The sequence below is a fragment of the Arachis hypogaea genome, chromosome 8 (genome assembly GCF_003086295.3).
Source record: "Arachis hypogaea cultivar Tifrunner chromosome 8, arahy.Tifrunner.gnm2.J5K5, whole genome shotgun sequence".
NCBI lineage: Eukaryota > Viridiplantae > Streptophyta > Magnoliopsida > Fabales > Fabaceae > Arachis > Arachis hypogaea.
Window position 1 is genome coordinate 18684277 of NC_092043.1, and position 72089 is coordinate 18756365.

Here is a 72089-nt window from a genome sequence, read left to right on the forward strand (position 1 = left end):
GGATCGCGCGCGAGTGTTATGTTTTCAGTGGCCAAGTTATTTTTTTTTGCCTAATAAGTGTCTGTACGCGTGAATGTATCATTTGGTGAAAGATGAAAAAAATTTACTAAGTGTTACTTAGTGGACATTTTACTTGAAATACATTAGGCAACACTTTTAAAATGCACCTGAAACATGACAAATAGGCTACACTTTAAAAGTGCTCTCTTTGGTGTAAAAAGTGAAGCCATAACTCTTAAGTTAAGGCTACGCTTTATAAGTGATCTTTATAATATCTAAGGCATCACTTTTCAAGTGATGCCACAAATGTGATTCCTATTCTCCTACAAAAAGGAAACACGGAGAAAAGCGTAGCCTATTCCTAGAATAGGCTACGCTTTTCAAATGTAGCTTAAAAAAAGTGTGGCTGAATGGGTGTTTTTCTTGTAGTGTGGTGGGTAATTCAGCAGGCTTTGCAACATTAAGTTTCATGGATGCCTATTCAGACTATAACCAGATTCTGATGGATCCCCTCGACCAAAACAAAACCACATTCATTATCGGCCATGGAAATTTTTGTTACAAGGTCATGCCATTTAGACTCAAAAATGCATGTGCCATTTATCAAAGGCTTATGGATAATGTCTTCCAAAAACAGATCGACAAAAATATGGAAGTGTACGTTGATGATATGGTCACAAAGACCTCAAATGGTGGCTTTTATTGCTCGGATCTCTATGAAACCATTACTCAACTCAGAAAATATAATATGCGTCTGAATCCTGAGAAGTGTGCTTTTCATGTGTAAGGTGGTAAATTCCTAAGTTTTATGTTAACCGTCCGAGGAATCAAGGCAAACCGTGATAAGTGTCGAGCTGTCCTTGAAATGAAGATCCCATCATCAATTAAGGAAGTACAACAACTCATTGGACGACTCACAGCACTATTCAGATTTCTCCCACAACTAGCTAACGAGTCATACAATTTTTTTTCAAACCTTGAGAAAACATTAAACTTTTGAATGGACCTCAGGTTGCGAGGAAACCTTCCAACAACTCAAACAACTACTTGCAAGCCTCCCAGTTTTACAAAGCCAATAGCAGGTAGTAGCATACATGTTTATTTTTCTGTTTCTATTAATTCTATTAGCTCTATCCTTGTCACAGAAACAGATTGAAAGCAACACCCAATTTACTTCGTCAGTAAAATCTTATAAAATGCTGAACTCAAATACCCGATGATGAAAAATTGGCGCTAGCTCTGCTCATCACAGCTCGGCGACTACGCTTTTAATTTCAAAGCCATGCTACCATGGTTAAAACCAAATACCCCTTGAAATAAGCACTAATGAGACTCAAGCTGGCAGGACGACTTATAAAGTGGTCTATCGAATTGTCTGAGTTCAATATCAGTATCAATAGAAGAGCACGGAAGTAAAAAATACTAGCCGACTTCATTGCAAAGTTCACAACATCAATACAACATCGAGACCCTTGAAATGGACACTTCACGTAGATGGAGCCTCCAACACAGATGGATGTGAAGCAGGGATTATTTTGACAAATGACGAAGGATATATCCTCGAGCATTCCCTCAAGTTCTCATTCTCGGTGAGTAATTACCAAGCCGAATATGAGGCCATATTAGCCGGCCTAAGGTTAGCATGTGAATTAAATATACATAATCTTTCAGTTCATTGTGTTTCCTTGTTAGTAGTACAGCAAATCACAAGCAACTACCAAGTCAGAGTTCCCCTGCTAGAGCAATACTAAATCTCGATAAAAGATTTACTTTTAAATTTCAAAAGTTTTGACATAACTCACATACCTAGAGAACCTAACAATAGAATTGATATTTTATCTAAATTGGCAACAACAAGAAAGAAAAAAACATGCTTCCACACTCCTACAACTAACCCTAGTTGAACCAAGTATCAACATTATGTCTATCTATATTATTTCACAGGATGTGGATTGGAGGACACCTTACATGAAATATCTTATAAAAAGGTCTTTCCCACCAAATATAGATAACATAAAGCTTTTTAAATGCCGAGTTATTTTCTTTACCCTCCTTGGCAACATTCTTTATTGTACCTCAATGATCCCTAACTTCTCCATTACAGAGAGTGGCATAAGATTTATGCCTGACCCTAGGTCACACAGAGCTTTTTCAAAGGTCATGGTGCCTATGGTACAGGGTATTAAGAATTTTTCAGGATCTTGTTTCTTTTGAGGTAGAGTTTGCTGAACCCATGTATCAAGTTCACTAATGAGCAAGGGAGGTTCACCTTCCCAAGTCTCATTACCAAATAACTTGGCATTCAGCTTTATGATGGCTCCTAGATATTGAGCAACTTGCTCTCCAGTCACATCTTCATCCTCCTCTGAGGAAGAATAGTCTTCAGAGCTCATGAATGGCAGAAGGAGATTTAGTGAAATCTTTATGGTCTCTATATGAGCCTCAGATTCCTTTAGGTCCTCAATAGGAAACTCCTTCTTGTTTGAGAGACGTCCCAGAAGGTCTTCCTCACTAGGATTTTCGTCCTTCTCCTCCCTTGTGCATTCGGCCATTTTGATTACATCAATGGCCTTGCACTCTCCTTTTGGATTTTCTTCTGTATTGCTTGGGAGAGTACTGGGAGGAGTTTCAGTGACTTTCTTACTCAGCTGGCCCACTTGTGCCTCCAAATTTCTGATGGAGGACCTTGTTTCACTCATGAAACTTAAAGTGGCCTTAGACAGATCAGATACTAAATTTGCTAAATTAGAGGGGCTCTGCTCAGAATTCTCTATCTGTTGCTGAGAAGATGATGGAAAAGGCTTGTTATTGCTTAGCCTGTTTCTTCCACCATTATTAAAGCCTTGTTGAGGCTTTTGTTGATCCTTCCATGAGAAATTTGGATGATTTCTCCATGATGAATTATAGGTGTTTCCATAAGGTTCACCCATGTAATTTACCTCTGCTATTGCAGGGTTCTCAGGATCATAAGCTTCTTCAGAAGCTGCCTCTTTAGTACTGTTGGATGCATTTTGTCATCCATTCAGACTTTGAGAAATCATGTTGACTTGCTGAGTCAACACTTTGTTCTGAGCCAATATGGCATTCAGAGCATCAATTTCAAGAACTCCCTTCCTCTGAGGCGTCCCATTATTCACGGAATTCCTCTCAGAAGTGTACATGAATTGGTTATTTGCAACCATGTCAATAAGTTCTTGAGCTTCTGCAGGCGTTTTCTTTAAGTGAATGGATCCACCTGCAGAATGGTCCAATGACATTTTGGAAAACTCAGATAGACCATAATAGAATATATCTAATATGGTCCATTCTGAAAACATGTCAGAAGGACACTTTTTGGTCATCTGCTTGTATCTTTCCCAAGCTTCATACAGGGATTCACCATCTTTTTGCTTGAAGGTCTGAACATCCACTCTAAGCTTGCTCAACATTTGAGGAGGAAAGAATTTATCCAAGAAGGCCGTGACCAGCTTATCCCAGGAGTCCAGGCTATCTTTAGGTTGTGAGTCCAACCATGTTCTTGCTCTGTCTCTTATAGCAAAAGGGAAAAGCATGAGCCTGTAGACATCAGGATCTACTCCATTTGTCTTAACAGTCTCACAAATATGCAAGAACTCAGTTAAAAATTGATAAGGATCTTCAGATGGAAGTCCATGAAACTTGCAGTTCTGTTGCATCAAAGCAACTAATTGAGGTTTCAGCTCAAAATTATTTGCTCCAATGGCAGGAATTGAGATGCTTCTCCCATCAAACTTGGACGTTGGTTTAGTAAAATCACCAAGCATCCTCTTTGCATTATTGTTGTTGGGTTCGGCTGCCATCTCCTTCTCTTGTTCGAAAATTTTAGAAAGGTTGCCTCTGGATTGTTGTAATTTAGCTTCTCTTAGTTTTCTCTTCAGAGTCCTTTCAGGTTCAGGATCAGCTTCAACAAGAGTGCCTTTTTCCTTATTCCTGCTCATATGAAAGAGAAGAGAAAAAGAAAAGGAAGAAGAATCCTCTATATCTGGACAAAGAGAATCCTTATTATTAGTAAAAGAGGAAAGGAATAAGAGTGGAGAATCCAATTACAAGGGTGAGGATAGAGGCAGTGATTTGGAGATGAAGAGAGGTGAAGAGAAGTGTTAGTAAATAAATAAATAAATAGAAGAAGAGAAGATAGAGAGAATTCGAAAATAATTTTGAAAAAGTAGTTAATGATTTTCGAAAATTAAAGATAAGATATAATTAAAATTAAAATTTAAAACAATTAAAAATAATTTTGAAAAAGAGATGAGATATTTTCAAAAATTAAAGAGGGAAAAGTAGTTAGGTGGTTTTGAAAAAGATAAGAAATAAACAAAAAGTCAAATAGTTAGTTGAAAAAGATATTAAAATCAAATTTGAAAAGATAAGAAGATAAGAAGTTAGATAAGATATTTTGAAATCAAATTTTTGAAAAAGATAAATTTTGAAAAAGATATGATAAAAAGATAAGATAAGAAGATATGATAAAAAAGATAGGGTTGAAAAAGATTTAATTTTTAAAATTAAAATTAATTACTTAACTAACAAGAAACTAAAAGATATGATTCTAGAATTTAAAGATTGAACCTTTCTTAACAAGAAAGTAACAAACTTCAAATTTTTGAATCAATCACATTAATTGTTAGTGTAATTTTGAAAATTTGAAATAAAATTAAGAAAAAGATTTTGAAGATAATTTAAAAATTTTCGAAATTAATAAGATAAAAATGAAAAAGATTTAATTTTTGAAAAAGATTTTGAAAAGATAAGATTTTTTTAAAATTGAAAATTTGACTTGACTTGTAAGAAACAACTAATTTTAAAATTTTTTGACTAAGTCAACTCAAATTTTCGAAAATTTGGAGAGAAATAAGGAAAAGATATTTTTATTTTTATTTTTTTTGAATTTTTAATGATGAGAGAGAAAAACAACAAAAATGACTCACAACATGAAAATTATGAATCAAAACTCATGATGCATGCAAGAACACTATGAGTGTTAAGATGAACACCAAGAACACTTTGAAGATCATGATGAACATCAAGAACATATTTTTGAAAAAATTTTTATGCAAAGAAAACATGCAAGACACCAAACTTAGAATTCTTTAATGCATGGACACTATGAATGCAAAAATGCATATGAAAAATAACATACAACACAAAACAAGAAAATATCAAGATCAAACAAGAAGACTTGTCAAGAACAACTTGAAGATCATGAAGAACACCATGAATGCATGAATTTTCGAAAAATGCAAGAAAATTTTTTTTAAAGCATGCAATTGACACCAAACTTAAAAATTGACTCAAGACTCAAACAAGAAACACAAAATATTTTTGGTTTTTATGATTTTCTAATTTTTTTCTATTTTCTTTTATTTTTTTCGAAAAACATATGGAAAAAGAAAATAGAAAATTCAAAATCTTTAAGAAGAATTCCAGGAATCTTTCAATGTGAGCCCAAAGCTCCAATCAAAGGGTTTGACAGGCTTAATAGCCAGTCAGCTTTAGGATGGAATTACATGCATTGTGGTGATTAGTTGAAGACCAATCCCATAGGAGTTTGGATATGGCTTTACAGCCAGCTAGGATTCAACATGTTACCATGAAACTCTAGAATTCATTCTTGAAAGTTTTAAAGCCATAGAATAATTTAAAAAAAAAATTTCAAAAATAATAATAATTTTTTTTTGGAAAAAATGAAAACAAAGAAAAATTTTGAAAAATTTTTGAAAACTTTTTGAAAAGAAAATTACCTAATCTGAGCAACAAGATGAACCGTCAGTTGTCCATACTCGAACAATCCCCGGCAACGGCGCCAAAAACTTGGTGGACGAAATTGTGATCATCAACAATGGCTTCAATAGTTTGGTAGCTCTCACACGTGAATTACACTTAGTCACAACTCCGCACAACTAACCAGCAAGTGCACTGGGTCGTCCAAGTAATACCTTACGTGAGTAAGGGTCGATCCCACAGAGATTGTTGGTATGAAGCAATCTATAGTCATCTTGTAAATCTCAGTCAAGCGGATAATAATTGGTTATGGGAAATATAAAGAGATACTTGCTTAAATAATAAAGGATAGAACTACTTATGTAAATTAATGGTGGGAATTTCTGATAAGCGTATGGAGATGCTTGTCCCTGTTGAATCTCTGCTTTCCTACTGCTTTCATCTAATCTTTCTTACTCCTTTCCATGGCAAGCTGTATGTAGGGCATCACCGTTGTCAATGGCTACATCCCATCCTCTCAGTGAAAATGGTCCAAATGCTCTGTCACAGCACGGCTAATCATCTGTCGGTTCTCAATCAGGCTGGAATAGAATCCCGTGATTCTTTTGCGTCTGTCACTAACGCCCAGCCTTCAGGAGTTTAAAGCTCGTCATAGTCATTCAATCCCGGAATCCTACTCGGAATACCACAGACAAGGTTAGACTTTCCGGATTCCCATGAATGCCGCCATCAATTCTAGCTTATACCACGAAGATTCTGATTAAGGAATCCAAGAGATATGCGCCCGGTCTAAGGTAGAACGGAAGTGGTTGTCAGTCACGCGCGTTCATAGGTGAGAATGATGATGAGTGTCACGGATCATCACATTCATCAAGTTGAAGTGCAACGAATACCTTAGAACAGGAATAAATCGAATTAAATAGAAAATAGTAGTAATTGCATTGAAACTTGAGGTACAACAGAGCTCCACATCCTTAATCTATGGTGTGTAGAAACTCTATCGTTGAAAATACATAAGTGAAAGAGGTTCAGGCATAGCCGAATGGCCAGCCCCCAAACGTGGTCACAAGACCGAATGATCCAAAAAAAGACTCTTAATAAACTAGTAAAAAGTTCTATTTATACTAAACTAGCTACTAGGGTTTACAAAGGTAAGTAATTGATGCATAAATTCACTTCCGGGGCCCACTTGGTGTGTGCTTGGGCTGAGCTTGATCTATCCACGAGATGAGGCTTCTCTTGGAGTTGAACGCCAAGTTGTAACATGTTTTGGGCGTTCAACTCTGGTTCGTGACGTGTTTCTGGCGTTTGACTCCAGAATGCAGCATGGAACTGGCGTTGAGCGCCAGTTTACGTCATCTAATCACGAATAAAGTATGAACTATTATATATTGCTGGAAAGCTCTGGATGTCTACTTTCCAACGCCATTGAGAGCGTGGCATTTGGAGTTTTGTAGCTCTAGAAAATCCATTTCGAGTGCAGGGAGGTCAGATTCCAACAGCATCAGCAGTCCTTTGTTAGCCTCCTATCAGAGTTTTGCTCAGGTCCCTCAATTTCAGCTAGAAAATACCTGAAATCACAGAAAAACACACAAACTCATAGTAAAGTCCAGAAATGTGAATTTAGCATAAAAACTAATGAAAACATCCCTAAAAGTAACTAGATCATGCTAAAAACTTCCTAAAAATAATGCCAAAAAGCGTATAAATTATCCGCTCATCACCCCCTTCTCTAAGCCTACCACAACCTTCAATTGCTATCAGAGCTAAGGTCTCAAGAATCAAGCTTAACCGCTTGGAGCAAAGATCTAATGGCGAACAACTTGGGCACAACCACAGTTGCCTAAACCCTCACTGAAGGCCAGTCAAACAACCGGCCACCTTTCTTCAACGGGAAGAACTACTCCTATTGGAAAGAAAGGATAAGGATTTTCATTCAATCCATTGACTACAACATATGGAAGATCGTTGTAAGCGGTCCAAAGATCCCAACAAAAACAAGTGCTGATGGAGTGGTAACTCCAAAAGAAAAAGCTGAATGGAATGAAGATGATAAGAAGAAGATAGAGCTGAATGCTAAAGCAATCAACCTTCTTCACTGTGCTATCAGCTTTGAAGAGTACCGGAAGGTGTCTAGATGCAAGACAGCCAAAGAAATCTGGAAAAAACTCCAGGTTACACACGAAGGCACTAAACAAGTCAAAGAAACGAGGATTGATATGCTGAGAAAAGAGTACGAGATATTTAGCATGAAGGATGGAGAAAGCATTGATGAAGCGTTTGAGAGATTCTCAATCATAATCAACAACCTTGATGCTATGGGTACAAACTATGCAGAACAAACCTTGGTGAGAAAACTCCTTAAAAGCCTCACAAAAGAGTGAAAAAACACTGCCACTGTCCTAACCGAGAGTAACAACATAAGTCCTATAACCTATGATGAGCTGGGAGAGAAACTCCTTGCCTATGAAGCCACACACACAAACACAGACTCAAAGAAAAAGGGAATAGCCCTCAAGTCACAAATAGAATCAAAAGAGAGTGAGTCTAGTGATGGTATTTCAGATGACGAGCTTTTGTTTTTTGCTAGGAGATTTAGAAGGATGATGAAGAGCAAGGGTGACAAACCCCATTTTGACGGGTTATCTTGTATTGATTTTTGGGGATTTTATAACCTTTTACCCACATTTATTCAATGAAATAGCATGGTTTTATAACTTCTCCTTTAATTGTGCTTAAGAGTGAAAACATGCTTTTTAGGTCTTAAAATGAATAAATTTAATTCACCTTGATTCCATTAGATGCCTTGATATGTTTGTTAAGTGATTTAAGGTTTAGGAGGCAAAGATTGGATCAAGGGAATGAAGAAAGAAGCATGAAAAGTTGGAGAACTCATGAAGAAATGAAAGAACCGGAAAGCTGTCAAGCCGACCTCTTCGCAAAGGGCAAATACAAGGGTTCAAGTTCAAAGGAGCACAAGATAGACTTGAGCAAGGTGACGTGTCATCATTGCAAGGAGGCTGGACACTTCAAGTCAAACTGTCCAAAGCTCAAAAAGGAGGACAAAGGAAAGAAGGAAAGGAAGAGAGTACTCATGGAAGCTTGGGAGGATCTCGAGAATGACTCAAATGAAGAAGAAGAATCTGAAGGAGATAACAAAGACTGCTTCATGGCTGGAAACAACAATCTTGATGAAGTAAATTATTATGATTTGACCATTGAGGACTTGCATGCTATTATTGATGATCTTACCTTAAACACCTCAAAACTGCTTGACAAATACAATGAATGGAGATCTGAAAGAGATGTGTTAAGAGATGAAAATGAATTTTTTTTTAAAAAAAAAGTGAAGGAAACTGAATGTGCTTTGGACATCATTGAAGAAAACAGATTTCTAAAATATGAACTTGAAAAATTAAAAGGAAAGCACATTGTGAATCCTTCACATGAGTTAATTGCTGAAAATAAAAGATTAAATGATATGATTAAAAGGCTGACCGGTGACTTAGCAAAATTTGCTCAAGGTTCTAGTAACTTGGACAAATTACTTGCAAGTCAAAGACCATTGTTTGAAAAATCTGGTTTAGGCTACATAGCCAAGGAAGATGCAGTTTCTAATATTTCCTCTATAAAATTTGTGGCTTCTTCATCAAATACCAAAACCATACCAAACAAATCTGGTATTGAAAATACTCCAACACTTGAAGAAAAATTTGATGAAGTATACACAAGTGAAACTGAGCCTTCACCAAGAACTAAATCGAATTCAAACCGGCCAGGTTTGGGTTACATTTTGAAAAATGAGGCTGTTTTCAAGAAACCACCATTTTACAACAAAACCTCATATTCAAAAGATAAAAATATTTAAAGAAATTCTGGTGAAAATGCTTTTGTAAAGAGGAATAACTTTAATAAAAATCAGTTTGTCAAAAGAAATGCATCTCCTCCAAAAACCAAAAAATTTCAACACTTTAATCATTTCAAGCAATATAACTCACCTCAAGTTCCGCGAACACACGTCAGAAAATCATTGTGTCAATTGCAAGAAATTTGGTCACTCATATGTACAATGTTTCATTGAAAAAAGAGTTGGTGGAAACAAAGTTTACAATATTGTTTGTGATTTCAATGCACTTGGGCAACCAAGATAGATTAACTTCAAAGGATCCAAATTAATTTGGATACCTAAGGCTACTTGAAACTCATCATGCAGATTTGCCTAGCATCCAAGAACAAAAAGGACATGTGGTACATGGATAGTGGATGTTCAAGGCACATGACTGGAAGGTCAACCTACTTCATCAAACTAAATAAGTATGATGGAGGTTTTGTGACCTTTGGAGATGATGGTAAAGGTAAAATCATTGCTGTTGGAAAAGTAGGTAATGAGCAATCTACTTTCATTGATGATGTACTTTTGGTATGTGGTTTAAAGCACAATCTTTTGAGTATAAGTCAGCTGTGTGATTTAGGATATTTAGTTGTTTTCAAAAGGCTTGAATGCTGTGTTGTTAATGAAAAGACAAATGAAGTGATGTTTGTTGTCAAGCGTTTCAATAATATGTATGGACTTACTCTTGATGAACTAAAGGATAAAAAAGTAGCTTGTCTTCACTCTAAAGAATCTGAAAAGTGGTTATGGCATAAGAGATTGGGCCATGCAAGTATGTTTCAAATAAACAAACTTGTAAAGAAAGAATTAGTAAGAGGTCTCCCTTTGATAAAGTTTGACAAAGACATCACTTGTGATGCTTGCCAAATAGGAAAACAAACAAAAAGTTCTTTTAAACTAAAGGAAGACATCTCTACTAAAAGACCACTTGAGTTGCTACACATTGATTTATTTGGTCCAACAAGAACTCAAAGCCTAGGTGGTAAATATTATGGTTTAGTAATTGTGGATGACTATACTAGGTTTGGTTGGGTTTTATTTCTTGCACACAAAAATGAAGCTTTTTCAGCCTTTGAACCTTTTTGCAAGAAACTTCAAAATGAAAAGGATTTAAAAATATCTTCTATAAGAAGCGATCATGGAACTGAATTTGAAAATAATTTGTTTGAATCCTGTTGTGAGGAATTTGGAATATCTCACAACTTCTCTTGTCAAAGAACACCACAACAAAATGGTGTTGTGGAAAGAAGAAATAGAAGCATACAAGAGATGACAAGAGCTATGCTTTGTGAGAGTAATGTTTCAAAATTCCTTTGGGCTGAAGCGGTCAATACGGCTTGCCACATTTTGAATAGAACAATCATAAGGAAATTTTTGAAGAAAACCCCTTATGAACTTTGGAAAGGCTACCCACCAAACTTAGATAACTTGCACATCTTTGGATGCAAATGTTTTGTTTTAAATCACAAAGAAAATTTGGGTAAATTTGATCCAAAGACTTATGAGTGTTTGTTTGTAGGATATTCCACAACTAGTAAAGCATATAGGGTTTATCATCAAGATGCTAGAATTATTGAGGAGTCCATACATGTTACATTTTGTGATACTAACTTGGTGCAAAGCATTTTGGAAGATTGTGATGTAGGAAATCAAGCTCAAAAGGAGGATGAATTTGCTCAAAATCATGGAAAAAAAAATTCTGGACAAGCTGAACCAGAAACTGCAAATGCTGAAAATTCAAGAGACAATTCCATTTTGTCTCATGAATCTGAAGGAAATCCTGCAGCCAACAGTGCCCAGAATCCCTTAGTGACTGAATCTGCCTCCAAATCCACCAGACCTCGTGAGTGGAGATTCTTGAAGAATTATCCTGAGGAATTTGTCATTGGGGATGTCTCTCATGGAGTGCAAACAAGGTCTTCCACTAGAAAGGTAAATGAAGGATCCAACATTGCCCTTCTATCACAAATAGAGCCTCAAAACGTCAAGGAAGCACTTAGTGACCCTTCTTGGGTTAAAGCTATGGAGGATGAGCTTCTTGAGTTTGAAAAGAACCATGTATGGACTTTGGTTCCAAGGCCAAGTGAAAAGAAAGTGACCGGCACCAAGTGAATATTTCGAAACAAGTTGGGAGAAGATGGTAGCATTGCAAGAAACAAGGCAAGGCTAGTGGCTCAAGGATATGACCAAGAAGAAGGAATAGACTTTGATGAATCCTTCGCCCCTGTTGCCCGAATGCAAGCCATAAGACTTCTCTTAGCTTATGCTGCATTTGTGGTTTTAAATTATATCAAATGAATGTGAAATGTGCATTTTTGAATGGTGTGATAGATAGAGAAGTGTATGTGGAGCAGCCTCCTGGTTTTGAAAATAAAGAACATTCTAATCATGTTTTCAAATTGTCTAAAGCTCTCTATGGTTTAAGACAAGCTCCTAGAGCTTGGTATGAGAGACTTAGCTCTTTCCTTTTGAAAAATGGTTTTCAAAGAGGCACCACTGACACAACTCTATTCATCAAGAACTCTAATGATTCTTTTATTCTAGTCCAAATATATGTTGATGACATTATTTTTGGATCAGCAAATGAATCCCTTTGTTCTGAATTTGGAAAACTCATGACAAGTGAATTTGACATGAGTATGATGGGTGAACTTAATTTATTCCTTGGGCTGCAAATTAAACAAACTGAAAAAGGTATTTTCATTCATCAAGAAAAGTATGCCAAGGAATTAGTTAAGAAATTTGGTATGAAAAATGCCAAACCCATGGGAACACCCATGCATCCTAGTTCTAAGTTAGATAAGGGAGAAACTGAGAAAGATGTTGATGAGACTAGGTATAGAGGAATGATTGGTTCTCTTATGTACTTAACTTCCTCTAGACCCGATATTGTGCAAAGTGTTGGATTGTGTTCTAGGTTCCAATCCAAACCTAAAGAGTCACATCTTTCTGCAGTTAAAAGGATCATTAGATATGTTCATGGCATATCTAATTTTGGTCTTTGGTATCCTAAGATTGATTATTTTTCTGCAGTTGGTTATTGTGATGCAGATTTTGCTAGTGATAGAGTTGATAGAAGGAGCACTTCTGGTTTATGTTGCTTCCTTATAAAGTCCTTAAATGTTTGGTCAAGTAAGAAGCAACCAACAGTGGCCTTATCCACTGCAGAGGCTTAGTATATAGCTGCTTCTTCTTGTTGTTATAAGCTTTTATGGTTAAAAACACAGCTTGCTGATTACAAATTAAAGGCTGAAAATATTCCCTTGATGTGTGATAATATGAGTGCCATTAATATTTCTAAAAATCCAGTTTTGCACTCAAGGACTAAGCATATTGAAGTGAAATTTCATTCAATAAGAGAACATGTCCAAAAGGGGGATATTAGTATTCAATTTGTTAAATCTGAGGAGCAATTAGCAGATATTTTTACAAAACCATTAGCTGAGGATAGATTCTGTATGCTTAGGACTTGTCTAGGAATTTTGAGTTATGATTCTTTATTTGAAAATTGCTGATGTATTTGCTGGAGATTTTTGTCTCATAAACAGGTATGAGACAATTCTGGGCAGGTGATGAACGTCTCCATCAAGCCAGCGTGTTCTAAGCTTGTTTCAAATGAAAGATAATCTGGGCCAACTTCAAAATCAGATCTAGAGTGGTCCAATGTGTTTCTTTAAATCCAACTATCTCTGGGCCCATATATGAATGTTACATTTTTTTTTGTTGATGGGCTGTGTATTTTTTTTAAATTAACTTTTCATTCAATGTTTATAATCCAAAAAGATTTTTCAGTTTAATTTTTTGGTTTTTCAAAATTTAAAATTCATTTCCTGTTTTATTTTCAAATCAAATCAAATCTTTATTTTATGAGGTCAGGTCTTTTCATGTCATTTCAAAAGGTGATGCAGTTGCATGGTTTTGGAAAACCACTTTTGGGTACGGTTACCAACACTCCCTCTCTTCCCTCCATAACTTCTCCTCAAACCCTTCGGTTTCTTCCCTCTCACTCCACTGTCTCTCTTCCATCAAAAGCCTCAATCTAACCAAAATGAGGAAGAAAGTTATTGCTAAAAGAGCACCGCGTGAGAAAATCCATAAACTTCCAGGATATCCTAGACCATCAACTCGTTCTCAAGACACCACTTTTACTCCTTTACTCTCTCCTCCTACCTCTCCTCCTCGCACTACTCCAATGGCACGAACCAAAACTACACCAAGGTACCCTGCACCTGCCAAGCCGACACCACCACCGAAGGCCATAACTTCCAAGCCAGGCTCCTCAAAACCTGGTTCTGCAAAGCCTAGCTCATCCAAAGGCAAACGTTCGGCGACTGAAGAACCCATTCCCGAACCAACACAACCCAAATCCAGGTCTGTTCCAGTACGCTCACAAAGAGGTAACCCTCATCGCCCTCTCAAATCTGTTAGAGAACCAGACATTGATCTTTTTGCTCACAAATCACACTTCATGACATCTCACTCAGATTATAACCCCCATCGTTTCAAATCTACCATGAACCATGATTTTTATGAGGGAGTTATTCAGTATCGTACTCTATGTCCCTCTTTTCTTGCTGATTTACCAGATTTGATAAAGAAAGGTTTTTCTTTTGTTGAAAATTTGGAATTTTTAGACTGAAATCACCTTTTCAAAATCAAAAAACTGTATATCCTCAGTTAGTCAAAGAATTTTATGCAAACATGAGTTATCATGAAGGAAGTGTGCATTCTTATGTTAAGGGTAGAGACATTATCTTGAATAATGAAATTATCAGTGAATCCTTGAAGTACACTGATGTTGGGCCGTGTGCTTATACATCTGTGAAGTGGGATGAAGGTGTTGGTATCTCTTACCATGATGCTCTGGCTCACATTTGTGAATATGTTTCCTTAATTGATGGCATCACACCCACTCACAAAGCCCTAGGATATGAACGTGCTCAGTTGCATCGTATTGTCAACCACATCTTAATTCCATAAAGTGGTTCATATCAAAGGGTTTCTTACATAGACACACTTGTTTTGTATGCCCTAATCACGAAAACAGAAATCTCTTTTACCTATTTGATGGCTAGATACATGTTTGATTCTGTTAGAAGTATGAAAGATAAAGCACTACCTTATGGCATGTTTTTAACTTGCATATTTGAGACTTTTGGTGTTGACCTGTCAAATGAGGCTTATGAAAATAAACATTCATACCTAAAAGGGGGTGGTTCAGTGAAACAGCAAAAAGAACCAACTCGATCTGAGAGAGTGGTTCTAGATGATGATGATGAAGAGTACATCCCAGATGACTCTCCTCCTCCTTCCACTGAGGGTACTTCCATTTCTACTGGGAAGAAATCTGCTCTGCTGAATGTGGTCAAGGATGTCGCTCAAGAGTTTGTTTCCCAATCAAATCACTTGATTGCCATGAGCAAGGAACAAAGGAAGCTAGCTAGCAAGCATGAGAACTTCCTGAAGAAATCAAGAGATAGGGTGGCTGTGCTCATAACCTTCATTGATAACCTTCAAAATGATGAAGACATTGCCACTGATGTTGAAGAGGAAGTTGCTTCGGAGGGGGATGGTTTTGATGCCTAGAATTTGTCTCATAAAAAGTGCTGCAGCTGCTCTCTTTTTGTCTCATGAATTCTGTTTATTTTGCTATTATTTAACTGTTTTTATGTTGGATGACTGTAATAACTTTAAATACCTTTGTTAGTTTAGCTGAAACTTTGGACTGTGGCCTAACCGTTTCTTGCAGGACTCTTAATGTTGTTTTTGTGGATCTTGCTCATTATCCACCCTTGATGACAAAAGGGGGAGTAATAGTAGGATAGCATAAGCATTTTTTTGGGATTTTTGTCTAAATTGCTGCATTAAAACTTGACTTCACATGTTGAATTTTTATGCTAATATTAGCTTGATGTTGGGCTAATTTTGTGGTGCTGCTTATTTGATATCCCTTAAACAAGATAAATGTGCACAACTCTCTATTGTGTTATCTTTAAGTACAATGCAAAACAGGAATAAAGAAGAAAGCATAAATCCAGAGGGAGCTAATCTCGAAAAGGAAAGGGGGAGCAACACTAAAGCAAGAAACATCAAAGGGAAGTTTTCTAACTTTACCAAAAATTTTAATTCCTTTGATCATTACTTAATTATGTTTGTCATCAAGGGAGAGATTGTTGAGTTAAGAAATTAATTAATAGAATTGATGATGACAAACATTTGATTAGTGGGATAATCACCCAATTAGTTTTGATTATTTTTTATAAGTGATGCAGGCTAAAAACAAGTGTTGCAGCAGCCCAACATCAAACAAAAGATATCAGCTAATGGGTTGAATGGTAAGTGAAAAATAAAGACAAGCCCAAGTCATTCATCTCAAGCAAAATTCATCAAAGAAGCAAAGCAAGGCACCAACGGGTTGAAGTAGAGAAGAACCCGATCCAAGCCCGAAATTGATTTTCAATTTCCCACCATCTTGCCTTACCAGAAGCAACGTTCCTCTCCTCTCTAATCAAGTCACATCAAGGCTTCAGAAAAGTAAGAAAGAGAAAGAGAAAGAGCTTCTTCCATAAGCCTTTCACCGAAGAAGAGAGAAAGAGAAAGATTAAGTTAGAAAGGAAAATATCAAATCACCCAGATCAAACCAAATCTAGCTTTGATTAAAGGTAACCCATTTCCTCTTGCATGCATCAAATCTTCATCTCTACTTCCCAACACTCTGCTCTATCCGAAATGGGATACAAGAGAAAGAGGATTTATGTTCTTCTCTGCTGTGTATCTACGGTCTTAAACAAGACTTGGGGACCAAGTTAGTTTTCAAGAGCTCAGATCAAATTGACCATTGGAAGAATTCTATGGTTGCTGTTTTATGGCTTTCGACCAAGATGAGGAAGTCAGAAGGAGAGTTTCTATTCTGAGGATTATTGAGAAAAAGTGAATCTGTGGGTTGGTGAAGCTCAAGGCTCAAGGTGTTGACCTAGGAAGAAGAACCAAGCAACATGCAAGGAGATAAGAAGAAGCTTGCTGTTCATTCAGAGGTAAGGAGAGAAAACCAGAGAGTGAGAACATTGTTCTGTGAAGAAGTTCATCTACTTGGATAATGCTTTCTTTCAAAGAAGCATTCGGCCAATACTGATGAACTGCATCTGAGGTTTGCGAATCTGGTTTTGCACATAGCAAAGAGGCTGCTGATGAAATCAATCTCCTTCATGTCTTACTAATTGTAATGTACTTTTCTAAGTTTATCTTTCTGTAATTTCTTGAGAGAAAAGGCATTGTGAGAAAGCTTAAGAAAAAGCCATGAGTGAAAAAAGGCTGAAAGAAACACTTGAGAGAAAAGCCTAGAGTTATTTTCTGATTTCTTTAGGTTAGCTAAGTGTCTTGTATCTTGTACCTGTTTTTGGTATCCCTTTCTTAGTTGGGTCAGCACTAAGAGGAATAGTTAGGTATTAGCATAGCCAATGTCAAGTTAGGTTAGAACTTGAGTGTGAAAGGATTGGGTCAATCCTGTGAAATTGGTGTATGTAATACTGTTAACTATAGTGAAATTCTTCCATAATTGTGGAGGAAATTGGATGTAGGTTGCATAGCACAAGGCAACCGAACCAGGATACATGATGGTGTTAGATTTTCTCTTCTCTGCTGAGTTCTGTTTTCTGATATTCATGAGACAAAAATAAATTGTCTCATAAATTTCTGCTGCTGAGTTAAAACAGAATCAGAATTGTAATTTTGTTTAAAAGGGTCATAACAGCAACTTAAAAGGAAGGCATAGATTAAACCCCCCCCTTCTCTAAGCCTACCACAACCTTCACTATTCGACTAACAATTCAAATTTGTATAATTTCATCATTTTGGGGTTGCACAGTATTATCATCTACCCCTTCCTCCAAAACCTCATCGTCCACCAATTCGTCGTTCATGACCACCTTCGTGACATCCATTGCACTCACATCAGCCTTTGGCAACAAGGTCTTAATCTGCAAAACTGCGCGATCAAAGCCTTGTAAAAACACTTCGTATACCTCAGCTTCCTTGGTCGATAATGACATTTCAAGCTCTTTTACTTGTACCACCAACTTTTTCACTACCATAATAAACTTAACTGATCACATTACCTACTATCCAAAATAGTTTTTAAACACCAGCATAATTTCAAAGAGTATAAATTCCACCATTCGTATATATCAAAGCGTTTAACTACTACAAATCAACGGGCCAAATGGCCTTGACGTAATAACTAACACATCATGTCACATTAATGACAATAGTAATTCACAAAAGACATATTCTAAATTTTTTTTTCATAGCTATTTACTTCAACTCTCTCAAAAAGCCAACTGGACCTTGGGGGATATAACACCTCACCGAGTTATGTATTGTGTATAAAGCTCAACTGGCTTATTCGAACGAAACAGATTACCAAATCTCCACTATAACTCGACAACAACTTATATTCAGTGGCTAAATTAAAATCTAACACGACTACCAAATCTCTACTCACTAACTACTCTTATAAGTCAAAACTCAATAATAGACAGAGAGGGAAAGAAAAATCCTAATTATTCAACTATATATCAAGCTATTGAAGGCGAACAAAAAAAAATCTGGCTTTGAATTTAATCAGAGAAGTGATAATTAATTATTTTTTATTTATTGACTTGAGGGTCGGAATTTTTTTTTTTGGATATCATACTTGCCTTGTATTTAACAAGCTTAACATATTCAAGATAGAAGGACTTAAAGATGATATATAATTCAGGGACTCCAAACAATACAAAACAACAACTAAATTATATCTTCTGATTTACAGAATCAAAATTTTTTAAAAACATCCCCTCAAATCAAATTATCCGATTTATTAACACTCAATGTTTCACTTAAATACCTAGATATCGGATTGTCCAATTTTTTGACATATAATTAAAAAAAATTCAATTCAAACCCCATAATCACGGATAACATCCCATTTTGCAATACTAAGGAATAACACAATTCTTAATTCCATAACTTGAAAAATGAGCCGTGAGTCAAAGCAATGTATATAAACCACAGCCACAAAATTGTGCATAATAATAATAATAATAATAATAATAATAATAATAATAATAATAATAATAATAATAATAATAATGATAATAATAATAATAATAATAATAGCTAAGACTAATAGACCATTGTCGTATTGGACGGGCAATAATATACATGCATAGAGATCAGAAGTCAGATTATTGACAAAGAAAAAAAAAAAACCTCTCGAGAGTCTACAAGGTGCCAAGGTGGATGAAATGAATACACAATATTTTAATATTAAAATTAATTAATAAAACATAAAAAATTAATTTTTATATTATTAATACAGGCAAATTAATTTATATATATATATATATATATATATATATATATATATATTCGAAATCTAGTATGATATTTTAATTTTTAACAAATTTTAATTATTAAATTAATTTTAAATTTTTGTTTTGTTAAAAATTAATTTTTATATTATATTATTCTCTTTTATAGAGGCTTTTTATAAAAAAAATTAAAACATTAAATTTTTTATGTATTTTATTAAATAAAAGTGATTTATTTAATTTTTTAATAAAATTTAATATAAAAATTAATTTGTTTAAAAAATAATAAATTATAAACTAATTTATTTATTAAAATTTTCAAAAAATTAAATTATTCGACTAAAAATTGTTGGGAGATCCATTTTGAATGTTACTTATATATATATATATATATATAATTAAATTCATAGTTCGATTATTTATTCATTGCTCTAATAATTAACATTATATTCATTTCACTTGTTACTGACTTCTTTATTGCATATATTTAACTTCAATAACAATTTGCATATAAAACAATACACATTATATATAATTGTACAATAATATATTTTTAAAACTTTAGAAATCCTTATTTGGCTGGCCACAGATTTTGACCAACTTTGCGAACTGATGACTTGCCATTTGTCAAGTTGCTGTATATCTAACCCATAGGGCCTGCCAGTTTCGTCTTTATCGAAATATATAATTTGCCTATTAAAATGTTGATAATGATATCAATGCAGTGCATGTATTGGTTGCATATGTATGGCTCCAGCAGCGCACGTCGGTTATGAACGAAAGAGGAATGTTAGGACAACAATTTTAGTATTTTATAATTATTAATTGGTCACTTAATAAAATTATATCTAATTATTGACTCCTAGAGTTTTCCTGAACGAAATAGTAGTTAAGGAATATCAGATTAAATAATGAGACTAACAATAGTGTGTTTTAGGTAGGGAAACTAGTTGCCATATTGTATTATTATTAATGTTAGATAATTAACATTATAACAGTTCATTTTAGTGAATATTATAACAAATTGCAAAATAAATCTAATATAAAAATTTACTAAAAATATATTTTCTTAAAAATTTGAATTTATGTTTTTAAGAATTTCAATTTCATTTTTTTTATGTTAAGTGTTGATCGCAAGTTAGTTATAAAATATTAATTAGTTCCGAAGAGTTTCTCTAATATTATTATTATTACTAGCTAGCTAGTACGTAGCTACTGCTACTTGAGTCTTAATTTTTTTATTATTTATTTTAGGAAAAGCTACCAAAAGTACCCATGAAGTTTATGAACGCTGACAAAAGTATTCATAAACTAAGAAAATTAACGGTGTATCCATGAAAAATGAGTTTCGTATGATAAAAGTATCCAAATTCTAATTTTTTGTTAATTTTTTAATAAAATTTTCAAACTAACACACTTTGACCCCATTCTACCGTCACTCCCTCTCTTCTCACTTTTTTTCCTCTCCTCACTTATCTCTCTCAAACATCCTCACAGAGTCACAGAACTCTCCTCTACCTTTTTATTATTGTCTGCCACCCACCTATTCCATTATCGCCAATCTCCTTCCCTTTCATTGCGCGCCTGTGACCCAACTTGAGGAGAATATCGCCGTGGCGCACCTGTTGTAGCCAAGGAGAACGTCATCGTGGCGCGCCTGACCTAGCAGAGGAGAATACCATCGTCGCACGCCTGAGAAGAGAGAGGGGTCGTGGTACTCTTGCATGCAGGAAGAGGGATCGGTAAAGAGAAATCAGAGAAGACAGCGAGGTGACGCTGTGGATGGAAGTTCTGCCATTGATGATGTTACAACCAGTGAAGAAAATAAATTTTTTTTAAAAAAACATTTTTTATTTCATTTTTTTTCTTTTTAGAAATTGATTTAGTTACTACTAAATGATACTGTTCTATTTTTTTTAAATCAGCTTTTATTTTTTATGAAGGCTGAGATTGATTTACAGAAGATCCAGTTGATGGCTACTTTTATTTCTGATTTTTGCTGAAATAAATTTTAAATTTGATGAATGGATTTGTTGATTTTTTATGGTTGATGGCTGTTTCAACTTCTAGTTTTGCTAAAGTGAATTGAAATTGGATGAATGAATTTGAAAATCTTTATATGTTGAGTATTTTTTGTGTTTGATTGATTTCGTTTAGGTATAGATTGTAAACTTATGAGTGAATCGGATGAGATCCGATCCTCCACCACCACTACCACTACCATTGATTTCGGTTTGGTTTGTTGTAGGAGTAGTTTCGGACTCCGTGACAAGGGTTGGTGCATATTAGGTTATGAAAGGTTGAAAAAGTAAGTTGAGGTTGAGTGTAGGGTAGTTTATGAATTTTATTAAAAAATTTAACAAAAATTTAGGATTTGGATACTTTTGTCGTACGAAATCCATCTTTCATGGGTACAACGCTAATTTTGTTAGTTTATGGATACTTTTGTCAGCGTTCATAAATATCATGGATATTTTTGATACTTTTTCCTTTATTTTATTATTTAAGTGCGCGTGCATGGTTTTCAAATCAAAGAGCCATCCCACTTATACATGTTTGACGGATAATATGGTGGCTATTCCACCCACCATCATCGTGCCATCACATGGAATACTAGTCTTTATCATCATTAGTAGCGTTCAAGTTGAAGCTTATACTAGATGAGAAATAGTTTTGGAAACTTCTTCCTATAAAGTTCAAATTTACATATTAGATGAGATGAGAGTACTTATTGGTGCGAAAATTGAAAATAGAGAAACCCAAATAAGTCAACAAAGTTATACCCCGTTCAGTCTGTCGTATTAAGCGCTTACCATAAATAAGTTGTTGAAGACTATATATTTCACATGCTTGAATTGTTATTAACATGTAAACAATTATTTTAATAGATGACTATTTACATAAAGTTAATTTGATATCAAAATGATAGTTAAAAATTGATAAGACAAGTTTATGCAAAGTGATCATCAAACTTCCTAAATCCTAATGATGTATTATTACCTCTTATTTGAATGAATTTAAACTAACTCAGAAGTACCCTGATCTAAATAAATAAAAGAAAAATATAGGTAGATAATGAAAATATTAAATAATGTGAATAATTGATATATCAGATGTTTAATTTATTAGATGTACGGATGGTTATTTTAATATTAAGATTTATGTGAGTAATTTGAAGTGTAATGTATTTTTTTTAAAGGAGACTATTTCGATAAAGACACTAAAAATGTTTTTTTTTCTAAGACGTTTACATATGTCATAATATTATTAGACATCTTTATTAAACTGGTTAATAATTTAATTTTTAATAAATTAGAATAAAATCGGTTTATTATAACAATAATAGTAAACTCAATTGTCCGCATTATAATTATTAGATCTGATTTGATCCGATCGATTTACACAATCTAAATCGAATCATGTTTAAATTTTTTGATAAAAAGATAAATATATCCCTAATTTTTATTTTAAAAAAATCATGATCAAATGGATTATGTAAATTGATCGGTTCGACTAAATCTGATAATAATTGAGTTTATTGTTATTGTTATAAAAAAATTGATTTTATTTTAATTGGTTAAAAAATTTAAAAATTACCGAATAATAATACAATACATAAATATCTTTACAAAAATACATTTTATACATTTTTATAGAATCATCCTTTATCTTTAAATTGGGTTAATTTTAATGGCCGTTATTTATATTGTTCAAAAAAAACATTAGTTAACTCGCATAATCCATAAATAAAAGGAAAAGTCTATGGGCCAGCAGTTTTATTGAATTTTGGCCAGCATGTAATCAGTAGGGGAAGGTGAGTCATTGGATGAAATCTCATACCAATCTCACACCATCAAATCATCATTGATGACTAATTGATGGCTAACAATTACAAAAATTGTTGGCCTAGCATTGCCCTAAATAAAATAGCTACTAACAAAGTAGGAGAGTTTTTCCATGGGGCTGAAGCATCTCCGCCACTTGGCTCATGGAGGGTCTTTGATTCATGTCATCTTGCACACACTGCAAAGCCACTTTGACCAAAACCTCAACCTGCGAAATCTCATATTCCCCTTCCAATTTAGGATCCGCAATAGCTTCAACCCAAAACTCTGTCTTGGGAGCACCGTTGATGACGTCACTCACCCACGTCACCAACCGCCGCTGCTCAATTCCCCGACTACTCAAATCAAGACTATGAGTCTCCATAGCGCTCTTCCCAGTCACCATTTCCAACACAACAATCCCGTAGCTATAAACATCCACCTTGGAAGTTATTGGAAGATTGTAAACCCACTCTGGAGCCATGTACCCACGCGTCCCTCTTATTCTTGAAAACCCAGAACCCGCACGCTCGTCTCTATTCAGAAGCTTTGAGAGCCCGAAATCCGCCACCTTGGGTTGGAAGTTGGAGTCTAGAAGAATGTTCTGCGGCTTCACATCGCAGTGCAACACCCACTCCAAGCACTCCTCGTGCAAATAAGCAAGACCTTTTGCTGTTCCAACTGCAACATCAAACCTTTTCTTCCAATCAAGCGTGTTTGAAGACAGATAATCTGCCAACGAACCATGCTCCATGTACTCATAAACCAACACCCTGTGCTTCCCTTCAACACAGTAACCCCACATGTCAATCAAATTCATGTGGTTCAACATCCCAATGGTGCTTAACTCAGCTAGGAATTCAGCTTCTCCTTGATTCGCGTCGCTGCTGAGAAGTTTGATGGCAGCAAAACGATCATCGTCTAGTTTTCCTTTGTACACAACCCCTCCGGAGCCTCGACCAATCTCATGGCTGTGGCTGAATCCTTTTGTTGCTCTTTTCAGCTCAGCATAGCTGAATCTCTGGAATCCCGTAGCGGAAAGGAGTAGCCGTTGATCTTCATGATCAGGTTGCTTGTTGGTTCTGAACAAGAAGAACCACACAGCCAAGATTGCTGTCAATTCAAGCGCCCCTACCGCGCTGGCGAACCAGAGCAAGAAATTCAACGTGGAGTTTCTTCTAGGTTTCTGGTAGAATCTATCCAAAGGTTGAGACAAACGAGAAGAACATTCCATTGGTGAATGTTTGAGAGGCTTCTTGGAAGACAATAAAGTTTGTTTCGGCAATTTCAAATATGTGTCTCCACTGAAATCAGGAGAATCTCTTCCGTTAAGCCAAACTGTCTTAGGGTAACAATTATAGGTTCGAATGTTATTGAAACTGAGTTGAAAACCTTTGCAATTATCGCAAAGTTGCGTGCATATATTCCGGCATTGTATCAAGCTTGCAACGTTGTAAACTTTGCTCTCATAGCCATAAAACTCCGTGCTTGGAAGAATCACAAAATCTATGGATGCGTTCTTTTTTCGACTGCAACTGAGTTGTTCTTCATCAAACTCAGGGACGCATCCTTGGGTCCAGTCATTGGGATCCTTAACCTTGAAGCCTTGCATGCAATAGCAAGTTCTGCCATTAACAGGATGATAAGCGCACAAGCTATTTGCTCCGCAGAGGCCATGAACGGTACAAGGTGCGTTAATGGCTTGCCATGTTACCTCCCACATCTTACGATTCTGGTTGAAGCTGTATATACGCGGGTTTCCATCAGGATCCATGACGAGCTTTCTGTGGAGTGTGGCGAGGTAATCGGTGGAGTTGGATTGGAAGCCATCGGAGGATAAGAAGGCTCCGTAAGAATCTAAGAGTGCGATTCTTGAAATATTGAAGGTGGATCTTCCGTTAGTACTTGCAGTGTTATAGGGGGTTGGCCAGTACACGCTGGAGATGTTAGGGCCTTTGTAAAGACACTTGAGGACGTTGTCGGTGTCGAAGAAGAGCTTGTAGAAGCCTGAGGAGAAGTTTGTTGTGCTTCTTGAAGAGAGAAGGAAAGCTTGATCAGTTAGTTTTTGACCGGGAAGAAGGGTGTCCGTTGGTGAATCGAAGCTTTGCCAAAGGACGGTTCCTTGTGAAGTTTGGAGAAGGAGGTTGCCGTTATTGTTGAGCTTGAGGTGCAGTTCGGAAGAGGAGGATGTGGTGGTGGACCAGAAGGGGGTTCTTCCGGCGTCGATGAGAATAAGGTTGCCGGATTTCAAGAGAGAGAGAGTTGAGGATTTTCCGTTGAGGGGTTGGTCGCGGTTGGCCATCCAAACTGGGGTGGGTGTTTGTGACCTTGTGAACATCACGGAGAAACAGAAAGCGTTGTCGCCGACTTGGAAGAATCCGGCGGAGAAGTCACCATTGGCGGAGACCAGGATGTCGGTGGTTGGCTTCTCCACGGAAAGAGAGGAGCCTTGTGACAGTGTGTCTTTGGCCGCTGACGTCGCAAAACAAGTTAAGAGCAACAGCAGGACTTGGATAGCCATTGCTTCTTTAATTTGCCAAATTAAGGAACAATAATAATCTAACTGACGATAGGATATGAAGAAAACCATATGTTCTGAACCAGATTCATACATATATATATGGCTGCGGCCTGCGGACGTTTCATGTTTCAACATGCCACCATTCATATATGACTGCTTGCTCACGTTTTTATTTATTTATTTATTTACCAACAATTTAACTTCTTCAACAAATATTATTATTTTTTGTGAACACTTGATTAATAATAATAAATATATAATTTATTAAAATTTTATATACATAAATTAATATAATTTATACTTTATCTTTTTTAAAATTTATACATATAAATTAATAAGAACAATTTAATATTTATGTTGATATACAACTAAAATTTATTTATTAAAAATAATTTAATATTTATACTGATTAAAAGATGACAAAAATACTATAATATTTTTTAATTAGAATAATATTGTATACTTGCATAAAATATTAGAGGACTATTTTTTGTTATTATTTTAATTGTTAATTTAATTTTTTTAGTTTAATAATTTAACAATATATTTTAGTCTATATATTTAAATATTAATAATTAATTAATAATTAAAAATAATAAATTATGAAAATTTTTAACATTTTTTTATTAACTTATTGTCTGATTATTATTTTTTATTTTTTTCTTAGACATGTAACTTATTGAGCTGGTTATTTTTTTAATATATATATATATATATATATATATATATATATATATATATATATATGGCTGCGTCTCTGGTGGCCACGTTAGTCGTGGCTAGCGGTGGCTATAAGATGAGTATCTAATGGGATATTGACACGTAATTTTGTAGTTAGTTTACTTACGGCATGTTTAGCAAATTAAGCACCGATCAGCATGAGTGAATTTAATTTTCACAAGTAGTTTTTTTTATTGGGATTTTTTAAAAATAAATAATTTAAGAAAAAATTTTAATCCCCTCGTTTACGAGATGTTAAAATGACATTTTTTCCCTTCTATTTTATAAATATATATTCTTCTCCCTTTTAACTTTTAAAAAATCTTCTCTTTAATCCAATTTAAATTTTTTGTGTTAACTAATATTAACTTTATCCATTTTTTAAGAAAAAATAAATAATTTAAAAAAAATACCGATTAACAAAAATTTTATTTTTTATTATTAATTTTTCTTACCAAAATACCTTTTAATAAATTTTTTTTATTAACTAAAATTGTATTTTTATCAAAATATTTTTAAAAAAATTAATAATTAAATTATTTTTTCTAAAATACCTATCTTTCAATAATTTTTTAGTTATTAAATTATAATTTTATCAAAATTTCTGTTAACAATTATTTTTATATTTTACTATTAATTTTTTGATATCAATATATATTATTTTAACATTAAATAAAAAAATATTATCACTGTTAATATGTATAACAAATAATATATATTGATATTAAAAAATAATCTTACTAAAATTTTTTTTAATATTAAATAATATATATAGATATCAAAAAATTAATAGTAAAATATAAAAAAAAATTTAACGAAAATTTTGGTAAAATTATAATTTAATAATAAAAAAATTATTGAAGGGTATTTTAGAAAAAAAATAATATAATTATTAAATTTTTTTAAAAATACAATTTAATTAATAAAAGATAAATTTATTAACGGATATTTTAGTAAAAAAAAATTAATGATAAAAAATAAAATTTTTGTTAATGAGTCTTTTTTTTAAAAAATAATTTATTTTTTCTTAAAACTAGATAAATTTAATATTAGTTAACACAAAAAGTTTAAAAGGGATTAAAGAGGAGGTTTTTTAAAAGTTAGAAGGGAGAGGAATGTACATTTATAAAATAGAGGGGAGAGGAGTGTCATTTGAGCATCTCATAAGGGAGGGGAGTAGAATTTTCTCATAATTTAATTATCGAAATATGTAATTTATAGCATATTTATCAATTTACTTCACATTAATTTATCAAGATAATTATAAATATATTTCGTTTACCATATAAAGGAGATATATGTATTTGTAAATATAAAAATATAATTTTTGAAAATAATTAAAAATTTTAATAATTTAAATTGTATCAAACTCTTAAAAATGAAACGTTTCAAATAATAGAAAAGATAAACAGTTTTAAATAATAAAAAAGATAGACGATTTTAAAATACCAAGCAAAAGAGGTGATTTTAATTAACTGATTAATGGATGACTGGACGCATCATATAATTTAAAATTTTTCATTTAAAATTAGCATATTATTTTTTTAGAAATTAATTTATTTAAATTAATATTTAAAAAGAATAAAAAATGATAATTAAAATAATTAAATTATTTATTTTCAAAAAATTCCCTTCTTTTATTTTTGTGAGTTTAACTAAATAACAAAACTAAGCACGGACCACAAACATTCATAATTACCGTTCTCATTGGGATGGAGAGTTAGGTCTTTCAAAACTAGAGTCCTGTAGCGATCAACCTAGCACGTGTCGTTTTATCATAGGTCAGGCTCTCATAGCCACGCTAGTCACAGATCGCAGTTAGCCATCACAGAACGCACCTCTATATATATATATATATATATATATATATAGTTGACTGACTGTACTGTATGTTGCTTTTAAGAAATAATAGGACTTTTTTCCCTCAAAGAAAAGTAGAAAACAGACTTATATAGATATATAGGATACATAAACTAGAATAACCATTGTTTTTCATATAAGGATCACCTGATAGAAATTAGGGTGCTGAACTAACTGATTTCTAGTTTCTAGAGAGAAATAGGATTTATATGTGTGTGCAAGTTGAGAACGTCTCAATACTCAATATTATGTTCATCGATCATATTTGAACTTCGAATTCTGGAAGCAATAATTTGACTAATTGTCTTTTATTCCCCTTATTCTAATTAAGTTCTAATTGTTGCCTATGAGTAGAGTAAAAGTTTCTGTTAAGTTTATTTAAAAAAAAAAAAACCCTCTAATAATTGAGTTGGGTTGGACGTCCATATATAGCCACCCTAAATGTCCAAATTAAATATTGTAATATCTAAATATGCTATTTAATGATTAAATATTACACAATGTGGCCTAGTGCAAACGATATGTAGCTTTATTCGGGACGTGGGATTGAGATTATCTTGTACTAGTGGAACATAAAATTATGAAAAAATCTAGAATCAATATTTTTATTAAAATTTGGATATTTTTATAATGAATAATGCTACGGAACTAACTCTATGTAAGCCAAGAATTAGCCAACTGGTAAACCAGAGGCATCGGTGACTTTAACCGGATGTTGCTACTGATAGGCACACAGATGTTTCTTTTTCTTGTAAATTGAATGTTTTTGGATATAATTTCTATGTTTCATGTGTTATGCATTACTAATGAATGATCAAAGCATTTGTTCCATGATTCTCTCCTAACATTAGCGTATCTTTCCTCATGTTTTGAACGTGGTCAACAATAATTTAAAAAATAAATTAAATTATAAATTAATAAAACTAATTATAATTAATTATGTTGTTCCATTCTTGGCTAATTATTAGTTGGTTCTATATATTTTTTTCTTTTATAATTCATATTGCATTTTTTATGAGTTTACATACCCTTAAATAATGCTTATGATGGAACACCGCAATTTTAAGTCTAATTTAAAAATTGACCCGTAATAATTTTAAAATAGGGTCTCTTCTTATTAAAATAACAGAATGAGATCTAAATTAAAAAAAAAAACTAATTAAATACAAACTAATCATACTTCTTTTATTATTCTAAAAAAATATTAATAATTACTTTTGAAAAGATATATTTTAATTATCGGACCTGCTACACATACAAGCAAAAAGACCCTACAAGTTTTACAAGTTCCCAATCCACACATCATTCACACGCGCACTCATCTCACCTTGAATGGAGCGTAAATTACACGCGTCCCACTCAAACGGTTTCTCTTCGCAAATAGCGCTCCTTAATGGCGCACTCTTCCACTTCTCCAACCCGTTCAAAGAAAACACAAACCGTCCATTTTCGAGCAACATTCCAAACTGCAGAAATAGCACTTGTCGCGAAGATCAGAACTCTCCATCAACACAACGTAGAACTCTCGATCAAGAATCTCAAGAAAAAAACGAAGTTATAATACTCAAGGTACGTTATGTTACTATTTCACTCATATTCTATATTTTTCAGATTTCGAAAACGAAGAACTAGGTTTTACTGTTCTTCTACATTCTTCTAGGTTTTACTGTTCTTGTTCTAAGTCTCATTTTACAGTTTTTAATATTCTACTTGTTCTACGTTTTACTGTTATTCTTGGTTCTAGGTTATAGTGTTCTTCTTAGTTGTTCTACGTATTACTGTAGTTGTTTTTCTAGTTCTTCTGGTAATTGATTGTTTGGAATATAATACGTAATTTGCTGGGTGTATATAAAGTAACTTGTTGGGTGTATATCACATACTTTGTTGGGTGTATATTTTTGAACTGATATAATGTAATATATTCAACAGTTGCACTGTTCTAATATTTGATTGTCCATGGGTGTATATTACTTGACCTTGTAATGTTGCTTATCCTTGTATATTAATGCTTGTTTGAGTGATATCTGACTGATATCTATGGGTGTATCTGACTCATATCTATGGGTGTATCTTATTTATATCCTTGGGTGTATCTTGCTGATATCTATGGGTGTATCTTTCTGAACTAATATACTGTAATATATATTCAACAGTTGCACTGTTCTAATATTTGATTGTCCATGAGTGTATATTACTTGACCTTGTAATGTTGCTTGCCCTTGTATATTAATGCATGTTTGAGTGATATCTGACTGATATCTATGTGTGTATCTGACTCATATCTATGGGTGTATCTTATTTATATCCTTGGGTGTATCTTGTTGATATCTATGGGTGTATTTTTCTGAACTGATATACTGTAATATATATTCAACAGTTTCACTGTTTTAATATTTGATTGTCCATGGGTGTATATTGCCTGAACTTGTAATGTTGCTTGCCCTTGTATATTAATGCATGTTTGAGTGATATCTGACTGATATCTATGGGTGTATCTGACTCATATCTAAGGGTGAATCTTATTTATATCCTTGGGTGTATCCTGCTGATATATATGAATGTATTTTTTATTTCAGAAAAAATGGCAGCCAGAAACCAAGTTGGAAGAAATGTAAGTGTGCTTAGATGAAATAAATGTCAGCTAGGTAAATGTGTTTAAAAAGTAAATAACTCTGTATTACATTTCTCAATTAACATGGTTGATTAAACAGAATATTCTTTTTAACTGTAGGACGAGGTGGACCACTTTAGAGTGGAATATGCTTCCAGGATTCTATTTCATGACATGAATCTAGGCAAAGCTGAAGCCATTAGGAAAAGTAATGCAATAAGACTGTCCAAGCCATCCTCGTTTTTATTGAGTCTATATTGTCAGATAGATTCTGAGGATATTGACACTGTTTAATGTAAATGTTATATAGTCCTGTAACAAATTGAACACATGCTGTAAAAATTTTCCAATTATAGTTCTGTTTATTGTAAAAAAAATTTCAATAATTAAAATCTCTCTGCTGTATTCAAAATGTATGAATTACAGGTACTATAATATGAAGGAAAAAATCAAACTAAATATACATCCATAACTTGCCATTTTTTACACACAAAGAACGTTGAATATACACCAAAAAATCTATCCCCCTGATGCTTTATCCCTAAAACCCTAAACACGAAACACTTAAAACCTAAACCCTAACCCGTACCCCGTAAACCATAAAACCCTAAACCCTAATACCCAAAACCCTTAAACCATTGTAAAAAAAATAAACAGTATTTTATAACATAGAGATCTTTTTCCTGCTTTTCATCCCTGTCCAGAAGTGGTGATCCAGATAGATTGGAACCCATATATGACGGTCTTCATAGAGATCTGCAGAATACACCCAAACACAGACTATAAATACACCCGAAGAAAATTAAATTTACACCTATGCTGCAGATTTTAAACAAACATTACCTGAAAGCCACTTGTTGTCCACAAGACCAAAATTCAGCAGAAATTCATTCCAATTCCTATCAAATGAGTCTTTACTATGAGAGTTCCAAACAACTTCGCTCATTTCTTGTTCAATTTCTGCATGTTCCTTGTACCCGTTTAATTTGCTTGGAATCTTCTTCATGATGTGCCAAATACACCAACGGTGAATTGTTGTTGGCATACAGGCCTCTAAAGCCCTTTTCATTGATGCGCATTGATCGGCGAAAAACCCTTTCGGAGCATTTCCTCCCATGCAACGAAGTCAATATTGAAATAACCATTTGAATGATTCAATTTCTTTGTTTTTCATCAAAGAGCATCCGAGAAGTGTTGACTGACCGTGGTGATTCACCCCGACAAAAGAACCACAAACCAAATTATACCTGAAACAAATTACCATAGTGCAGAATGAAAAATCATTACGTACACCCAACAAATGCTTTGTATACACCCAAAAAACACCCAATATACACCTCTGTGGCAGATTCATAAAACACATTAATTTAGAATCATAAAAATGGACAGTTTATTACCTGTTTGTATTGTATGTGGTGTCAAATGAAATAACATCTTCGAAATACTAGTTCTTGTAAAATTTTCTAGCATCTTCAAGGGTGGTAAAGGTATTCCAACCTTTGGAATAAACTGGTCATCAACAACAGAGAGAGGCTGCAGAATACACCATGTCAAAAATTATAAATACACCCAATCATTGGTAATATAATACACCCGAACGGCACCAACTCAACTAAAATGACAATAAAAGCCATAAGCTGTAAATACACAGGCTGCAGAATACACCATGACGAAAACTAAAAACACACCCAATCATGTCTCATATAATACACCCGAACGATAACAACTCAGCTAAAATAACAGAAAAAGCCATAAATGTAAATACACCCACACTATCGAAACAAATACACCCAAAGAAAGCTCTGATCTACACCCGAGCGTCTGCTATAAATTTCAGATAATCAATCAAATACATTACATTCAATCCACAGATTTATGTTGACGCGTTAGTCTCACAGTCAATGTTCACGAATTATTCAGCTACACAATACTATACAAATTACTGCAACAAAATTCAGAGTAAAAGTATGTAAATCAAACCTCAGGAACTTCGTTAGATTCAAATTCATAATCCACTTCCCCCTGATTCAGCTGAGAATCTGAGGTTGAATCATCCATTATCTTCAAAACGAATCCAAACTTTGATTTCAGTAAACAAAAATCGATAGAAAACGAAGCTAGAGTTAGAAAGAGAGAAGTACAATAAGAAGAAGAACGAGAAGAAGAAGAATGAAGAAGAAAACAAATTTAGAAATAAGGAGAGAAAAACGAGAAGAAGAAGAACGAGAAGAAGAACGAAGAAGGAAACAAATCTTTTAAATTTGGTAGTTACATATACGCGGGATCTTTATATAGCGCGTGTATTGGACGTAAGGCATGCAGCGCGTTTTGTGGGTTTATTGCTTAATGAACTTGTAAAGCATACAAACCCTAATGACTTGTATGTAGAGCTTTTCTCTTTTAATTAAACAATCAGTATATTTTTTTTACATCAATACAAAAGGATAAATTCTTTTTTTTTTCCCTAAACTCATTTACAGTCCTAACTACTAGAGAGTTTTAGTGATTTGTCACAAATTCACAATTCTTTGTCCATTTAATAAACTCATCACTACTGCATATTCACATCTAAGTCTAACTATCAATATTCTAAATCATTTAAACAACGTTCAACCCCCAAGAGGCCCAGACAAAACGTGCAAGTCTTATTTTGTGCAGGAATAAAAAATTAAAGAAAGAGCAAAAACAGCAAGCTCTCGTGAGGCTGCAAGGTGCCAAGGTGGATGAAATAATGATTGTGTGAAAAAGTTAATTCCAAAGTAGAAGTTAGAAAAATATTAAATACACAATTTTTAATATCAAATCAGTTACTAAACTTTTATTTTATTAGATAAATTAAATTTTATATCATATTATTTATATTTATAGAGGTATTTATCTAAAAACTTTAAAAAATATTATTAATTGTTATATCTTTTATTAAATAATTACAGTAATTTACTTGTCTAATTTTATTATTAAAATTTGATGGGAAAATTAATTTATTCAATAAAATAAAAAGTTATAACTTAAAATTTGTTAAAAATTAAATTGCTACACTAAAAATTTTCAAAAGACCGATCTCGCATTTTATTCACACATATATATATATATATATAGTACAAATAATATATTTTAAAAACTTTATAAACCCTAATTTTGCCTGGCCACAAATTTTCACCAACTTCACGCGAAGAGCCTAGCCATCCATCCCAATTCTGTGGTTAGTAGAATTAGTGAGCTGAAAAAGGAAAGTTCGGATATTCATCTTATACTAACTTTATTTTTTTACTAAAAATAATATGATAAATTCTTCCCGTAATATATGAAGTATAAATAGAGTTAAAAGATTATAGGACAAAATTTATGACCTTTGCAAATTAAGAGTTTATCGCATATAACTATTATCTACATAAAGATGAAAGATTAATATTCTTATCTGTATTTATATATCAGAAAAATATAAAAACATGATAGAATGAATGTTATAATTCAGTGAATAAATAATATATTCATAATCTAAATGAAAAAAAATATAAATTATATCAAAATAAATCATGAGTTTAGTATTTATATAAAAAAAATAGAGTTTATAGTTTAAAATTTAATATACACACTAAGCGGCTCTATCTCTAAAGATAATCCTTTTTTTCTAGTGTATTCGACTATTCGAGTGGTTTATCAGATCTACACATTAAGCACATTAAACTAGTATCATCCCTATTAGTTGAGATCTAAGCAGAATGCATCTACAAATAATGTTGCCATTGATAACTACGATTTCTTTTAATTAGAACCTCCAAAAATTAATCAAAACATAGAGAATTCACTATAGAAAACTCACCGAATACTATCAAATTTATTGGTAGAAGAAAGAATAAAACCTGCTAGTAAACTTATTATTACAATTAAATTTAGTGTCGGACATAATCTGACGGTAATTGTCATTAGAAGCTGCGGCAAATTTGTGGCAAAAAAATTATGTTGGTTGCGGATAATTTTACTAGTATATTTGGTGTCACGCTCGCTTTCTAATTTCCTGCCGAATCACCGTCAAATTTTTCTCCTAGTAAATCTGATGGTAAATTATTAATTTATATTTATTTGAATAAAATTTACTGGCGAATTAACTAACAATAAATTTTTTTTAATTTGTTAAAATCTGATAGTCAATAATTAATAGTCGAATCCTAATAATGAAAATCAAATAGTATTTTTATTGATAATAATAATAATAATAATAAGAATAATAATAACAATAATAATAATAATAATAATAATAATAATAATAATAATAATGTGAAATATAAAGTGTACGTATAGAATAAAAGCTTAAATAAATAAGATACAGGCAAATAAAGCAAATCAAAATTTTAATCACTACAAATTTTGATAATTATTGTCATCGTCATCCTCTTAGTCTTGTTGAAGCGGTAGTCTAAAAAATGACGTTAGTGCTTATCCTAACTACTGTGTAGAGGATGAGGAGCGCCCTTCAACAACGCTACTACCACCAGCATGCATCTATTTATGGTATATCATTATCTGTTTTTGTATCTGCAGAATCTGCTTCAACTTCTATATTTATATCCGAACATCTCTTGCTGTTATGTATGCAAAAATTTTGCTATATCTCTTCTTAGATAAATACAACTGATGAACTTGATTATGAAGACTTTATGTGAGATTTTAAACCTGTTCCCATAGCCTTAGATTTTTATTAACTATGATATATACATATTTAATGACAATGTAAAAAAATAAGTCTTAAATTTTTATTAATTAGAATTTTGCATGTATAGTAATTTTTTATTATTTTTTTAAATAAAAAAATAGAAAAATAATTGGCCTCTACTGAATTTTCTCTAGCTTCGTCCCGCTAAGCACGGAGATGCGATATGTAAAACACTAAGTATAATCATAACAACAATTAATAGGAAGAAATGCATAGTGGCATAATGGCATAATGGCATTTAAAACACAAAAATAAACCATACTAACAACTTATTGAAAAAAAATGCATGACGTAATAATAATATTAACATATATCTCTAAAACAGTAATAATGTGTATTAAGCATACAACAATTTTGACATTTAACAAAAAAAATTTTACATTGCGATATACTAACTACACAAAAAACCGTTTTTTGGTGGTTAGCATCAGCAAATGACATAAAAATTCGATCCGAACATTAATTTTACTTGCGGTGCGGTTTGGATTGGATTTGATTTGCGGTTTTATAAATTAAAAAAATTAAATACATATAACAAGTCTCAACATCAAATTTTAAATAATCTAAAAAACCAACGATAACATAAGAATAGAAATAAAATTATAGGTTAGTTAAAATAAATAAATAAATAACATTTTGAATATAAAATATTTATTAAATAATGATAATACATGAATAATATAAAAATTAATAAACAATTGAACATGTTATAAGTATAATTGTAAATATAATAATAATATTATAGCACATTGTGCAGTTTGGATTGGATTGGATCCGTTATGAAAAGTAGATGCGAAATCTGATCCGATCCAACAGTTTGCAAAAAATAGAATCCAATCAAATTCGAATTAGTGCGGTTTTAATCGATTTTCGATTTGAATTGAATTAGATGAGCGATTTAATTTGGATCGGTTTAAACACCCCTAAAAGAGATACTCCATAGCCCACACCGCTGCTGTGTATGTCAATCTGAATCACAAATAGAAAGGCTTTCAATTAAGTCCGGTTGCAACTTGTATGCATCGCAAAAGGCTTTCAACCAAGCACAAATTTAAATTCAATGTGGTTGGAGATTGGTATAAGTGGCATATATATGCTTCCCAAACAATTACGTTCCGTTACAAATTCTATTGGTGAGAAAAAGAACCCATATAATATAATGTAGGATAATGCTAGGGAGCCAATGGTTTAAGTGTACCAAAAAATTTAAACTGATTTTGGAGTTCACCAACAATTAAACTCTTGACTTTTCAGACCTAGAGTTCTAATACTATGTTATGATACCACTCATCCCAAAAGTTTCAGCTGATAGAAAAAAGTAATATTAATGATTATATCTCTAATACTTCTTAAATCTCTATTAGCAAACATTCCATTAACTCCTTATCTTTTCTCTATAATGTAATGTATGCAAGTGTATTGTGTGAGTGCGTTTTTATCTTAAAAGACCAAAAAAACTCGATGCATCTCCCAGAGCTATTCAACTGAAAATATAGTAACAGATGATCATCTTTTTTTTCCCCTTGATAACACCCAGGAATTTCAAGACATGCAAAAATGAAGTCCAACAACTGTAACACAAAAGGACCAAAAGTACAATGGCCAATCCATTTACTTGATAAATTTATAAATATCTTCAGAGATATACGAAAATAAGAATCTATCGAAAATGCAAAACAAACCATCAAAACCACAGCATAATAAATAAGAAAAGTTTTGTACCCAAATAAATATATATACCCGAAAATAAGGAGATATATAATGTTCAAATAGCAGCAAAATCAACTTGTCCCTTTCTGGCGATGAAGGTGACGCCGGTGGTGGGTGAAGGCAGCTGTCCGGCGATTAGGAAGATTCAGAGGCCGCTTCTCAGCAGAAACACTCGGTATCACAGCAGCAACAGAAAACACACAACTCTCATATGATAACTTTAACTAAGTTCTTGTGAGTCACTGGTTGAGCAAATATTAGACAATAAATTTATCAATTAATCTGGATGTAGTAATAACTTTTGTTAGTTATAATAAGCTGGAAGTAGGGAATAAATGATTTTGATTTTGAGTGTAAAGTTGTGAAGATGAGGAGATGGGTAGTCCAACTGAGATAAGGTGAGTGCACAGCACATGCTTGATGAATTGATCAAGTGAATAATAAGGAACACTAAGTACCATCAATTTAGGAACCAACATAAATATACAAGTTGAAAAGAACATGACAAAATAGCCCCAAAAATAGGTTCACGGGTCACTACACTATTAACCTCTTTCTAGTAAAATATAAGAGTGCGAATCTCACTAGCTACATGTGAACAATTCATTTCATACTATAAATTTCAAGAATATTATTTCTTTATTACAATCTATTTATCTTTAAAAATAATGCACTCTGAAGTCTGAACCTCCCTCTATATCTCATTATTTTCATCACAGAAACTAAAGCATTGTTTATCACAGTTTAGCTTAGCTACAAAACATAATTGCTATAGAGAAAAAAAAGTTTATTAGCTTTCTATTATTACCTTCTAAAAGGTAGCTTAAAATAATGACTATCAGAAAAGTGTGTGATTATTCTGAATTATTTTGCCTGCGCCTGTGGCCGCTACAGCAACAGCCGCACTTTAAATTCCTACTATTGGAATTGGGGCCGGAGCCTTTTGTAGTGGACAGGTAAGTTTATCAAACTCAAGGGTTCACCTAAACTCATAGAACATAGGTAAAATTGAATCATAAAACTCAACTCATGAAACTCGAGAGTTCGATAACCTTTGTGATGAACTTTTGTACAAGATGATTGGCTTATGATAATAGCTGAAACTTTTTTGGTAAAAACTTAAAATGACCTGAGTTTATTTGTAAGCATTTCTTTTTCATCAAGTTGCTATATTGAGCCTTTTGTATCATGATCAGTTATTAAATGATTTTTATTCACTTTGGTATATATGTATCTTAACATAATTGAGTTGGAGAAAATGTTATAATCTTGAGTCACTTGAGCACTTGTGGCTATCGATAGGACATATATTCTGATCATCCCTCAATCATTTGAGATGATTAAATATAAAATGAGGAATTCAAATTCAGTTTTATGCTAATGCAGGTGCTAGATAGTTTATCATGATGATCTTGGTATGCTTCAACATCCCATCATGCAAAGGTATTTCAATTTCAAACAAATTATTTCTTTAAGTCGATATAAGATTCATGGCTGAAATTGATATGATCTATCTTTTTACAGGTTACTCCGAAATTTTGCAAGCAATATACTCGTGTCGGAGACATTATCAATAAAGCCTTACTAGAGTATAAAGAAGACGTGATGAATGGTTCATTCCCTGATGGTCACCATAGTCCATACAAAATTAGTGAAGCAGATGCTGAAAGTTTTTCAAATGAGTTGCAAAAGTTAAGTTTTGACAAAGCAGCGTCTGCAGCATCTGAAGCAGTTCAAAAGCTTAATGCAACCAAATAAGTTTAGTGAAGGTAACTGAACAAATCAATAGTAAAGTTATGGAGGTACCTTTCATGTTTTTTGTCATTTGATGTCGTCCGTCGTTTTTGGTGGCACACCAAGTTAAAACGGATTGAAGCAACATTATAGAATTGAAGTTCAGTATTTGACTGATACAGAGTGATGATGCCACTTTCTTAGGGCAATTTGTACCATTTTCTTTTAGTATCAATTTTTTGTTCATCATTTTATATGGAACATGAATGAAACTTTAGGCAGATTACAAAAGAAAATCATGTTCTGTATCAATGTAAGAGCAAAATATTGAAAATTGATTTTCATATTCTTTTTACTATCCAGAGAAGTGGTCCATAAGAGTGACCAAATAAATGTCTTTCCAATCTTCTCATGTTTTGGAACACATTAATTTGTCAAATATTGATTTATGTTTGTCTATTCTCTTTATGTTTTTGGTAAGGTTCACTCCCTACTCATGTTTGTTTAATTATTGTTGAGCCTAGTTTGATTTTGGGTCACATTATGATGACAAACATTTAATTGGGTTGAAAGCCCAATATTGTTTAATGTGTGCTTTATTGTGGCAGGCCCAAGTGTTGAGTTAAGAAATTAACTAAATTAATTAATGATGACAAACATTATTTTTGAGCAAAATAAATAATTAGTGTTGATTAATTATATCTACTTATTAACTAATTGTTTATTGTTGCAGGCCAAATGTTAATAGTCCAAATGGAATAAAAGGCATTCAGCAAAGAATATTGGGCTAAAAAGCAAAATAAAGAGCCCAAGCAAAAGTAAAGGAAGAAACCAAAGAAATTAAATCAGGCCATGCATACTAATACCCGATCCAAGCCCGAAATGGTTTCAGAATTGAAATTCCCTCTCTCTTGCTTAACTAAAAGCAACGCTCTTCTTCCTTCTAATCAAGTCACATCAAGATTTCAGAAAAAGCAAGAAAGAGAAAGAGAAAAAAAAGCTTCTTCCATAAGCCATTAACCAAAGAAGCAAGAGAGAGAGAATTGAAGCTTGAAGCACAGAAGCTAAAACAGAAATCCCAAGCTAAATCAAGCTTAAGAAAGGTAAATCATATCATCTTGCATGCATCAGATCTTCATCCTTTCTTCCCTACTCTCTGCTCTATCCGAAAATGGCTTTAAAGGGAAAGTTGTTCTCTGCCCTATTCTGCTGTGTATCTACGGTCTTAATCAAGACTTGGGGACCAAGTTGGTGTTCAAGGGTTCAGATTTGGTTGACCATTGGAAAACAAGTTCGGTTACTTCTTCATGGCTTTCGGTCAAGTTGGAAAAGTCAGAAGCAAAGGTTACTCTTTGATGTTAAAGATGAAAAAGTGAATCTGTGAGTTGGTGAAGCTCAAGGCTCAAGGTGTTGACCTTGGATGAAGAACCAATGAACGTGCATGAAGATAAAAAGGAGCTTGCTGTTCATTCAGAAGCAAGGAGAGAAAATCAGAGTTTGAAAGTTTTGTTCTGAAAAAGCTCTTTGAAGAAGTTCAACTAACTGGACAGTGTAACCTACTCAAAGGTGCATTCCGCCAGTATGAAGAACTGAATCAGAGGCTTGCTAATCTGGTTTTTCGCATAGCACAGAGGCTGTTGTTGAAGTCAATCTCCTTCATGTTTTTCTGATTGTAATGTACTTTTCTAAGCTTATCTTTCTGTAATTTCTTGAGAGAAAAGGCAAAGTGAGAAAGCTTAAGAAAAAGCCATGAGTGAAAAGGCTGAGAGATACACTTGAGAGAAAAGCCTAGAGTTATTTTCAGATTTCTTTAGGTTGGTTAAGTGTCTTGTATCTTATTCCTGTTTGGTATCCCTTTCTTAGTTGGGTTAGCACTAAGAGTAAATAGTTAGGTGTTAGCATAGCCAATGTCAAGTTAGGTTAGAACTTGAGTGTGAAATTGGTGTATGTAATACTGTTAACTATAGTGAAATTCTTCCATATTTGTGGAGGAGACTGGATGTAGGTTGCATAGCACAAAGCAACCAAACCAGGATATATGCTGGTGTAAGCCTTTTCTTCTCTGTCATGTTCTGTTTTCTGTTATTCATGAGACAAAAATAAATTGTCTCATAAATTTTCGCTGCTGAGTTCAAACAGAATCAGATTTGTAACTTTGCTTTAAAAAGGTCAAAACAACAACTTAAAAAGAAGGCATAGATTCAACCCCCCTTCTCTAAGCCTACTACAACCTTCAATTGGTATCAGGAGCTAAGGTCTCAAGAATCAAGCTTAACCGCTTGGAGCAAAGATCCAATGGCGAACAACTTGGGCACAACCACAGTTGCCTACACCCTCACTGAAGGTCAGTCAAACAACCGACCACCTTTCTTCAACGGGAAGAACTATTCCTACTGGAAAGAAAGGATAAGGATCTTCATCCAATCCATTGACTACAACCTATGGAAGATCGTTGTGAGCGGTCCAAAGATCCCAACAAAAACAAGTGCTGATGGAGTGGTGACTCCAAAAGAAGAAGCTGAATGGAATGAAGATGATAAAAAGAAGATAGAGCTGAACGCTAAAGCAATCAACCTTCTTCATTGTGCTATCAGCTTTGAAGAGTACCGGAAGGTGTCTAGATGCAAGACAGCCAAAGAAATCTGGGAAAAACTCCAGGTTACACATGAAGGCACCAAACAAGTCAAAGAAACAAGGATTGATATGCTGCGAAAAGAGTACGAGATGTTTAGCATGAAGGATGGAGAAAGCATTGATGAAGCATTTGAGAGATTCTCAATCATAATCAACAACCTTGATGCTATGGGTACAAACTATGCAGAACAAACCTTGGTGAGAAAACTCCTTAGAAGCCTCACAAAAGAGTGGGAAAACACTGCCACTGTCCTAACCGAGAGTAACAACATAAGTCCAATAACCTATGATGAGCTGAGAGGAAAACTCCTTGCCTATGAAGCCACACACATAAACACAGACTCAAAGAAAAAGGGAATAGCCCTTAAGTCACAAATAGAACCGAAAGAGAGTGAGTTAAGTGATGGTATTTCAGATGACGAGCTTTTGTTTTTTGCTAGGAGATTTAGAAGGATGTTGAAGAGCAAAGGCAAATACAAGGGCTCAAGTTCAAAGGAGCACAAGATAGACTTGAGCAAGGTGACATGTCATCATTGCAAGGAGGCTGGACACTTCAAGTCAAACTGTCCAAAGCTCAAAAAGGAGGACAAAGGAAAGAAGGAAAGGAAGAGAGTACTCATGGCAGCTTGGGAGTATCTTGAGAATGACTCAAATGAAGAAGAAGAATCTGAAGGAGATGACAAGGACTGTTTCATGGCTGGAAACAACAATCTCGATGAGGTAAACTATTATGATTTGACCATTGAGGACTTGCATGCTATTATTGATGATCTTACCTCAAACACCTCAAAACTGCTTGACAAATACAATGAATGCAGATCTGAAAGAGATGTGTTAAGAGCTGAAAATGAGTTTTTAAAAGAAAAAGTGAAGGAAACTGAATGTGCTTTAGACATCATTGAAGAAAACAGATTTCTAAAATCTGAACTTGAAAAATTAAAAGGAAAGCACATTGTGGATCCCTCACATGAGTTAATTGCTGAAAATGAAAGATTAAATGACAAAATTAAAAGGCTGAATGGTGACTTAGCAAAATTTGCTCAAGGTTCTAGTAACTTGGACAAATTACTTGCAAGTCAAAGACCGTTGTTTGAAAAATCTGGTTTAGGCTACATAGCCAAGGAAGATGCTGTTTCCAACACCTCCTCTATGAAATTTGTGGCCTCTTCATCAAATACTAAATCCATACCAAACAAATCAGGTATCGGATATGTTTCAACTTGTGAAGAAAATTCTGATGAAGAATACACAAATGAAGCAGAAATCTCACCAAAAACTGGTCCGAGTTCAAACCGGCCAGGTTTGGGATATATTTCGAAAAATGAGGCTGCCTTTAAGAAACCAATTTTCTATAACAAAACCTCATTTTCGAAAAATCAAAAGAGTTCTAAAAATTCTGGTGAAAATAGTTTTGTAAAGAGGAACAATTTTAACAAAAATCGATTTGTTAAAGGAAATGTGTTTCCCCAAAAAACCAGAAGATTTCAACCTTTTAATCACTTCAAGCAATTTAACTCACCTAAGTTTCAGCGACACACACCAGAAAATCATTGTGTTAATTGCAAAAAATTTGGTCACTCATATGCACAATGCTTCATTGAAAAGAGAGTTGTAGGAAACAAGGTCTACAATGTTGTTTGTGATTTCAATGCACTTGGGCAACCAAGATGGATTAACTTCAAAGGATCCAAATTAATTTGGATACCTAAGGCTACCTGAAACTCATCATGCAGATTTGCCTAGCATCCAAGAACAAAAAGGACATGTGGTACATGGATAGTGGATGTTCAAGGCACATGACTGGAAGGTCAACCTACTTCATCAAACTAAATAAGTATGACGGAGGTTTTGTGACCTTTGGAGATGATAGCAAAGGTAAAATCATTGCAGTTGGAAAAGTAGGTAAGGAGCAATCTACTTTCATTGATGATGTGCTTCTAGTTTGTGGTTTAAAGCACAATCTTTTGAGTATTAGCCAACTGTGTGATTTAGGATACTTAGTTGTTTTCAAAAGACTTGAATGCTGTGTTGTTAATGAAAAAACAAATGAAGTGATGTTTGTTGCCAAGCGTTTCAATAATATGTATGGACTTACTCTTGATGAACTAAAGGATCAAAATGTAGCTTGCCTTCACTCTAAAGAATCTGAAAAGTGGTTGTGGCACAAGAGATTGGGCCATGCAAGTATGTTTCAAATAAACAAACTTGTAAAGAAAGAGTTAGTAAGAGGTCTTCCTTTGATTAAGTTTGACAAAGACATCACTTGTGATGCTTGCCAAATGGGAAAACAAACTAAAAGTTCTTTTAAACCAAAGGAAGACATCTCTACTAAAAGACCACTTGAGTTGCTACACATTGATTTATTTGGTCCAACAAGAACTCAAAGCCTAGGTGGTAAACATTATGGTTTAGTAATTGTGGATGACTACACTAGGTTTGGCTGGGTTTTATTTCTTGCACACAAAAATGAAGCCTTTTCGGCCTTTGAACCTTTTTGCAAGAAAATTCAAAATGAAAAGGATTTGAAAATCTCTTCTATAAGAAGCGATCATGGAACTGAATTTGAAAATAATTTGTTTGAATCCTTTTGTGAGGAATTTGGAATATCTCACAACTTCTCTTGTCCAAGGACACCACAACAAAATGGTGTTGTGGAAAGAAGAAATAAAAGCATACAAGAGATGACAAGAGCTATGCTTTGTGAGAATAATGTTCCAAAATTCCTTTGGGCTGAAGCAGTTAACACGGCTTGCCACATTTTAAATAGAACAATCATAAGAAAATTTTTAAAGAAAACCCCTTATGAACTTTGGAAAGGCTACCCACCAAACTTAGATTACTTGCACATCTTTGGATGCAAATGTTTTGTTCTAAATAACAAAGAAAATTTGAGAAAATTTGATCCAAAAGCTTATGAGTGCTTATTTGTAGGATATTCCACAACTAGTAAAGCATATAGGGTTTATCATCAAGATGCTAGAATTATTGAAGAGTCCATACATGTTACATTCTGTGATACTAACTTGGTGCAAAGCATTTTGGAAGATGGTGATGCAGGAAATCAGGCTCAAATGGAAGATGAAACTGCTCAGAATCATGAAAAAGAAAATTCTGGACAAGCTGAACCAGAAACTGCAAATGCTGAAAAATCAAGAGACAATTCCATTTTGTCTCATGAATCTGAAGGAAACTCTGCAGACAGCAGCTCACAGAATCCCTTGGTGACTGAATCCGCATCCAAGTCCACCAAACCTCGTGAATGGAGATTCTTGAAGAATTATCCTGAGGAATTTGTCATTGGGGACGTCTCTCATGGAGTGCAAACTAGGTCTTCCACTAGAAAAGAAAATGAAAGTTCAAACGTTGCCCTTCTTTCACAAATAGAGCCTCAAAATGTCAAGGAAGCACTAAATGACCCCTCTTGGGTTAAAGCTATGGAGGATGAGCTTCTTGAGTTTGAAAAAAAACCAAGTGTGGACTTTGGTTCCAAGGCCAAGTGGAAAGAAAGTGACCGGCACCAAGTGGATATTTCGGAACAAGTTAGGAGAAGATGGTAGCATTGCAAGAAACAAGGCAAGGCTAGTGGCACAAGGATATGACCAAGAAGAAGGAATAGACTTTGATGAATCCTTTGCCCCGGTTGCACGAATGGAAGCCATTAGACTTCTCCTAGCCTATGCTGCATTTTGTGGTTTTAAACTATACCAAATGGATGTGAAATGTGCATTTTTGAATGGTGTGATAGATAGAGAAGTTTATGTGGAGCAGCCTCCTGGTTTTGAAAATAAAGAGCATTCTAATCATGTTTTTAAATTGTCTAAAGCTCTCTATGGTTTAAGACAAGCTCCTAGAGCTTGGTATGAGAGACTTAGCTCTTTTCTTTTGAAAAATAGTTTTCAAAGAGGCACCACTGATACAACTCTATTTATCAAGAATTCTAATGATTCTTTTATCTTAGTCCAAATATATGTTGATGACATTATTTTTGGATCAGCAAATGAATCCCTTTGTACTGAATTTGGAAAGCTCATGACAAGTGAATTTGACATGAGTATGATGGGTGAACTTAATTTTTTCCTTGGGCTACAGATTAAACAAACTGAAAATGGTATTTTCATTCATCAAGAAAAGTATGCCAAGGAATTAGTTAAGAAATTTGGTCTTGAAAATGCTAAAACCATGGGAACTCCCATGCACCCGAATTCTAAATTGGATAAGGGAGAAAATGAGAAAGATGTTGATGAGACTAGGTATAGAGGGATGATCGGTTCTCTTATGTACTTAACTTCCTCTAGACCCGACATTGTGCAAAGTGTTGGATTGTGTTCTAGGTTCCAATCCAAACCTAAGGAGTAACATCTTTCTGCGGTTAAAAGGATCATTAGATATGTTCGTGGCACATCCAACTTTGGTCTTTGGTATCCTAAGACTGATGATTTTTCTGCAGTTGGTTATTGTGATGCAGATTTTGCTGGTGACAGAGTTGATAGAAGGAGCACTTCTGGTTTATGTTGCTTCCTTGAAAAGTCCTTAAATGTTTGGTCAAGTAAGAAGCAACCAACAGTGGCCTTATCCACTGCAGAGGCTGAGTATATAGCTGCTTCTTCATGCTGTTCTCAGCTTTTATGGTTAAAAACACAGCTTGCTGATTACAAATTGAATGCTGAAAATATTCCTTTAATGTGTGATAATATGAGTGCCATCAATATTTCTAAAAATCCAGTTTTGCACTCTAGGACTAAGCATATTGAAGTGAAATTTCACTCAATAAGAGAACATGTCCAAAGAGGGGATATTTGTATTCAATTTGTTAAATCAGAAGAGCAATTAGCAAATATTTTTACTAAACCATTAGCTGAAGATAGATTCTGCATGCTTAGGACTTGTCTAGGAATTTTGAGTTATAATTCTTTGTTTGAAAAGTGCTGATGTGCTTGCTGGAGAATTTTGTCTCATGAACAGGTATGAGACAATTTTGGGCAGATGATGAATGTTTCCTTCAAAATAGCGTGTTCTGGGCTCATAGCAAGTGAAAAATCAATCTGGGCCAACATCAATTCAGATCTGGGTAGTCCTATATGTTTCACCAATTCAAACCACATCTGGGCCCAATGTGAATGTTACATTCTTACTTGTGTGTTAAAGTTTTCATTAAAAGTTTGTTTATGGCCCGAACAAAGGTTTTGTTTTAATTTTTGATTTTGGTCCAAAATGAATTTCAATTTAATTCTGATTGCCATTCAAAATTTAAAATTAATTTCCTGTTTTAATTTTAAAAATCAAATAAGATCTTCTCTTTATGAGGTCATGTCTTGTCAAGTCTTTTCAAATGATGATGCAGTTGCATGGTTTTGGAAAATTACTTTTGGGTACGGTTACCAACACTCCCTCTCTTCCCTCCATAACTTCTCCTCAACCATTCGGTTTCTTCCCTCTCACACCACTATCTCCCTTTCATCAAAAGCATCATTTTAACCAAAATGAGGAAGAAAGTCATTGCAAAAAGGGCTCCTCGTGAGAAGATTTACAAACTACCCACAAAGCCTTCCACTCGCTCTCAAGACCGAACCTTCACTCCATCTCCTTCTCCTCCTACCTCTCCTCCTCGCTGTGACCCCATGGCTCGGACCAAGAACACTTCAAGATTCCCTGCCTCTGCCAAGCCAACGCCACCACCAAAAGTCACAACATCCAAGCCAGGTTCATCGAAACCGAGTTCATCCAAAGGAAAGCGACCTGCAGCACCAGAACCTCCACCTGAGTCCACACAACCAAAATCTAGGTCTGTTCCATCACGTTCTCAAAGAGGTAAAGCTCGAGTTCCTCTCTCATCTGTTAGAGAACCAGAAGTTGATCCTTTTGCTCACAAATCACACTATATGACATCTCACTCTGACTTTAACCCCCATCGTTTCAAATCTGCCATGAACCACGATTTCTATGAGGGAGTTATTAAGTATCGTACTCTATGTCCATCTTTTATGGCTGATTTACCTGATTTGAAAAAGAAAGGTTTTCCTTTTGTTGAAAACTTGGAATTTTTAGACTGGAATCACCTTTTTGACATCAAAAAACCTGTATATCCTCAGTTGGTCAAAGAATTTTATGCGAACATGACTTATCATGAAGGAAGTGTGCATTCTTATGTTAAGGGCAGAGACATCTTTTTAAATAATGAAACTGTCAGTGATGCATTGAAGTATACTGATGTTGGGCCTTGTGCTTACACTTCGGTTAAGTGGGATGAAGGTGTTGGAATTTCTTATCTTGATGCATTGGCTCACATTTGTGAACATGTTTCTTTAATTGATGGCATCACACCCACTCACAAAGCCCTAGGATATCAACGTGCTCAATTACACCACATTGTCAACCACATTTTGATTCCTCAAAGTGGTTCATATCAAAGGGTTTCTTACACTGACACACTTATTTTATATGCCCTTATTACAAAAACAGAAATCTCTTTTGCATACTTGATGGCTAGATACATGTTTGATTTTGTTCGAAGTACAAAAGATAAAGCACTTCCTTATGGCATGTTTCTAACTTGCATATTTGAGCATTTTGGTGTTGACTTGACCAATGAGAAATATGAAAATAGACATTCATACCTAAAGGGGGGTGGTTCAGTGAAACAGAACAAAGGACCTACTAGATCTGAAAGAGTCGTCCTAGATGATGAAGATGAGAACTTTGTCCCTGAGGATTCTCCTGTTCCTTCCACCGAGGGTACTTCCATTTCCACTGGGAATAAATCCACTCTGCTGAATGTGGTCAAGGATGTTGCTCAAGAATTTGTATCTTAATCAAATCACATGATTGCCATGAGCAAGGAACAAAGGAAGTTAGCTAGCAAGCATGAGAACTTTCTGAAGAAATCAAGGGATAGGGTGGCTGTGCTCATGACCTTCATTGATAACCTTCACAATGATGAAGATATTGCCACTGATGTTGAAGATGATGCTGTTTCGGAGGGGAATGGTTTTGATGCCTAGGATTTGTCTCATAAAAACTGCTGCTGCTCTCTTTTTGTCTCATGATTTCTGCTTCTTTTGCTACTTTTGAACTATTTCATTTTGGATGACTGTAATAACTCTTAATATTGGTGCACTTTAGACAGCTTAATTAGTACTTTGGTCTGTGCTCTAACTCTTTTCTGCAGGATACAAGACTTTGTTTTTGTTGCTCTTATCCGCCCTTGATGACAAAAGGGGGAGTAAAATTATTAGCAATAGGATAGGATAGGATAGTAGATCCTAGTACCTCTTACTTATTCTTGCTGCATTAATACTTGTTTTCACATGCTGAATTTGTTTGCTAATAATAACTTGATGTTGGGCTGATTATGTGATGTTGCTCATTTGATATCTCTTAGACAAGATAAATGTGTATAGCTCTTTATTGTGCTTTCTTTAAGTACAATGCATAAACAGGAACAAAGAGGAAAGCATAAATCCAGGGGGAGCTAATCTTGAAAAAGAAAGGGGGAGCAACATAAAAGCAAATGACAAAAATCAAAGGGAGTTTTCTAAACCTAACTCAAACTTATTTCCTTTTGATTATTGCTTAAATCATGTTTGTTATTAAGGGGGAGATTGTTGAGTTAAGAAATTAACTAAATTAATTAATGATGACAAACATTATTTTTGAGCAAAATAAATAATTAGTGTTGATTAATTATATCTACTTATTAACTAATTGTTTATTGTTGCAGGCCAAATGTTAATAGTCCAAATGGAATAAAAGGCATTCAGCAAAGAATATTGGGCTAAAAAGCAAAATAAAGAGCCCAAGCAAAAGTAAAGGAAGAAACCAAAGAAATTAAATCGGGCCATGCATACTAATACCCGATCCAAGCCCGAAATGGTTTCAGAATTGAAATTCCCTCTCTCTTGCTTAACTAAAAGCAACGCTCTTCTTCCTTCTAATCAAGTCACATCAAGATTTCAGAAAAAGCAAGAAAGAGAAAGAGAAGAAAAGCTTCTTCCATAAGCCATTAACCAAAGAAGCAAGAGAGAGAGAATTGAAGCTTGAAGCACAGAAGCTAAAACAGAAATCCCAAGCTAAATCAAGCTTAAGAAAGGTAAATCATATCATCTTGCATGCATCAGATCTTCATCCTTTCTTCCCTACTCTCTGCTCTATCCGAAAATGGCTTTAAAGGGAAAGTTGTTCTCTGCCCTATTCTGCTGTGTATCTACGGTCTTAATCAAGACTTGGGGACCAAGTTGGTGTTCAAGGGTTCAGATTTGGTTGACCATTGGAAAACAAGTTCGGTTACTTCTTCATGGCTTTCGGTCAAGTTGGAAAAGTCAGAAGCAAAGGTTACTCTTTGATGTTAAAGATGAAAAAGTGAATCTGTGAGTTGGTGAAGCTCAAGGCTCAAGGTGTTGACCTTGGATGAAGAACCAAGGAACGTGCATGAAGATAAAAAGGAGCTTGCTGTTCATTCAGAAGCAAGGAGAGAAAATCAGAGTTTGAAAGTTTTGTTCTGAAAAAGCTCTTTGAAGAAGTTCAACTAACTGGACAGTGTAACCTACTCAAAGGTGCATTCTGCCAGTATGAAGAACTGAATCAGAGGCTTGCTAATCTGGTTTTTCGCATAGCACAGAGGCTGTTGTTGAAGTCAATCTCCTTCATGTTTTTCTGATTGTAATGTACTTTTCTAAGCTTATCTTTCTGTAATTTCTTGAGAGAAAAGGCAAAGTGAGAAAGCTTAAGAAAAAGCCATGAGTGAAAAGGCTGAGAGATACACTTGAGAGAAAAGCCTAGAGTTATTTTCAGATTTCTTTAGGTTGGTTAAGTGTCTTGTATCTTATTCCTGTTTGGTATCCCTTTCTTAGTTGGGTTAGCACTAAGAGTAAATAGTTAGGTGTTAGCATAGCCAATGTCAAGTTAGGTTAGAACTTGAGTGTGAAATTGGTGTATGTAATACTGTTAACTATAGTGAAATTCTTCCATATTTGTGGAGGAGACTGGATGTAGGTTGCATAGCACAAAGCAACCGAACCAGGATATATGCTGGTATAAGCCTTTTCTTCTCTGTCATGTTCTGTTTTCTGTTATTCATGAGACAAAAATAAATTGTCTCATAAATTTCCGCTGCTGAGTTCAAACAGAATCAGATTTGTAACTTTGCTTTTAAAAAAAGTCAAAACAGCAACTTAAAAAGAAGGCATAGATTCAACCCCCTTCTCTAAGCCTACTACAACCTTCACCAAGCATACCAGCTTATGCTGCATCAGCCCATCACAAAAAATAGAAAAACAGCTCACTTTGTTCCTTAGTGCAGTAAACAAGTCCAACAATTCCTCATAGCACCGTTTAGCAACATTAAATGATTATGTATATATTTGCTAAAAGCAATATGAGGACAGCTGTATCATGTAAGGATAAGTGTAGCTCTGTAAAAGCAAGCAAGGACACAAAGGACACACACACTAACCCAAGGACATCACCAAAGCACTGTTGTGGATCGTGGTTATGCAAAACACAAGCTTGCATAGAGCAGCAGCAAAGAAATGGAGCAGAATGGAAAAGAGTAACATGCCAAGGAAGAAAGAAACACAAAGGACAGCAGAGGTAGTGGTGGAGCTCCTCGGACAGTAGGGGAAGTGGAGCAGGATGAAGAAAGGACTGCATGCCATCAAGGACCACTCCAACGGGCAGCAAGGAAAAGCAAAGAGGATGAAGCTACAATGAAGCCTAGCTAAAGATATATAACAAGCCTCACTCAAACATCTCAAGTCAAGAAAGAGGGCACACACATTCAGAGCACCATCTCTAACACAGAGCTGGAATCTCTTTCTTCTACTCAAGCTTAATTCTGATCTTTGTGTTATGGCTGTCTTGCGTTATTTTCTGTTTTGAGAAAAGACAAATATGTGAGGATCAAAAGCCAAGAGAGAAAAGGCAAGAGTGATGCAAAATAGCCACCATTTTTCTTCTGTTGTAATTTGGGTATATGAACTAGGATTAGTTCCCCTTGCCTAGTTGGGATAGCACTGGGTGAAGTCAGAATCTGTTTGATTCCCCTTCCAAGTTGGGAAAGCACTTTGGGTTGCTAAGCTTTGGGAAGAAAGCTTAGGGGTAGATACTAGTTGAGTTAGGAATTAATTCAATAGTATTGGTGTATGTAACCTGAGAATTATAGTGAAAATTTCACCATGGTTTGTGGTGGAAACTGGATGTAGGATTTATGGCACTGAGAATCCGAACCAGGATACATGCTGGCCTCCTTTCTCTTTTCTTTGCCCTTTTAATGTTCTGTGTATGAGATAATTTCAAATAATCTCCTGCAACTTAAGCTTCCACTACAACAGAGTTTGAAACTCTAAGTTTTAAGCTAACTTGATTCAACCCCCCTTCTCAAGTTCATCTAGAACCATCAATTGGTATCAGGAACAAGGTCTCAAGGAGTCAAGTTTCACAGCTTGGAGTAAATATCCATGGCCAACAACATGAATCCCAACATCGTGGCTTTCACTCTCATTGAAGGACAGTCTAATAATAGACCTCCCTATTTCAATGGCAGCAACTACTCTTACTGGAAAGAGAGAATGAGAATCTTTGTGCAGTTAATCGACTACAATATCTGGAAAATCATCCTCAACGGACCAGACGTCCCCACCAAACAGAACGCTGATGGAGAAGTTGTGGCTAAAGAAGACAACGAATGGACAGAGGAAGAAAAGAAGAAGGTTGAACTCAATGCCAAGGCAATAAATCTGATGCACTTCGCAATCAGTTTTGAAGAGTTCAGAAAAGTGTCAAGGTGCAAAACGGCTAAAGAAATATGGGACAAGCTCAGACTCACTCATGAAGGCACCAAGCAAATGAGGGAGACCAGAATTGACATGCTGATGAAGGAATATGAAATGTTCAGCATGAAGGAGGATGAGAGCATCGATCAAATGTTTGAAAGGTTCTCAATAATCATCAACAATCTAGATGCCATGGGAAGGAGCTACTCTGAAGAAACCTTAGTGAGGAAGATCCTGAGGATTCTCACAAAAAAATGGGAAGTAAAAAGCACAGCCATCTCTGAAAGGAATGATTTGATCAAAATCACCTATGATGAGCTAAGAGGCAAGTTGTTGGCCTATGAAACCACTCACATGTCTCAAGACAAAGATGACAAAAAGAAAAGTATAGCACTAAAATCAAGAATGACAGCCCAAGGAGAAGAATCTGATGACAGTTTCTCAGATGAAGAAATGGTGCTCTTTGCAAGAAAAATGAGAAGATTACTGAGATACAAAAACAAAAGCAAAGGAAGCTCTTCATCCAAAGATGTCAAGAAAGATCAAATCAAATTCACATGCCATCACTGCAAGGAGCCTGGTCACTTCAAGTCAGATTGTCCTCAACTTAAGAAAGGAGAAAAATCCAAGAAAGACAAAAAGAAGGTGATGATGGCAACATGGGAAGACCTGGAGAACGACACCAGCTCGGAGAGCTCTGATCAAGAAGCTCAGCTATGTTTGATGGCAGACCATGACGATGAAAATGAGGTAGATCTTTCTGACTTATCTATTGATGAACTACAATACATTATCAAAGACATCTCTGTCAGTTCCAAGAAACTCTTGGACAAGTATGCTAAATGCAAGAAAGAAAATGAGGCTTTGAGGATTGAAAATGATCTTCTTTTGAAAAAGGTTAAGGCAAATGAAACTGGAAATGAAAAGCTTTTAAAAGAAGAAAACACTGCCTTGCAAGCTGAATTAGAAAAATTCAAACTCAAGCATGAATTTACTGCTTCCACTAATTTGATTTCTGAAAACAAAAAGCTGAATGAACAAATAAAAAGTTTGAATGAAGACTTAGCTAAGTTTGTTCAAGGTTCTCAAAATCTGAACAAACTGCTTGCTAGTCAAAGGTTTGGTTCTGAAAAATCAGGACTTGGGTTCAAAGAGGAAAGTAAGGCAGTTTTCAAACAAAACTTTATAAAATCTGAAGCCTCCTCTTCCAAGCTTTTCAAACCAAAAGGATTCAGCAAACCTCAAAAATCAGTGAGCAAGAATTGGTGCTACAAGTGCAACAGAAATGGTCATAATCCTCTTCAATGTTTCATCTTTCCTAGGTCTTTTGGTAATGATAGTAAATTATATAAAGTTGTTCATGATTTTAATGCTCTTGGGCAACCAAGAAGATTTCACATCAAAGGATCCAAATGGATTTGGATACCTAAGGTTAGTTGAAGAACATGCAGGTTTGCCTTGCATCCAAAAAGAAAAAGGACATGTGGTATCTTGATAGTGGATGTTCAAGGCGTATGACTGGAAGGGATACTTTCTTCATTAAACTCAACAAGTATGATGGAGGATTTGTCACTTTTGGAGATAATGGTAAAGGTAAAATAATTGCCATTGGTAAGGTTGGCAAAGATTTCTCAACTTGCATAGATATTGTCTTTTTAGTTGATGGGTTAAAGCATAATCTATTGAGCATAAGTCAATTGTGTGACCTTGGATATGCTGTAACCTTTAGGAAATCTGATTGTAGAGTCATAAATGAAAAAACAGAGGTTGTTTTATTTGTTGCCAAAAGAAGTTATAATGTTTATGGTATCACTCTAGATGATCTAAAAGTTCAAAATGTAACTTGTTTCTCTTCAATGGAATCTGAAAAATGGATGTAGCATAAGAGGTTAGGACATGCTAGCATGTTCCAAATCTCTAAGCTTCTAAAGAAAGGCTTAGTTAGAGGTCTTCCTAACATAAAGTTTGATAAGGACATCATTTGTGATGCTTGTCAAATGGGTAAATAAATTAAAACCTCTTTCAAACCCAAGGAAGATGTCTCTACTAAGAAACCATTGGAGTTGTTGCATCTCGATCTGTTTGGACCAACTAGGACTCAAAGTCTTGGAGGAAAGAGTTATGGCATGGTAATTGTGGATGACTATATTAGATTTGGCTGGGTGTTCTTTCTTGCTCATAAACATGAGGCCTTCTCTGTTTTTGAAAAATTCAGCAAAAAGATTCAAAATGAAAAAGGTTTAAAAATTGTTTCAATTAGAAGTGATCATGGTAAAGAGTTTGAAAATCAATTCTTTGAATCCTTTTGTGATGAACAAGGCATATCACATAACTTCTCTTGTCCAAGAACACCTCAACAAAATGGTGTTGTTGAGAGAAGAAATAGAAGTTTACAAGAAATGGCTAGAGCTATGTTATGTGAATATGAAATTCCTAAGTTCTTGTGGGCTGAAGCTGTGAATACAGCTTGCTATATTTTAAATAGAACTATCATTAGGAAATTTTTGAAGAAAATCCCATATGAACTTTGGAAAGGACATCCTCCTAATCTTAGTTATTTTCATGTGTTTGGATGCAAGTGCTTTATTCTGAATATCAAAGAAAATTTAGGAAAATTTGATCCTAAAATACATGAAGGCTTTTTTCTGGGTTATTCCACAAATAGCAAAGCCTATAGGGTTTACAACAAAAACTCTAAAACTGTTGAGGAGACCATGCATGTCACTTTCTGTGAATCTAACAATGTTCCCAGTATTTGTATTGAAGATAGTACAGGTTTTGAAGCTGAGGCTCCAAAGATCACTGAACCAGTTCCACAAAATCCAAGTTCTCATGAAGTTGCACCTATTAGCAGCGAAAATCCAAATTCTGCAGGAGACAATTTGAAATTATCTCCTGTCACAGCTGAAAACACTGATGCAGAGGTTATTGTTGATCAAGAAAAACCTGAATCTTCAACTCAAATCAAAAGGCCCAGGGAATGGAAATTTCTGAAAAATTATCCTGAGAAATTCATAATTGGTGATCCTTAAAAAAGTATTTCAACAAGGTCATCTTTGAAAAGAGCCGAATCCAACAACATTGCTCTTTTATCAAAGATTAAACCTCAAAACATCCAAGAAGCTCTTGCTGATCCATCTTGGGTGTTGGCCATGAAGGAGGAATTGCTGCAATTTGAGAAGAATCAGGTCTGGTCATTGGTGCCTTATCCACATGGAAAGAAAGTCACCGGCACTAAATGGATTTTCAGAAACAAGCTGGGTGAAGATGGATCCATAGTCTGAAACAAAGCTAGATTGGTTGCTCAAGGATATGATCAAGAGGAAGGGATTGATTTCGATGAATCCTTTGCACCTGTAGCTCGAATGGAAGCCATCTGATTGCTCCTTGCTTATGCTGCTCATTGTGGTTTCAAGCTTTTCCAAATGGACATTTTGCTAAGCTAATGACCAATGAATTTGATATGAGCATGATGGGAGAGCTCAATTTCTTTTTCGGCTTGCAAATCAAGCAAACTGCAGAAGGCATATTCATCCATCAAGAAAAATATGCAAAGGAACTTGTCAAGAAGTTTGGGATGGACTGTGCTAAGCCAATGGGAACCCCCATGCATCCTAATATCAAGCTTGATAAGGATGAACATGGCAGAGATGTTGATGAGACACGCTATAGAGGGATGATTGGATCCTTGATGTACCTTACCTCCTCAAGGCCTGATATCATCCAAAGTGTTGGAGTTTACTCACGGTTTCAATCAAAGCCTAAGGAGTCCCATCTCTCAGCTGTCAAAAGGATCATCTGATATGTGCTTGGTACCACTAACTATGGTTTATGGTTTTCTAAGACTGATTCTTTTCAATTAGTGGGTTTCTATGATGCAGATTTTGCTGGGGATAGGATTGATAGAAGAAGCACAAGTGGCATGTGCTGCTTTCTTGGGAAATCCCTCATTGTTTGGTCTAGCAAGAAGCAAGCTACTGTGGCACTTTCAACAGCCGAAGCTGAGTATATTGCAGCCTCCTCTTGTTGTTCTCAATTATTATGGTTGAAAACTCAACTAGCTGACTATAAACTGAGAGTATCTAATATTCCATTATTTTGCGACAACATGAGTGCTATTAACATTTCCAAAAATCCTGTTTTGCACTCAAGAACAAAGCACATTGAAGTTCGTTTTCATTCTATTAAAGAACATGTGCAAAATGGAAATTTAGATATTTAGTTTGTTAATTCTGAAGGTCAGCTAGCTGATATATTCACCAAACCATTAATAGAGGAGAGGTTCTGCAAGTTACGAACTGAACTGGGCACTCTTGGTTCATCCTTGTTTTCTTTACAATTCTGATAATGAGATCTTTTCTGTTTTATCTCATAAATCACGGTGAGATTTTTTGGCAGATGATGAGTAACCTTTGGTATCATATCTGAACTCAATACATGATGGACATCTAGTGCTGAAGCAGTATCTTGGACTATGGGCTGTTCTTTACTGAAAATTTTTGAAAAAAAAAACTTTGATGACTAAGCCTTTGTAAAAAGTGGATTTTCAATCTTTTTGGTCCTCAATATTTTGAGATCACTCGGCAAACTTCAATTTTTTTGGATCTCAAATTTTTGGCATGTACTATTCATTTGAGTTGGGCTTTATTTCAAATGCTTATATGGTTTGGACTTTGTTAAAACTTTACCTCAAGGTTGCTTTTCATTCATATCTGTTCTCAAATTCATTTTGTTTGTTTTTATCTGAAACGTACGAAGGTTACAGCTGTAACTTTCAATGTTTTCCCAAAACCACTTTAAAGTTTTCATTTTTATCTGCTTTCAAGATGCAACCTTTGCACTCTCCCACAACTATATTAACTCCCCACTACATGCATCCTCTCACACTACTCCCTCCACTTTCATATTCTCCAAACCAGTGTTCTATAAATATGGCTCGAAAGAAGAGAGCTGCTCGCAGAGGCTCCCACAGTGGCACCCACCGTTCTGATCACACACACGCCTCTCCGTCACTATCACCTACTCATTCGTCTCCTCCATCACCACAAAACCCTACTCCTGACATGGCCTGCACTAAGACCACCGCTCGCCGCCTTGGCATTGCTCCTCGTCCTACACCTCCTCCTCCTCCAACCAACTCTCAACCAAGTTCATCCAAACCCAGCTCTTCCAGAGGAAAGTGGCCTCTTTACGAAGACGAAGAGATACCCCCTACTCAGAGTCGCCATACTCGCAGTACAGTCATTGACTTCCCTTTTCGTTCTGTGTCTGAACCTAAGCTGTCAAACCCCATTGCTTACAAGTCTTTCTATGCTGATTTTCTCCATGAGTCTTTTGATCGTCGTCATTATCAATCTCTCATGAACTATCTGTTCTTCTGTAAAGACATCCTTCATCGAACTATCTGCCCTCCTAAGCTTGTCAATCTTGACAAACTCCGTAGAAAAGGTCTGAACTTTACACCTCTGTTTGCATGTCAATGATGGATCCCCATTCTGTCCATCAAGGAGAAAGTTTACCCTGACCTGGTTCAGCAGTTTTATAGTAACCTCACCTACAAAGAAGGGAGAATCGCGTCCTTTGTCAAAGGTAAGGTGATCATCATCGACAAATACCACCTAGAAAAAGCCCTAGATTATTAGGACAGGGGGGTTGATGTGTATACATCGGGTAAGTGGGACGATACCATGAATGTGTCTTACTTTGAAGCTCTGAGTGTCGTGTGCGTCAATATCCCTCTCTTAGAAGGTACCACTCCTACTCACAAGTCTCTTGGCCCTATCCGTGCCCAGCTGCACAGGATTGTTAACCAAATCATTTTGCCTCAGCGAGGCTCTCTTCAACGTGTATCCTTCTGTGACACACTGGTTCTGTTTGCTCTTCTTTCTAGAATTTCCATTTCTTTTGCTTACTTACTTGTAAGCCATATGTATACTTGTGTCAGTACCAAAAATGTTTTACCATATGCCATGCTTCTTACAAAATTTTTTTAATATTATAATGTTGATTTTGGGGCCGAAAAATCTGAAGAGTGTAACTCATATATCAAAGGGGGTGGTGCAGTAAAGAAAACAGCTCGCAAGCGTCACCAAACTGATGATAACACTGATGTTCCCTCTGTTGATGAGGATCCTCTGATTCCCCCTTCCACCTCCACTACAATCAAGGTCATGACTCGCATTATGAAAAATGTGCTTGAAGAGTTCATCAATTTGGCAGACCTTCTTCTCACTCATGGGGCCGAGCGCAAGAGGAACCAAGTTATGGAGGAAAATGCTCTCAAGAAAACCAAGGGGAGAATTCGGATTCTGAGAGACTTTGTGGAAGATATCGAAGTTGGCCTCACAACTTCTGACAATGAGGGGGAGGACGATGGAACCTCTGATGAATCCAACTCTGATGCCTAGCTTCTTGTTATCTCATCTGCGACTATGACTTATTTTCATTTTGGACTTGTTTAGTTTATTTTGGATGACTGTAAAGACCTTAACTACTCTGCTACTTAAACTGTATGCGCTGGCCACTAACAAATTTTGTGCAGATTTTTCCTTTTCTCCCTTGATGACAAAAGGGGGAGAAAAGAAAAGGAATGTTAGCTTTGGCTTAGTGATCAATAGTAATAGTTAAGAACAATGTTCTATGGTGCTATATTTTGCCCTGTGATGTGCTTAATGTAAATTGTTCTGTGCTTTCATTACTGTGATATACTGCTTGAAAATATTGGTCTTGGCTGTTTTTAAGTTCTTTTCCAGGTTAAGATGTAAGCCATGATTGAGGGGGAGTAATACTGGCATTAAGGGGGAGCTACTCACAATCCAAATGTCATCAAAGGGAAGTGTTCTTAACTCATTTAAATTTGTTTTTAATTTCCCTATTTTATCATGTTTGTCATCAAGGGGGAGATTGTTGAGCCTAGTTTGATTTTGGGTCACATTATGATGACAAACAATTAATTGGGTTGAAAGCCCAATATTGTTTAATGTGTGCTTTATTGTGGCAGGCCCAAGCATACCAGCTTATGCTGCATCAGCCCATCACAGAAAATAGAAAAACAGCTCACTTTGTTCCTTAGTGCAGTAAACAAGTCCAACAATTCCTCATAGCACCATGGTGCACGAAATTGCAATCACACTTTTGCAATCCCGCACAACTAACCAGCAAGTGCACTGGGTCGTCCAAGTAATACCTTACGTGAGTAAGGGTCGATCCCACGGAGATTGTCGGCTTGAAGCAAGCTATGGTTATCTTGTAAATCTTAGTCAGGATATCAGAAATTATCAGGATTGATTGTGAAAAGTAAAAGAACATGAAATAAGTACTTGTTTTGCAGTGATAGAGAATAGGTTGAGGTTTTGGAGATGCTACATCTTCTGAATCTCTGCTCTCCTACTGTCTTCTTCTTCAAACACGCAAGGCTCCTTCCATGGCAAGCTGTATGCAAGGGTTTCACCGTTGTCAGTGGCTACCTCCCATCCTCTCAGTGGAAATGTTCAACGCACCCTGTCACGGCACGGCTATCCATCTGTCGGTTCTCAATCAGGCCGGAATAGAATCCAGTGATTCTTTTGCGTCTGTCACTAACGCCCCGCCATCAGGAGTTTGAAGCTCGTCACAGTCATTCAATCATTGAATCCTACTCAGAATACCACAGACAAGGTTTAGACCTTCCGGATTCTCTTGAATGCCGCCATCAGTTCTAGCTTATACCACGAAGATTCCGGTTAAAGAATCCAAGAGATATCTACTTAATCTAAGGTAGAACGGAGGTGGTTGTCAGGCACACGTTCATAGTTGAGAATGATGATGATTGTCACAGATCATCACATTCATCCGGTTTAAGAACAAGTAATATCTTAGAATGGAAGCAAGCCTGATTGAATGAAAAACAGTAGTAATTGCATTAATCCATCAAGACACAGCAGAGCTCCTCACCCCCAACCATGGGGTTTAGAGACTCATGCTGTAGAAAATACAATGAGAAACGTGTAAAGTGTCATGAGGTACAGATACAATGTCAAAAGATCCTATTAATAGTAAACTAGTAACCTAGGGTATACAGAGATGAGTAAATGACGTAAAAATCCACTTCTGGGTCCACTTGGTGTGTGCTTGGACTGAGCATTGAAGCATTTTCGTGTAGAGACCTTTTCTGGAGTTAAACGCCAGCTTTTATGCCAGTTTGGGCGTTTAACTCCAAGTTTTATGCCAGTTCCAGCGTTAAACGCTGGAATTTCTGAGGCTGTTTTGCCTTGCCGGTTTGGGCCATCAAATCTCGGGCAAAGTATGGACTATTATACATTGCTGGAAAGCCCAGGATGTCTACTTTCCAATGCTGTTGAGAGCGCGCCAATTGGGCTTCTGTAGCTCTAGAAAATCCACTTCGAGTGCAGGGAGGTCAGAATCCAACAGCATCTGCAGTCCTTTTCAGTCTCTGAATCAGATTTTTGCTCAGGACCCTCAATTTTAGCCAGAAAATACCTGAAATCACAGAAAAACATACAAACTCATAGTAAAGTCCAGAAAAGTGAATTTTAACTAAAAACTAATAAAAATATACTAAAAACTAACTAGATTATACTAAAAACATACTAAAAACAATGCCAAAAAGCGTATAAATTATCCGCTCATCACAACACCAAACTTAAATTGTTGCTTGTCCCCAAGCAACTGAAAATCAAAATAGGATAAAAAGAAGAGAATATACTATAGACTCCAAAATATCAAGGAAACATAGCTCCAATTAGATGAGCGGGACTAGTAGCTTTTTGCCTCCGAACAGTTTTGGCATCTCACTCTATCCCTTGAAGTTCAGAATGATTGGCATCTATAAGAACTCAGAACTCAGATAGTGTTATTGATTCTCCTAGTTAAGTATAATGATTCTTGAACATAGCTAGTGTATGAGTCTTGGCTGTGGCCCAAAGCACTCTGTCTTCCAGTATTACCACCGGATACATACATGCCACAGACACATAATTGGGTGAACCTTTTCAGATTGTGACTCAGCTTTGCTAGAGTCCCCAATTAGAGGTGTCCAGGGTTCTTAAGCACACTCTTTTTGCCTTGGATCACAACTTTATTTCTTTCTTTTGCTTTCTTTTTCTTTTTCTTTCTCTTTTTTTTTCGAATTTTTTTTTTCACTGCTTTTTCTTGCTTCAAGAATCAATTAAATGATTTTTTAGATCCTCAATAACAGTTCTCTTTTTCCTCATCCTTTCAAGAGCCAACACTTTTTTAACATTCTCAAAACAACAAATTCAAGAGACATATGCACTGTTCAGGCATTCATTCAGAAAACAAAAAGTATTGTCACCACATCAAACTAATTCAACTAGTTTCAAGGATAAATTTCGAAATCCTGTACTTCTTGTTCTTTTGTGATTAAAGCATTTTTCATTTAAGAGAGGTGATGGATTCATAGGACATTCATAGCTTTAAGACATGAATTTTAAATTTTATTAATTATGAATTAAGAACAAGACTCAAAAATAGATATAAGATGAGACTAAAAAAAATAAAACAAAAATTTAAACTAGGCTCCTAATGATAGAGGTTTTCACAGAGTTAGGACTCAACAACCTTGATTTTGAGAAGTGGATGCTCCCTCAACTTGAGATGAGAGCTTTTGGCGTTTCAACTCTTAGAGTTCACGCCCCTGCTTCTCTTGTTCCTTCAGCAATTTGCAGAGCATGCAGTTTTGATTCTGCTGTTCTTCCTTCAGTTGCTCCATAGTCTCTTGCATCTTGTTGATAGATGCTTCTAGGCTGGCCCAGTAGCCAATTTCAGGGAATTCAGGGAGGAACTCCTGCGCCCTCCTTTTGATAGAGTTGTCTTGCATTTGTCCTTCTATTGACTTCTTGGTGATTGGATGTTCAATGGGTATGAATTCATCTACTCCCATCTTTACCCCAGCCTCTTTACAGAGCAAGGAGATTAAGCTTGGGTATGCCAATTTGGCTTCAGTGGAATTTTTATTTGCAATTGTGTAGATCTCACAAGCAATCACATGATGAACCTCCACTTCTTTTCCAAGCATAATACAATGAATCATCACTGCTCTCTTGATAGTGACCTCAAAACGGTTGCTAGTGGGCAATATGGAACGCCCAATAAAGTCTAGCCAACCTCTTGCAATTGGTTTGAGGTCTCCCCTCTTGAGTTGGTTTGGGACACCCTTAGAATTGGTTATCCACTTAGTTCCAGGGAGGCATATGTCCTCTAGAACCTGATCCAACCCTTTATCTGCTCTCACCATTCTCCTATTAAAGGATTCAGGATCATCTTGCAGTTGAGGTAATTTGAAGATTTCTCTAATTTTGTCCAGATGGAAGTACATAACTTTCCCTCTGACCATGGTTCTATAGGTATGGTAAGCAGTTTCGGTCATTCTCTGCTTATCTGTTAACCACAGATTTGAGTAAAATTCCTGAACCATATTCCTTCCAACCTTTATCTCAGGGTTGGTTAGAACTTCCCATCCTCTGTTTCGAATTTGTTCCTGGATCCCCGGATACTCATCTTCTTTCAGATCAAATTTAACTTTCGGGATCACTGACCTCAGACCCATTATTTTGTGATAATGGTCTTCATGTTCTTTGGTTAAGAACTTCTCTTGATTCCAAAGATTCTTTGGATTATTCTCTTTCTTTCCTCTTAAATTGGTTTGTTTTCCCATAGGAGCCATGATCTTGATGAATCTTGGCTTAGTGATCACGGAAAAGCACACCAAACTTAGAGGTTTGCTTGTCCTCAAGCAAAAGAAAGGAAAGAAGAGAGAGAGAGGAAGAGCAAATTCGAATGGTGTGGGGAATGAGGGGTGCCAAACGTGTATTTATAAAGTGGGGAGGAGAGATTTGAAGAATGATTTTAGATTTTTGAAAATTTGAAAGTGAATTATGAGAGATTGAAATTTGTTTTTGTAGAAAAATATGGGTAAGAAAAGGAAAGTTTGAAAAAATTTGATTTGAAAACAAAATTGTGGTCCCCTCCACCTTTCTGGCGTTAAACGCCCAGAATGGCACCCATTCTGGCGTTTAACGCCCAATTGTTGCCCCTTTTGGGCGTTTAACGCCCAGCCAGGTGCCCTGGCTGGCGTTAAACGCCAGAATTCCTTTATCACTGGGCCTTTTTCTAAAACGCCCAGGATGCTGCACACCTGGCGTTAAACGCCCAGAATGGTGCCCATTCTGGCGTTTAACGCCCAAAATGGCACCATTCCTGGCGTTAAACGCCCAGAATGGTACCCATTCTGGCGTTTAACGCCCAAAATGCCCCTTACTGGCGTTTTTTCGCCAGTAAGCTCTTTTTCTCTGCTTTTTGAGCTGAATCCTTCTGTAACTCTGTGAATTCCTTCATTTTTTATACTTGCCTCTGTAAGAACAAATCATATAACCTCCTAATGACTGGGTTGCCTCCCAGCAAGCGCTTCTTTACTGTCTTTAGCTGGACCTTTACTGAGAATCACTCAAGTCTCAGTTTTGAGCATTCCTGCTCAAAATTGCCTTCAAGATAGTGCTTGATTCTCTGTCCATTAACAATGAACCTTTTGTCAGAATCAGTATCCTGAAGCTCAACATATCCATATGGTGACACTCCTGTAATCACATACGGACCCCTCCACCGGGATTTGAGTTTTCCTGGAAACAATTTGAGCCTAGAGTTGAAGAGCAGAACTTTTTGTCCTGGCTCAAAGACTCTGGTTGACAACTTCTTGTCATGCCATTTCTTTGCCTTTTCCTTATAAATTTTTGCATTTTCAAAGGCATTGAGTCTGAACTCTTCTAGCTCATTTAGCTGGAGCAATCTTTTCTCACCAGCTAACTGAGCATCCATGTTTAGGTATCTGGTTGCCCAGTAGGCTTTATGTTCCAGTTCCACGGGCAGATGACAGGCCTTCCCATACACCAGTTGGTATGGAGAAGTTCCTATAGGAGTCTTGAATGCTGTTCTGTATGCCCACAGAGCATCATCCAAGCTCTTTGCCCAATCCTTTCTTCGGGCTATCACAGTCCGTTCCAGGATTCTTTTTAGCTCTCTGTTAGAGACTTCAGCTTGCCCATTTGTCTGTGGATGATATGGAGTTGCCACTTTGTGGCTAATTCCATATCTAACCATAGCAGAGTATAGCTGTCTATTGCAGAAATGAGTGTCCCCGTCACTGATTAGTACTCTGGGAACACCAAACCTGCTGAAGATGTGTTTCTGGAGGAATTTCAGCACGGTCTTGGTGTCATTAGTGGGTGTAGCAATTGCTTCTACCCACTTAGATACATAGTCCACTGCCACCAGAATGTAAGTGTTTGAGTATGATGGTGGAAATGGACCCATGAAGTCAATTCCCCATACATCAAACAATTCTATCTCTAATATCCCTTGTTGAGGCATGGCATATCCGTGAGGCAAGTTACCAGCTCTTTGGCAACTGTCACAGTTACGCACAAACTCTCGGGAATCTTTATAGAGAGTAGGCCAGTAGAAGCCACATTGGAGGACTTTAGTGGCTGTTCGCTCACTTCCAAAATGTCCTCCATACTGTGATCCATGGCAATGCCATAGGATCCTTTGTGCTTCTTCTCTGGTACACATCTGCGGATCATTCCATCTGCACATCTCTTAAAGAGATATGGTTCATCCCATAGGTAGTACTTGGCATCTGAAATTAATTTCTTTCTTTGCACTCTGCTGTACTCCTGGGGTATGAACCTCACAGCTTTATAGTTTGCAATATCTGCAAACCATGGAGCTTCCTGAATGGCAAAGAGTTGCTCATCTGGGAAGGTCTCAGAGATCTCAGTAGAAGGGAGGGACGCCCCAGCTACTGGTTCTATTCGGGACAGATGATCAGCTACTTGGTTCTCTGTCCCTTTTCTGTCTCTTATTTCTATATCAAACTCTTGCAGAAGCAACACTAGTGCACGAAATTGTGATCAATACTTTTCACAACTCAAATAATCCCCGGTAATGAATCCAAAAACTTGGTGTTCAATACCATGGCATAAACACAACTTCGCACAACTAACCAGCAAGTGTACTGGGTCGTCCAAGTAATAAACCTTACGCGAGTAAGGGTCGATCCCACAGAGATTGTTGGTATGAAGCAAGCTATGGTCATCTTGTAAATCTTAGTCAGGCAAACTCAAATGGATATGGTGATGAACGCATAAAAACATAAAGATAAAGATAGAGGTACTTATGTAATTCATTGGTAGGAACTTCAGATAAGCGCATGAAGATGCCTTCCCTTCTGTCTCTCTACTTTCCTACTGTCTTCATCCAATCCTTCTTACTCCTTTCCATGGCAAGCTTATGCAAGGGTTTCACCGTTGTAAGTGGCTACCTCCCATCCTCTCAGTGAAAATGTTCCTATGCTCTGTCACAGCATGGCTAATCATCTGTCGGTTCTCGGTCAGGCCGGAATAGAATCCAGCGATTTTTTTGCGTCTGTCACTAACGCCCCGCCTGCTAGGAGTTTGAAGCACGTCACAGTCATTCAATCATCGAATCCTACTCAGAATACCACAGACAAGGTTAGACCTTCCGGATTCTCTTGAATGCCGCCATCAGTTCTAGCCTATACCACGAAGACTCTGATCTCACGGAATGGTTGGCTCGGTTGTCAGGCGAGCACTCGGTTGTCAGGCGATCAACCATGCATCGTGCAATCAGGAATCCAAGAGATATTCACCCAATCGAAGGTAGAACGGAGGTGGTTGTCAGTCACACGTTCATAGGTGAGAATGATGATGAGTGTCACGGATCATCACATTCATCAAGTTGAAGAACAAGTGATATCTTAGAACAAGAACAAGCGGAATTGAATGGAAGAACAATAGTAATTGCATTAATACTCCAGGTACAGCAGAGCTCCACACCTTAATCTATGGTGTGTAGAAACTCCACCGTTGAAAATACATAAGAACAAGGTCTAGGCATGGCCATGAGGCCAGCCTCCCAATGATCTAAGATAGCATAACAATGAAGATAGCTACCCCTCGATGTCTTAATACAATAGTAAAAGGTCCTACTTATAGAAAACTAGTAGCCTAAGGTTTACAGAAATGAGTAAATGACATAAAAATCCACTTCTGGGCCCACTTGGTGTGTGCTTGGGCTGAGCAATGAAGCATTTTCGTGCAGAGACCTCTCTTGGAGTTAAACGCCAGCTTGTATGCCAGTTTGGGCGTTTAACTCCCATTTTGGTGCCAGTTCCAGCGTTTAACGCTGGGATTTCTGAGGGTGACTTTGAACGCCGGTTTGAGCCATCAAATCTTGAGCAAAGTATGGACTATCAAATATTGCTGAAAATCCCAGGATGTCTACTTTCCAACGCCGTTGAGAGCGCGCCAATTGGGCTTCTGTAGCTCCAGAAAATCCGCTTCGAATGCAGGGAGGTCAGAATCCAACAGCATCTGCAGTCCTTTTCAGTCTCTGAATCAGATTTTTGCTCAGGTCCCTCAATTTCAGCCAGAAAATACCTGAAATCACAGAAAAACACACAAACTTATAGTAAAGTCCAGAAAAGTGAATTTTAACTAAAAACTAATAAAAATATACTAAAAACTAACTAGATCATACTAAAAACATACTAAAAATAATGCCAAAAAGCGTACAAATTATCCGCTCATCAAACACCCATCTTATAAGTCTGGGTTTTGAATCCTGCTTTGTGAGTAAGTATTTAAGAGCAGCATGGTCAGTGTACACAACCACTTTGGATCCCACTAGATAGGATCTAAACTTGTCAATGGCATAGACCACTGCAAGTAACTCTTTTTCTGTGGTTGTGTAATTCTTCTGTGCGTCATTTAGAACACGGCTGGCATAATAAATGACGTGCAGAAGCTTGTTATGCCTCTGTCCCAACACTGCACCAATGGCATAGTCACTGGCATCACACATTAGTTCAAATGGCAATGTCCAATCTGGTGCAGAGATGACTGGTGCTGTGACCAGCTTAGCTTTCAGGGTCTCAAATGCCTGCAGACACTGTGTGTCAAACACAAATGGTGTGTCAGCAGCTAGCAGGTTACTCAAAGGTTTTGCAATTTTTGAAAAATCCTTTATGAACCTTCTGTAGAATCCTGCATGCCCCAGAAAGCTTCTGATTGCCTTAACATTGGCAGGTGGTGGTAATTTTTCAATTACCTCTACCTTTGCCTTATCCACCTCTATTCCCCTGCTTGAAATTTTGTGCCCAAGGACAATTCCTTCAGTCACCATAAAGTGACATTTCTCCCAGTTTAAAACCAGGTTAGTCTCTTGGCACCTTTTCAGGACAAGTGCTAGGTGGTTAAGACAGGAGCTGAATGAGTCTCCATATACTGAGAAGTCATCCATGAAGACTTCCAGGAATTTCTCCACCATATCAGAGAAGATGGATAACATGCATCTCTGAAAGGTTGCAGGAGCATTACACAGACCAAAAGACATCCTTCTGTAGGCAAACACGCCAGAAGGGCAAGTAAATGTTGTTTTCTCTTGGTCCTAAGGATCTACTGCAATTTGGTTGTAACCTGAATAGCCATCCAAAAAGCAGTAGTAATCATGACCAGCTAGTCTTTCTAGCATTTGGTCTATGAATGGTAAAGGAAAATGATCCTTTCTGGTGGCTGTATTGAGCCTTCTGTAGTCAATACACATGCGCCACCCTGTGACTGTTCTTGTAGGAACTAGTTCATTTTTTTCATTATGAACCACTGTCATGCCTCCCTTTTTGGGGACAACTTGGACAGGGCTCACCCAGGGGCTATCAGAAATAGGATAAATAATCTCAGCCTCTAGTAATTTAGTGACCTCTTTCTGCACCACCTCCTTCATGGCTGGATTTAGCCTTCTTTGTGGTTGAACCACTGGTTTGGCATTATCCTCCAACAGGATCTTGTGCATGCATTTAGCTGGGCTAATGCCCTTAAGATCACTTATGGACCACCCAAGAGCTGTCTTGTGTGTCCTTAGCACTTGAATCAGTGCTCCCTCTTCCTGTGGATTTAAAGCAGAGCTTATAATTACTGAAAAAGTGTCACCCTCTCCCAGAAATGCATACTTCAAGGATGGTGGTAGTGGTTTGAGTTCAGGTTTGGGAGGCTTATCCTCCTCCTGAGGAATTTTCGAAAATTCCTTTGTTTCCACTAATTCTTCTTGATCAGGTTGAGCATCTTTGAAGATATCCTCAAGCTCTGATTCTAGGCTTTCAGTCACATTGATCTCTTCTACCAGAGAGTCAATAATGTCAGCGCCCATGCAGTCATTTGGTGTGTCTGGATGCTGCATAGCTTTTACAGCATTCAACTTGAACTCATCCTCATTGACTCTCAGGGTCACTTCCCCTTTTTGTACATCAATGAGAGTTCGTCCAGTTGCTAGGAAAGGTCTTCCTAGAATGAGAGTTGCACTCTTGTGCTCCTCCATTTCCAGCACCACAAAGTCAGTTGGAAAGGCGAATGGCCCAACCTTGACAATCATATCCTCTATTATGCCTGATGGATATTTAATGGAGCCATCAGCAAGTTGGAGGCATATCCGGGTTGGTTTGACTTCTCCAGTCAACCCAAGCTTTCTGATAGTGGATGCAGGTATTAGATTGATGCTTGCTCCAAGATCACATAGGGCTGTCTTGGTGCAGGCACCTTCTAATGTGCATGGTATCATAAAGCTTCCTGGATCTTGAAGCTTTTCTGGTAAGCTTTTCAGAATGACTGCACTGCATTCTTCAGTGAGAAACACTTTTTCAGTTTCTCTCCAATCCTTCTTATGACTTAAGATTTCTTTCATGAACTTAGCATAAGAAGGTATTTGCTCAAGTGCCTCTGCAAACGGAATCTTTATTTCAAGAGTCCTTAGATAGTCTGCAAAGCGGGCAAATTGCTTATCCTGTTCCGCTTGGCGGAGTTTTTGAGGATAAGGCATCTTGGCTTTATATTCTTCAACCTTAGATGTTGCAGGTTTATTCCTTACAGAAGTGGTTGAAGAAGCCTTTTTGGAGGGATTACTGTCAGCACTCTCAGGTGTCTGATCCTCCCTTGACGTCTGAACGCCAGGATTGGGTGGAAAATGGGCGTTTAACGCCAACTTTTCCCCCTTTTCTGGCGTTTGAACGCCAGAACTGGGTAAGGAATGGGCGTTTAACGCCAGCTTTCCTTCCCTCTCTGGCGTTTGAACGCCAATAACATTCCTCTCTGGGCTCTTACTGTCCTCAGAGGGATTTTGAACAGTGGTTTGGTTATCCCCTGTCAATTGTTCATTGTTTGGCTTTTTGCTACTTTGAGCAGTGTTATTCAGTGTCTTCCCACTCCTCAGTTGAACTGCTTGACATTTCTCTGTTATCTGTTTAGATATTTGCTGTTTTGCTTGATTCAACTGCAGTTCTATGTTCTTGTTAGCAACTTTAGTTTCATGGAGCATCTCTTTAAATTCTGCTAATTGTTCTGTCATCAGGAGCAATTGTTGATTAAGCTCAATCATCTGTTCTTGAGGATTAGGATCAGTGACTACTGTCATGGCTTCCTCTTTTGGAGAGAACTCATTGCTAGAGTACAAATATTGATTTCTAGCAACAGTGTCTATAAGCTCTTGAGCTTCTTCAATTGTCTTCCTCATGTGGATAGATCCACCAGCTGAGTGGTCTAAAGACATCTGAGCTTTTTCTGTAAGCCCATAGTAGAAGATGTCTAACTGTACCCACTCTGAAAACATTTCAGAGGGGCATTTTCTTAACATACCTTTATACCTCTCCCAGGCATTATAAAGGGATTCATTATCCTCTTGTTTAAAGCCTTGGATGTCCAGCCTTAGCTGTGTCATCCTCTTTGGAGGGTAAAAGTGATTCAGGAATTTGTCTGATAACTATTTCCATGTTTTTATGCTTGCTGTAGGTTGGTTATTCAACCACCTCTTAGCTTGATCTTTTACAGCAAATGGAAACAGTAATAGTCTGTAGACATCCTGATCCACCTCTTTATCATGTACTGTGTCAGCAATTTGTAAGAATTGTGCCAGAAACTCAGTAGGCTCTTCCTGTGGAAGACCGGAATACTGGCAATTTTGCTGCACTATGATAATGAGTTGAGGATTTAGCTCAAAGCTGCTTGCTTTGATGGGAGGTGTACAAATGCTGCTCCCATATGCAGCTGTAATGGGGTTAGCATATGACCCCAGAGTCCTTCTGGACTGATCAATTCCACTTAGGTCCATAATGGATAAAGGGAAATGATATGGATTGCAAATAGATAAAAATATCTTTTTAAATTTTTTTTTTGAATTAAACGAAAAAAATAAAATAAAATAAAAGGAAATTAAGATAAAAATTCGAAAATTAAAAAGAAAATAAGATCAAAGCAAATTGAGAACTGAATCAATTAGTTAATTAAAAAGATTTTGAAAAGAGCAATCAAAAAGATATGATTGAAAAATTTTTATGAAAAAGATTTGATTTTTGAAATGAGGAAAGAGAAAAACAACAAAATGACACTAAACTTAAAATTTTTAGAAAATCAAACACTAGTTTTCGAAAATCTTTAAGGGAAAAACACAAAGAGGACACCAAACTTAGAATTTTTAAAGATCAAAAAGGGACTAAGGACATGCAAATTCGAAAAACTAAAAGAAAAGCAAAAGCATGCAATTGACACCAAACTTAAAATATGAAACTAGACTCAACTAAAAGACTCTAAACCAACAAAAACAAAACAATCCTAATCTAAGCAACAAGATAAGCCGTCAGTTGTCCAAACTCGAACAATCCCCGGCAACGGCGCCAAAAACTTGGTGCACGAAATTGCAATCACACTTTTGCAATCCCGCACAACTAACCAGCAAGTGCACTGGGTCGTCCAAGTAATACCTTACGTGAGTAAGGGTCGATCCCACGGAGATTGTCGGCTTGAAGCAAGCTATGGTTATCTTGTAAATCTTAGTCAGGATATCAGAAATTATCAGGATTGATTGTGAAAAGTAAAAGAACATGAAATAAGTACTTGTTTTGCAGTGATAGAGAATAGGTTGAGGTTTTGGAGATGCTACATCTTCTGAATCTCTGCTCTCCTACTGTCTTCTTCTTCAAACACGCAAGGCTCCTTCCATGGCAAGCTGTATGCAAGGGTTTCACCGTTGTCAGTGGCTACCTCCCATCCTCTCAGTGGAAATGTTCAACGCACCATGTCACGGCACGGCTATCCATCTGTCGGTTCTCAATCAGGCCGGAATAGAATCCAGTGATTCTTTTGCGTCTGTCACTAACGCCCCGCCATCAGGAGTTTGAAGCTCGTCACAGTCATTCAATCATTGAATCCTACTCAGAATACCACAGACAAGGTTTAGACCTTCCGGATTCTCTTGAATGCCGCCATCAGTTCTAGCTTATACCACGAAGATTCCGGTTAAAGAATCCAAGAGATATCTACTTAATCTAAGGTAGAACGGAGGTGGTTGTCAGGCACACGTTCATAGTTGAGAATGATGATGATTGTCACGGATCATCACATTCATCCGGTTTAAGAACAAGTAATATCTTAGAATGGAAGCAAGCCTGATTGAATGAAAAACAGTAGTAATTGCATTAATCCATCAAGACACAGCAGAGCTCCTCACCCCCAACCATGGGGTTTAGAGACTCATGCTGTAGAAAATACAATGAGAAACGTGTAAAGTGTCATGAGGTACAGATACAATGTCAAAAGATCCTATTAATAGTAAACTAGTAACCTAGGGTATACAGAGATGAGTAAATGACATAAAAATCCACTTCTGGGTCCACTTGGTGTGTGCTTGGGCTGAGCATTGAAGCATTTTCGTGTAGAGACCTTTTCTGGAGTTAAACGCCAGCTTTTATGCCAGTTTGGGCGTTTAACTCCAAGTTTTATGCCAGTTCCAGCGTTAAACGCTGGAATTTCTGAGGCTGTTTTGCCACGCCGGTTTGAGCCATCAAATCTCGGGCAAAGTATGGACTATTATACATTGCTGGAAAGCCCAGGATGTCTACTTTCCAATTCTGTTGAGAGCGCGCCAATTGGGCTTCTGT

The 72089-nt window shown here is 36.0% G+C and overlaps 2 protein-coding genes and 2 long non-coding RNA genes across 4 annotated transcripts; 2 read left to right on the plus strand and 2 right to left on the minus strand.

Annotated features, from left to right (window-relative positions):
- Positions 1 to 22724: 22724 nt before the first annotated feature.
- LOC112706470 (putative receptor protein kinase ZmPK1) lies at positions 22725 to 25457 on the minus strand. The gene has a single exon (XM_025757778.3). It carries the CDS (start codon positions 25417 to 25419, stop codon positions 22915 to 22917), a length of 2505 nt encoding a protein of 834 aa, XP_025613563.1. The 5' UTR covers positions 25420 to 25457; the 3' UTR covers positions 22725 to 22914.
- Positions 25458 to 35860: 10403 nt separating this feature from the next.
- LOC112706471 (uncharacterized) lies at positions 35861 to 37393 on the minus strand. Its single transcript, XR_003155765.2, has 2 exons — positions 36972 to 37393; positions 35861 to 36200 (listed from the first exon to the last, which is right to left on the minus strand). It is a non-coding gene; the product is annotated as an uncharacterized lncRNA (long non-coding RNA).
- An 882-nt stretch (positions 37394 to 38275) lies between these two features.
- LOC140174813 (uncharacterized) lies at positions 38276 to 39078 on the plus strand. Its single transcript, XR_011864627.1, has 2 exons — positions 38276 to 38384; positions 38466 to 39078. It is a non-coding gene; the product is annotated as an uncharacterized lncRNA (long non-coding RNA).
- Positions 39079 to 55227: 16149 nt separating this feature from the next.
- On the plus strand, positions 55228 to 55877 carry LOC112705109 (uncharacterized mitochondrial protein AtMg00810-like). The gene is made up of 2 exons (XM_025755969.1): positions 55228 to 55336; positions 55492 to 55877. Exons 1-2 carry the CDS (start codon positions 55228 to 55230, stop codon positions 55875 to 55877), a joined length of 495 nt encoding a protein of 164 aa, XP_025611754.1.
- Positions 55878 to 72089: the final 16212 nt, after the last annotated feature.

Coding starts and splice junctions, on each gene's coding strand:
- LOC112706470 (XM_025757778.3), bottom strand. CDS start 25,419: ATGTATGAATCTGGTTCAGAACATATGGTTTTCTTCATATCCTATCGT.
- LOC112705109 (XM_025755969.1), top strand. CDS start 55,228: ATGAAGGAGGAATTGCTGCAATTTGAGAAGAATCAGGTCTGGTCATTG. Junction 55,337..55,491: donor GATTTTCAGAAACAAGCTGG/GTGAAGATGGAT, acceptor TGTGGTTTCAAG/CTTTTCCAAATGGACATTTT.